The 72,089-nt window shown below is 38.3% G+C and overlaps 1 protein-coding gene and 3 long non-coding RNA genes across 4 annotated transcripts in view; 3 read left to right on the forward strand and 1 right to left on the reverse strand.

The window, feature by feature from the left end:
• Positions 1-9,909: 9,909 nt before the first annotated feature.
• LOC121384994 lies at positions 9,910-40,806 on the forward strand. Its single transcript, XR_005959488.1, has 2 exons — positions 9,910-10,126; positions 40,589-40,806. It is a non-coding gene; the product is annotated as an uncharacterized LOC121384994 (long non-coding RNA).
• A 683-nt stretch (positions 40,807-41,489) lies between these two features.
• LOC121385701 lies at positions 41,490-53,548 on the reverse strand. Its single transcript, XR_005959570.1, has 3 exons — positions 53,311-53,548; positions 44,203-44,289; positions 41,490-42,305 (listed from the first exon to the last, which is right to left on the reverse strand). It is a non-coding gene; the product is annotated as an uncharacterized LOC121385701 (long non-coding RNA).
• A 4,263-nt stretch (positions 53,549-57,811) lies between these two features.
• On the forward strand, positions 57,812-65,732 carry LOC121385317 (heterogeneous nuclear ribonucleoprotein A2 homolog 1-like). The gene is made up of 8 exons (XM_041515951.1): positions 57,812-58,085; positions 59,905-60,025; positions 60,661-60,874; positions 61,500-61,598; positions 62,603-62,650; positions 63,457-63,669; positions 64,075-64,133; positions 65,003-65,732. Exons 1-7 carry the CDS (start codon positions 57,943-57,945, stop codon positions 64,110-64,112), a joined length of 876 nt encoding a protein of 291 aa, XP_041371885.1. The 5' UTR covers positions 57,812-57,942; the 3' UTR covers positions 64,113-64,133; positions 65,003-65,732.
• Positions 65,733-69,099: 3,367 nt separating this feature from the next.
• LOC121385291 overlaps positions 69,100-72,089 on the forward strand; it is a 3,672-nt gene continuing 682 nt past the window's right edge. The window contains exon 1 of the long non-coding RNA XR_005959521.1: positions 69,100-70,896. This is a non-coding gene — a long non-coding RNA (uncharacterized LOC121385291). The remainder of the gene's footprint in view (positions 70,897-72,089) is intronic.

The following is a 72,089-nucleotide window of genomic DNA, read 5'->3' on the forward strand; positions in this document are numbered from 1 at the left end:
CCCACCCTTTACAATTAGAGTAGCCCATGAAGTAGCGACAGTGGGTTTCTTCTCTCTTTATCTGTGTGGTCATTAACCATATGTCTAACGCCATATAACCGTAAAATAAAATGTGTTGAGTGCGTCGTTAAATAAAACATTTCCTTCCTCTCTAAAACAATATATGTCAAAATTACCAAATGTTTGACATCCACCAGCCGATGATTGATAAATCAATATGCTCTAGTGGTGTTGTTAAACATAACAAACTTTAACTTCTTCTTTTTTTCTTCTGTAGGAGGACTGCCACTTTCGTAGCTCATCATTGTCTTTTAAATATGAGTTATCGACCTATCTGATACATGTAGTAAATTAATTTATTTTAATTACTAACTGTTTTTAATTTAACATAATATCATAAATGTATGAGATGGGGTTCAGGGGGTCAATCACTACCCACCCCCACCCATTCGAGCAAAAACGAGAGGGAAATGAGCTGGTTTGAAAACTTTTCTTTCACCACGTTTTCCCATCTTCTACTCATAATATTAGTTGTAATCCATGTAAAAAAAAAATGCTTAGTAAATCATTTGGAACCATATATAGCTGGTTTTATTGGTAATGCAAATACGAAATAAATATTATTATCATTTTAATTGGGGCCAAAATCAGTCTGTCTTCCACATCCCCCTATAATAATAATATAAAATAATAATAATAATAAATACATAAATATAAATATAAATAAATAAATAAAAATAAATAAATAAATAATAGTAATAATAATAATAATAATAATAATTTTATTATTATTATTATTATTATTATTATTATTATTATAAAATAATAAGAAATAATAAAGAAATAATAATAATTATTATTATTATTATTATTATTATTATGCACTTGATACCCGTCTACTAATTTATTTTATTTACCAACTGTTTTTGATTTTTTTAAAAAGATGTTATGCAGCTGATAGACGACCTATTTTCACTTCTACTTTCTACAAACAAAGAGGTTAGAATCTTCCACTGGCGAGTGTGAGACAGTCCAGTCTGTCCCTGCTGTTTCTACTGGTCAAACCACTCGAGAAAACTAATTATTTATTTACCCACAGCTGTGTTTCCCCTCTGAAGATTTTTAAAAATCTGTTTGTCACGTTTTTTGCTATTTCTTTAGAACCAGTTGACGTATCGAGTGTCGCCTGTAAAAAAAACAACGTAATATTCATATCGCCTCCAGGTGGTGCTGATGTGGTCTAAAACTGCCAACCTAGCTCCGGTTCAAGATCTAATTGGTTGTATCTCAATCTCTTTTTGGCTATTATCTCTCTCTCTCTCTCTCTCTCTCTCTCTCTCTCTCTCTCTCTCTCTCTCTCTCTCTCTCTCTCTCTCTCTCTCTCTCTCTCCAGCCCTCTCTGTCTTCTCTTCTCTCTCTCTCTCTCTCTCTCTCTCTCCCTCTCTCTCTCTCTCTCTCTCTCCCTCTCTCTCTCTCTCTCTCTCTCTCTCTCTCTCTCTCTCTCTCTCTCTCTCTCTCTCTCTCTCTCTCTCTCTCTCTCTATAGATATAATATAGTATATATATAATATATATATATATATATATATATATATATATATATATTATATCCTATATATATATCTGTGTCTGTGTCTATGTATATGTATGTATATATATATATATATATATATAGAGAGAGAGAGAGAGAGAGAGAGAGAGAGAGAGAGAGAGAGAGAGAGAGAGAGAGAGAGAGAGAGAGAGAGAGAGAGAGAGAGAGACACACACACACACACAGAGAGAGAGAGACTAAGGCATACAGAGAGAGTAAAAGAGAGAGAAGTATACAGACGGAAAGAAAGAGTCGAAACAAATTTGAGAACGAGAAAGATACAGATACAGAGTCTTTAAATGGTGGCGGTGTGTGGGGTGGGGGAGGGGTTCTCGGTGCTTGTCAAGAAACGAATACTGCCCCCGGACACGGCCATTCTGACAATTTAAACTTGTTACAGAAGCGGACATTATAGATCGGTTGAATCGGGGCTAATATTTGTTTTTACTTCACATATTTGATAGCTATTTGAGAAAGAAGCTTTTAGACAGGTTTTCTGGAAGCCCAACAAATCTGTCTTTATTAAAATGTACGGTTAGTTAGTCCGTGGGGGTGTTTTGAAGGTTTTGTTTCTTTTCTTTTTTTAATCTTCTATTGCACAATCTACTTTAGCCAGTATTGATTTTGTTTTTCGTCTTTTGGAAAAACGTTAAAGGACTGTCCTGAGCCTGAAACCATTGTAAGATGCTTCCGACTAACAGAGACTTTTTGGCGAATGAAATTACATATTAAATATACTTTCGTGTCTAGAAATATTAGTCTGTATATCGATTGTGTTTGCAAATTTTTGTAGAAGTCAAATGTTGCTGATTTTACTTCTTAAAAACATATTGCCACGGACGTAAGGACCTTATGTGTCTAAGCATTGATAATAAATTCAAAATTACATTCATTTTGGGATAGCAAACTTCGCTATTGTATCACCCAAACTTTGCCACAATGGAGAGAAATCCGTGTCAACCCTATCGGCAACTATAGTTTTTGAATTATGAACCGTCGTCATAATTCAATTAATTTGAGAAAATATCATTAATAAGTGATATATAGTGGTTATATAGATGGTTGAATAAAGTACTTTTAGGGACAAATCAAATGCATATATTTTAGGTAATACTTTGTTGGTCCATTAAATAGGTCAATGGTCTGTGGTAATAATAGCCTTTAATATATTTTTCGCTATTATGAAATTATTGGAAGATAAAATCCGGCTTGAGCTATTACAAGCATTAGGACAACAACCAGCTTGTTTAAATAGATACTGCTATTCTGAACAGGAAAATAACTTTCACGTGTAATTTCAGTCATCATGTTACAATATCAGAAAACTCATGACTGTCCCTTTAATTTCGAGACGGAATATAAAAAATGTTGTCTTTCGTTTTAGAATTAATGTGACAGTATTTGAGTAATAATATCCTTCTTTCAAGATTTAAATAGAGACGAAATTTTCAAAAATAGTTTTCTTCATTTTACACTTCAGTAGTTAAAAGTTTTGTTTAACGACACCACTAGAGCATATTGATTTGTTAATCATCGGCTATTGGATATCAAACATTTGGCAATTCTGACACGTAGTCATCAGAGGAAACACGCTACATTTTTCCTAATGGACTTTCCCACAGACAGGAAAGCACGACTTTGATCAGTTTTGGTGCACTGGTTGGAACGAGAAATAAGCCAATCAGTTGTTTCGATCCACCGATGTGGTTCGATCCTGCGAAGCAAGCACCTCAAGCGAGCACTCAACCGACTGAGCTAAATTCCGCCTCCGCCCCCGCCCCCGCCCCCTCCCCCACTAACATTATAGACTATAATACAGTTTCGTGACCAATGTACGGGGACCAAAGGTTAAAGGTGGTTTTCATATCTTCAAGGCCTTCTGAATAAACGTAGCGAGGGCGACCCTATCAAAAGAGTGGGTTAACTCCGCCAGGTAGCAAAATCCAAGATGGCCGCCAACATTTTTAAAACACTTTTTTTTCACACTAGAAGAGTGTGAGATAATTCATGAAATTATTTCTGATGACAATCTAAAATTATTAGCCGAATTTCACACTTTGTGTTCATTCTCGCAGAATCTACTTGGGAAAGTCGCACAGACAGTTACCCTGTTATTCTTATTTGCTTTTAAACTGATTTGGATATAAAAGAAACTGTTATTAATGATCAGTTAAGTCCAGGATGGTATGCAGTCCTTGGCTTTGGAAAAACCACAGCGAGTGAAAAATCGCACACCACAAAACGCTTAGGCGAGTGAAATATTGTACTCATCAAAATGCTAAGGCGAGTGAAAACCAAAAATTAGTGCATGTAAATGCAAAGACATGTTGCAAACATAAACCAATAAACCAATAATGTTTTCTAATTTTATGTTGTTTGGTTCATTAGTGTAGTCTGACTTCTTTACTCTTTCAGGAATGGAGTTATTAAAAAATGTCAGGAGCAGTGCCATAGAAATATAAATGGCATACACTGATGCAGACAATTTGATTTTTTAATTACAATATGTACTATTTAGATAATTGGATGCACGCAATTATAGATACCTTTTCAGTGTCAGATGGTTTGATGAACGTGCAGCTAAATATGTGTAGGAATCAACTTATCTTGAATTCCAGTATTTTGTAGGCTACAACGAACATGATTAGGATACTAGTAGTTGGGATGGGAAAAACCCACTGATACTGGGGTGGTGGTTCAATAATAACTACTACCCAAGCATCTTAGGTGTGCACTACCGACTGAATTAGATCCCTCATATTATTATTCAAACTTGTTAAATTGTTATTTATAGATGAAATGTCGGCTGGACATGGGAGTCCACGCAATACTGTTAGATCTACTGGTAAACCAGTAGAGCTAATTTTAATCAGATTGATTATTATTTTTCGTATGACCTCTTCAGACTACGAATCAGTTATTTAGTCGTGTCGTTACTTGTTGCAGCAACTTAATATAGTTAGGCTTAGGAAATAGTTCCTCATAAAAAACATTCTACAAAATTCTGATATGCCTTTTAAAATCTTTCCTTGATGAGTACACGTAGGTTGACCTCTGTAGTATTTGAATAACCCATTTATTTGAAGTTACTTGTTATAACGTTGTACTAACTGATAACAACTGTGCAAGTGGTATAGTGCCACTTGTGTAACATCAACACAAGGCGGTGCTCAGACATCAGGGTGGCTGACTGAAAAATGTCATGGTCGACAGTTGAGAACACTCCCTAAAATTAGTATTCACACGACCCTCTCGACAGTGTTGTAATTACACAGAATATATTTTGACATAGAAATTGTACTGAAGGAAGGAAATGTTTTATTTAACGACGCACTCAACACATTTTATTGACGGTTATATGGCGTCGGGTATATGGTTAAGGACCACGCAGATATTGACAGAGGAAACCCGCTGTCGCCACTTCATGGGCCACTCTTTTCGATTAGCAGCATGGGATTTTATATATGCACCATCCTACAGACAGGATACCACATACCACGGCCTTTGATATACTAGTCGTGGTGCACTGGCTGGAACGAGAAATAGCCCAATGGGTCCACCGACGGGGATCGATCCCAGACCGACCGCGCATCAAACGAGCGATGTACCATTGAGCTATGTCCCGCCCCAGAAATTGTATTGAACTGTATAGAGTAATTAAAGGGACATTCCTGAGTTTGCTGCAATTTTTAAGATGTAAGTTTAATCGTAGAAATATTTTATTAGTCCGAAACATCTTACAATGCAGCAAACTCAGGAATGTCCCTTTAATATGCAAGTTTAATCGTAGAAATATTGTATTAGTCGAAAACATCTTACAATGCAGCAAACTCAGGAATGTCCCTTTAATATGTTGTTGACTAACATAGCCTTTTTAACGATTGTAATTAAATATCAAAAATATTTTTCTGCATAAAATATTAGTGGCTGTCTATTAAACGTGTTACTGATCGTTCTTATATTTTTACAAGGTTAAATTTAATTTTATTTCCTAAGATATTATTTTTTCGTACGTACGAAATTATTTGAAGACAGAATCCAGTTTGGGATTCTTACAAATATTAAGACGACCAGAAACACATTGGATATACAGACACTGATATTCTAAACAAGAAAACATATTTAATATGTAAGTTTAATCGTAGGAATATTATATTAGTCGGAAACATCTTACAATGCAGCAAACTCAGGAATGTCCCTTTAATGGTGGTGTGCAACCTTCAGCTTCTGCATCCTCTACTTTGGTTGCCATCGACCGGCCTCGGTGGCGTCGTGGTTTGGCCATCGGTCAACAGGCTGGTAGGTGCTGGGTTCGGATCCCAGTCGAGGCATGGGATTTTTAATCCAGATACCGACTCCAAACTCTGAGTGAGTGTTCCGCAAGGCTAAATGGGTAGATGTAAACAACTTGCACCGACGAATGATCCATAACTGGTTCAACAAAGGTCATGGTTTGTTATATCCTGTCTGTGGGAAGCGCAAATAAAAGATCCCTTGCTGCTAATCGGAAAGAGTAACCCATGAAGTGGCGACAGCGGGTTTCCTCTCAAAATCTGTGTGGTCCTTAACCATATGTCTGACGCCATATAACCGTAAATAAAATGTGTTGAGTGCGCCGTTAAATAAAACATTTCATTCTTTCTTTCTTTAATCGTAGGAATATTTTATTAGTCGGAAACATCTTACAATGCAGCAAACTCAGGAACGTCCCTTAAATGGTGGCGTGAAACCTTCAACTTCTGCATCCTCTACTTTGGTTGCCATTGATACTGTGTGTTTTCATACGAGACGTGTCTCAGGAAGCGTGGCCTTTGCGTACTTGCATGTCTTTCATCAGATGTCATCCATCATCAAGTAAGGAAGGTGGCCATGTGACATCTTGTTTTCAATAATTGAGCAGCAGGTACACTTGATGTTGTGAGAATCGTGATCTGATGTTGACTTCCTCTTCATCCTTTGGAAACTCTAGATTCATCTAGGGCACCATATCATATGACTTTCATTACTCACCCATTTGTTTCTCTATGCATACGAATTAGATGTTATTACTATTCAGGTTACATCAAAACTAAATAATCTGACTAAAAGGATTAAAAGGACATACCCTAGTTTTTAAACACTAAGGCATAGTTTTTTTACTATTAGAGTCATTTTTAACAACTGAAATCATACTTTACTTAGATTTTATTGTTTAGATTATCCATTTCCGTACATTCGAAGTGTTTTTAATATCATAAAATGCATTTCTCATATTTCAAAAAAAAAAAAAAAGCACGAGCATCTGAGAGGTAACAGTTTTAGTCTATTTTAGAGGGTATTTCACCATTTCAAAGTCACAGACTCTTGTTTCACTCAATTGTAACTTTATCCAAAGGTGTTACAGGTTTGTAGATTAACTAAACTTAGTGTTAATTTTCATGGTATGAAACTAGGGTCTGTCCCTTTAATTTTTCTTCTCAATATAATGATAAACTATTTCCTCCCACTGATGTATCCACAATTTAAGACATACGACATTAAAATATTAAAGATAGCTAGCCAGTTTCATACCTCAATCTATACATAGAAATTTAAAGCAACACTGGTCACTAAACTAAATTGTATGTTAAGAGTGATAATTTATTTTCCATTAGTCGATTACCCCCTTGTCAAGCAGCATTATTTTTAGAATGTGCTCTAGAGGTATCGTTAAGCAAAACAAACTTTGGTTATCACAAACACCCGGCAGCATCACTCTTCTGACTGTTGTTCATGATTTGATGTCATCATTAGTATAAATGTCTATTGAACTCATGCTTGTGAAATCAGACTTACTACTAAAGCAGTAGTCGTCCTCATTCGGACAAAGAAAGAAAGAAATGTTTTAGTTAATGACGCACTCAACACATTTTATTTACGGTTATATGGCGTCAGACATATGGTTAAGGACCACACATATTTTAAGAGGAAACCCGCTGTCGCCACTACATGGGCTACTTTTTCCGATTAGCAGCAAGGGATCTTTTATTTGCGCTTCCTACAGGCAGAATAGCACAAACCATGGCCTTTGTTGAACCAGTTATGGATCACTGGTCGGTGCAAGTGGTGTACACCTACCCACTGAGCCTTGCGGAGCACTCACTCAGGGTTTGGAGTCGGTATCTGGATTAAAAATCCCATGCCTCGACTGGGATCCGAACCCAGTACCTACTAGCCTGTAGACCAATGGCTAACCACGACGCCGATCTCATTCGGACAAAGTAAGAAGGATGTATGATCCTGATGGTATGGTATGGTATAGGGATTAACGTGCACATTCAGAGCAAGCTGTTTTAGCGCACGCCTGCAATGGGCACGGATGACGGCCTCGGCCGGTTCCTCCGTCCAGGAAAGGAAAGTGTGATTCTGAAGAATGGTAAGATCCTGAAGAATGGTATGGTCCTGAAGAATGGTAATCCTTTCATAGACGAAATACTTGACAGCGATTCACGGGAATAACCACAAGTTCATAACGTTAAAACGTTAAACCGTACGTTTGACCCTGCCGTGCACAGATATGCTATCTTGAACATGGTATCTGTTTTGTTTAACTTACCATTTGCTTATTCAGTAAGAAATAGCTGTTGAAATTAGATGACACTAAAGTAGTTGAATCCCAATATCAGCATAAAGAAATATTAAATTATATACAACTTTGAATGTCCGGTATAAGTGATATTGTTATTAAAGATGGTAGAGACACGGATGTTGCACACACTGTAGATGATGTTCTTGGATTAAAGAAAGTAAAGTTTGTTTTGTTTAAAGACACCACTAGAGCACATTGATTTATTAATCATCGTCTATTGGATGTCAAACGTTTGATAATTTTGACATATAGTCTTAGAGAGAAAATCCGCAACATTTTTCCATTAGTAGCAAGGGATATTTTGTATGCACCATCCCACAGATAGGATAGCACATACCACAGTATTTGATATAGCAGTAATTGTGCACTGGCTAGAAGGAGAAATAGCCCAATTTCATTTCATTTGAACTTATTTTCGTGCTTATATCCAATTAAGGTTCAAGCACGTTATCATGGGCACACACATCAGCTATCTGGGTTCTGTCCAGGACAGTGAGTTAGTAGTTAGTTGTTAGTGGTTAGTGAGAGGGAAGAGTGTGTTGTGGTCTTACACCTACCCACTGAGTCGTTAAAAGTCGCTCTGGATGGGAGCTTAACAACGACACCACCGAGACCGGTCATTTAAAAGAACGCCCAATGGGTCCACCGACGGGGATCGATCCCAAACCGACAGCGCATCAAGCGAGCGCTTTACCACTGGGCTATTGTTATTAATGATGTTAGATGGAAATCATGGAAATGGTTTATTTAACGACGCACTCAAAACATGTTATTTACGTTTTTATGGCGTCGGACATATGGTTAAGGACCACACAGATATTGAGAGAGGAAACCCACTGTCGCCAATTCATGGGCTACTCTTTTCGATTAGCAGCAAGGGATCTTTTATATGCACCATCCAGGATAGCACATACCACGGCCTTTGGTGTACCAGTCGTTTTGCACTGGCTGTAACAAGAAATAACCCAATGGGCCAACCGACGGGGATCGATCCCCACACCGACCGCGCATCAAGCCATCGCTTTATCACCGGGCTATTGTTACCAATGATACCAATAAATACGCGGATGTTACACAGTGTAGATGATGTTCTTGGAGTGAAGAGGAAATGGTAAAAACAAACCTTTGTTCTATGGATGTTTACCAGGTTCGTATACACCTGCATATATTCACCGGATCTGAAGCAAAGAGTCTTTGAGAGTGCAACAACACCTACTGTCCGTCTCATCCTCCTACAAAAATGTTTTTGTAGATAATTTCAGTTGTGTTTGACGTAAGAAGCAAAGTAAAAGCGTTTTGGAAATAAGAAAATAATACTATTTTTGTGACCAATTTAGAAAACAATCGGCTCAGAAATAAATAACTTGTAGTAAATTCTATATCCCCCAAAAAGGCGTTCCCTGTGGGATGGACTGTAGAAGAATGCCTGCATGTTTTGTAAACACTTGGCGCCACTCTTCCTGTTAATTAAAACGCCTATTAAAATGTTGACAGACTCCATTATCAAGCATGTCGTATATACAGTGATAAGGTGAGCAAATACCTAGCTGAAACCAGGCATGGTGCTTATAAAACGTTTAGAGTCTAGATTCGAGACTCTAATAGTCTGAGACACTAATGTCATGACAACGCCATACAAATTGTATGTGTGTGACGTCATTAAAGATTAAGTCAGGACTCTTAAAAGTTTAATATGCACGGGTCCAGGATTTTCAACTGAACAATGAGAAAAAGAAAAGCAACACTTGATATTGAAACAAACCAGGACAAGTACACTCATAACATCAGTGTTGAATGGACAGACCATCAAGTGTACTCTCCGCTCATTTTATTTGTGTCAAACTAGATATCCCACTTTTCTGACTTAATGATGCCTCTTACCTCAGTAAAGGAAAGTGTGCAAAGTATCCGCTTCCAGTGGCATTAAAGGTACGTTGACCTCAAGTTAATTTGAGCACAAAACAACCGCCGGTGGTGGGGGGATAGTAGGTGGTTACAAGTGCCTCTTAAAGGGACATTCCTGAGTTTGGGGCAATTTTAAAGATGTTATTGACTAACAGTGACTTTTTAACGATTGTAATTGCATATCAAATATATTTTACTGCATAAAATATTAATGGCTGTATAGTAAACTTATTTCTGATCGTTGTAATATTTGTACTAGGTTAAATTTCGTTTTATTTCCTTTTTTTTTTTTCTTTTTTTTTGTACGTACGAAATTATTTGAAAACAAAATCCAGTTTGGACTTCTTACAAATATTAAGACGACCAGAAACACATTGAATATACAGACACTGATACTGTAAACAAGAAAATATATTTAATGTGTAAGTTTAAGCATAGAAATATTTTATTAGTCGGAAACATCTTACAATGCAGCACCCATAATTTTTGCCTGTCTACACTGGTACTGACCTATAGAATGAATGAATGAATGAATGTTTAACGACACCCCAGCACGAAAAATACATCGGCTATTGGGTGTCAAACTATGGTAATGCAAATAAATAAAGTGATGATCAACATCAATATAAAAATTCAAAGTTCAAACAAAAACAGTGTAAAGAACTGTACAAAAATACAAATACAAATATCACAGAATTTTACGGACACTGAATTTTACTCTAAACTTCAATTTGTGCTGTATTGGCCATTCTCCAAGAGAATGTTACACCCCTGCACCACGGTGAGGTTACAGCACGCGCAGGGGTTGACCTATAGGGTATTAAGCATTACAAGTGCAAGACATGTCATAAAGCAGGGCCGTAGATAGGTGGGGTTTTTTGTTGTTGTTGTTGGGTTTGTTTTGTTGTTTGTTTTGTTGTTGTTGAGATGGGGGGGGGGGGGGGGGGGGGGGGGGCAGATAAATTCTTGGAATGCAAGAGGGTCCAAGGGCATGATCCAGGATATTCTGAAATCTAATGGCTCTCAAATATCAGCCATTTCAGGGAGGTTGCATACTTAAAACGTCAATATCAATAACCAGTAAATAGTCATGATCGAGTTGGTCATTTGGTTGTAAATTCCTCTGTTGTCTTCTTTAGAGCACCGCAGGAACTGCGTTCGTGATTTATTTTACGAACGTATTATTATATACAAACATTTCATAACTAGATAAATTAAACCTGTATACAGGTCAGAGACAAGCCAATTCAAAAGTAGTTAATAGTCTAAAACTCCTTAAACGGTTAAGAAGATAATTTTATTTAAGTTTCTATAATTTTTTCCGGATATATTTGCCCCTTTGCCCCCCCCCCCCCCCGCTAGCTACGGCCCTGCAAAGATAGCTACGTGTATAGTCTCATTGGCTACATGTTAGTGTGTTGGTAGGTACTGAGTGTAAAGGTCAATTCATACTTTGATTGTCGACCTCATGCGAAACTGGAATAAATAAACATATTAGGTAAACTAAAACACAATGAACAAACGCGCACTAAAATTTAATATCTCCAAACCCTTAGTGAGTGCTCCGCAAGGCTCATTGGGTAGGTGTAAAGTGATCCATAACTGGTTCAACAAAGGTCATGGTTTGTGCTATCCTGCCTGTGGGAAGCGCAAATAAAAGATCCCTTGCTGCCTGTCGTAAAAGAGTAGCCTATGTGGCGACAGCGGGTTTCCTCTAAAAAAAAACAGTGTCAGAATGATAAGATAAAAAATCAATGTGCTCTAAAACTTTACTCTATTTTTTTAAATTTAATAGAAAGAAAGAAATGTTTTATTTAACGACGCACTCAACACATTTTATTTACGGTTATATGGCGTCAGACATATGGTTAAGGACCACACAGATTTTGAGAGGAAACCCGCTGTCGCCACTATATGGGCTACTCTTCCGATTAGCAGCAAGGGATCTTTTATTTGCGCTTCCAACAGGCAGGATAGCACAAACCATGGTCTTTGTTGAACCAGTTATGGATCACTGGTCGGTGCAAGTGGTTTACACCTACCCATTGAGCCTTGCGGAGCACTCACTCAGGGTTTAGAGTCGGTATCTGGATTAAAAATCTCATGCCTCGACTGGGATCCGAACCCAGTACCTACCAGCCTGTAGACCGATGGCCTACCACGACGCCACCGAGGCCGGTAAATTAAATTTAATATGAACTGTGTTAAAATCATATTGAATTTACTGAAAACAAACGAGGATTTGATTTCAACAGAAGCGAGACACTGGGCGAGTCAACTACAGGCCCGTAGCATGGTGGACATTATGTGTGCGTGGGGGGGGGGGGGGGGGGGGGGAATTGAACGAGCGCGAGGTATTTGGGGGCGGGCGGGGGGGGGGGGGGGGGTCGTGGGCATGATTCAAAGGTTATTTGCTCTTTACTGTAGCTCTCACCGTTAATCTCGATCCGTTAGTCTCGCAACAACTTTTACATTCAGTCGAGATGTAAAGGTTATCAAAAAAAAAAGGCCAAAATTATTGGGGGGGGCCGGACCCCCTGGCCAAACCCCCCCCCCCACGCGACGTACTTGAACTACTAGCTTAAGACCACTACCGACGTCTCTCTTACTAACCAACTAACAACTAACAACTAACCCACTGTCCTGGACAGACAGCCCAGATAGGTAGCTGAGGTGTGTACTCAGGACAGCGTCCTTTAACCTTAATTGGATATAAGCACGAAAATAAGTTGAAATGAATGAATGAATGAATGAATGAATGAATGATGTCCCAATAGCCGATGATTAACTGATCAATGTGCTCTAGTGGTGTCGTTAAACACAACAAACTAACACTTCAGACAAGTACAGTAACCACTAAATCACACTATATCATATCGAAGAGTCGTGTTCTTTATCCACGTCGAGCCAACTTTAATTTCAAATCTCTGCTCAAATATGAAATTCAAATGCGTCGCGGATTGTTGAACGTGTCACCTGCAACAATTTGCAATTAATTTATCGTCAAAATCAATGGAAATCTCTGCACGGAAGAGGGCAAGCATAACCGAGTGGGAACCGGTCGATTGAATCATTATTTTCTCGCTCATTATTGCGGCTGGGACGCTGAAGCGTAACTAAAACCGAAGTACTGGTATTGATTGCACAATGAATGACTTCGCTTTCTTTATTATTTCTGCCGTGATCGTTTTGAAACGACAAGCTCTTTCGCCAAGCTAAAAAAAAATTTAAAAACCACCTCACCGCTTTCACATCTATGCCGAGATTGTCAAACAAACCCGCTATTAGATGTTGGAAATTAGATTTCTGCAACATGAGTGCCATGCACTGTAATGAGTTTTCTGGTTTACAGACCGGAGGCGGGACGTGGTTCTGTTGTAACAAGTGCTCCATTGATGAACGGTCGGTCTAGGATCGATCCCCATCGTCCGTAAGCGCTTTTGTTCCAGCCAGTGTTCCACAACCGGTGTAAAAAAAAAGCGTGGTGTGTACTATCCTGTATGTTGGAAGGAAATGTTTTATTTAACAATGCACTGTGCACATTTTATTTACGGTTATATGTCGTCAGACATATCATATGGTTAGGACCACACAGATATAGAGAGAGGAAAGCTGCTGTCGCCACTTCATAGGCTACTCTTTTCGATCAGCAGCAAGGAATCTGTGAAATGCTGCATATAAAATAGCCCTTGCTGCTAATAGGAAAGACTAGCCCATTGGTTTTCTCTTATCATTATCTGTGGTCTGACGTCATATTGACCTATCGGTAACCGTAATTAAAATGTGTAGACTCTGGTGCTGTCATTAAACAAACAAACAAACAAACATAGTTTCAGACAAAACCCTCTATATTTTCCAATTAGCAACAAGAGATCTTTTGTATTTGTTTTCCCGCAGACAGGACAGCACATATCACAGGTTTTGTTATAGCCTACTAGTCGTGTCGTTTAACAAAACAAACTTTTAACTTTAGCAAACTCCGGAATGGTCAATCGATGGAAATTACTTCGCCTGACACGGTGCGGGACTCGAGAACGCTAATAACCCGCACAATATCATTATTTTCGCGAATAATTGGACAAGACGTCGTATTTAGCCAATACTGTTCCATATTTATCAACCCTCTGGCTCACGCTGCTTTCCATATCAATAAGTCTCCACTCGCAAATGGACGTCACGACTAAGAAAAAGGTTTAGCAAGACTAACGGAAAGGTTTAGCGAGACTAAAAGAGAGGTTTAGCGAGACTAAAAGAGAGGTTTAGCGAGACGGGAACCTTTCGCTGCTCTGCAAATGACTGCCTTGACAGATATTAGACAAGTGAATAATCGGACATTACGACAGAATTGTATCCGTTTAATTGGCTCTGTCAAAACATGTTTGCTTGATTTTTGGTCGATGTTGACAAGCCAATTTCGTAGGGGATGGTTAAACGACAATGTCAGAAGAATATTGCATTATCGGTCGTGACCTGTTTTTTGTTCCGAGAGTAATTTACATAACTAATTACTGCAACTCTAAGGATGTGTACATATTCCAGCTACTTTCTTAAAGATGCAGTATACAGACTGGGAAAAAAGTTTCTTTTGTTTAACGGCACCACTAGAGCACATTGATTTATTAATCATCGGCTATTGGATGTCAAACATTCGGTAATTTTGACATATAGACTTAGAGAGGAAACCCGCTACATTTGTTTCCATTAGTAGCAAGGGATCTTTTATATGCACCATCCCACAAACAGGATAGCACATACTACGACCTTTGATACATCAGTCGTGGTGCACTGGCTGGGACGAGAAATAGCCCAATGGGCCCACTGACAGGGATCAATCTCACACCGACCGCACATCAAGCGAGCGCTTTACCACTGGACTACGTCCCGCCCGTCGCAAATGGGGAATTGCCAAAAAAGGGGGGAGGGTGGCAAGGAGGGGCAGTTGCCTCCCTTGAATATCTCCCTTTTTTTTTTTTTTACTCCAGAAAATAGCATACACGTCTCAGGGTTTAATTTGTATAGTGTTTCATTTGTTTATAAAAGGTAGTGCCCACCCCCCACCCCCCGTATTTTGATCAGGGTACGGCCCTGGAGAAGAAAAAAAAACAACAGATAAATAAGAAGCCGTTCAAATTCAAAATGTGACATGACGCGTTAATTTGTTTTCTGTTAGGAAATAACATGATTTGGTTGTAATGTTTATGGACAAACAATTCAAGGCATAATCTTTGTATTTCTGAAGCAAGAACTAATAAATACATTTGGTCACTATGCAACTTTGATTCTGGCTCTTTAAAGCTGCTATGACGGCAATGTTTTTTTATCGGCAAGTAATAAAGCGTATACAATAAATCATCCACTTCTGTCTCCGTGTTATTGCAACAGAAAAATCAACCTTCGTTTAACGAACCAACAGTTAAACAGGAAAAATCCCGCTAGCTGCTATCAGTAGGATAACTTTATCAACACGGGAGGGGGGGGGGGGGGGGGGGCGGGACGTAGCTCAGTGGTACAGCGCTCGCTCGATGCGCGGTCGGTCTGGGATCGATCCCCGTCGGTGGGCCCATTGGGCTATTTCTCGTCACAGCCAGTGCACCACGACTGGTATATCAAAAGGCCGTGGTATGTACTACCCTGTCTGTGGGATGATGCATATAAAGGATCCCTGAGCCATTCATTGCGGCTGAACCATCAACAAAAGATCAAACTTTAGACCAGCCTGTATCCAGATACGACTTATAATGTACAGTTGGAAAGAAAAACATTGAATCCAAGCGCGTGTGCAGGGATTTTTGCAGGGGGGGGGGGGGGGGGTCTAGACTGTGGCAACCAAAGTTTCTAGAGGGGTTGAGTCATTCTCCCCCAGGAAATATATTGAAACAAAAAAGAAATTTTGCTTGAGTGGAGGGAGGTTTCGACCCTCGAAATCTCCACCCCTGCACACGCGGCTGGATCTTAAAAAGACCGACAGCAGAGGGTAACTGCAGCCAATACCCTCATCGACGGTGTCAGAAAATTAACCGTGTTACTCACACTTAAACCCATATTGCTGACTTTTAGTCACATATTACATGTGGCTATTTCTCGTTTCACGACTTCTATATAAAAGGCCGTGGTATGTGTCATCCTGTCTGTAGGATAGTGCATACAAAAGATCCCTTGCTACTAATGAAAAAATGTACCGGGTTTGGGCTATTTCTCGTCCCAGCCAGTGCTCCACGACTGATGTATCAAAGGTCGTAGTATGTGATATCCTGTTTGTGGGATGGTGCATATAAAAGATCCCTTGCTACTAATGGAAACAAATGTAGCGGGTTTCCTCTCTAAGTCTATATGTCAAAATTACCGAATGTTTGACATCCAATAGCCGATGATTAATAAATCAATGTGCTTTAGTGGTGTCGTTAAACAAAACAAACCTCTTCTTTCTCTGTCTCTCTCTCTCCCTCTCTCCCTCTCTCTCTCTCTCTCTCTCTCTCTCTCTCTCCCCTCTCTCTCTCTCCCTCCCTCCCCCCCCCCCTCCCTCTCTCTCTCTCTCTCTCTCTCTCTCTCTCTCTCTCTCTCTCTCTCTCTCTCTCTCTCTCTCTCTCTCTCTCTCTCTCTCTCTCTCTCTCTAAGAAATCAGTTAGAAAAAGCCGTACACAGGACTTTGACATTGACATTTTTCTTTCCTTGTTATTTAGTCTCTAATCTCACACGTAATTGTACCCTTCTGCCTTACTGTCCTTACTGAACTCTTCACTGGGAGGCGAATAGTTCCATGTATGGCTTCCTCTAGTCTCGTTAATGAACAGCTGCAGTCTCGTTCATTTTTCTAGTGCGCCTAGCGGGCTGTCCTGCTCGGGCCAAGTGCCCGGAGACGAAAAAACATTCGCTGATTTGACACTCACCCACCCCCAAAAAGGAAAGAAAAGGAAAGTTTGTTTTATTTAAGGACGCCACTAGAGAACATTGATTTTTTATCTTATCGGCTATTGGACGTCAAACATAATATTATGGTCATTCTGACACTGTTTTTTAGAGGAAACCCGCTGTCGCCACATATGCTACTCTTTTACGACAGGCAGCAAGGGATCTTTTATTTGCGCTTCCTCTCTCCACAGGCAAGATAGCACAAACCATGGCCTTTGTTGGACCAATTATGGATCACTGGTCGGTGCAAGTAGTTTACACCTACCCATTGAGCCTTGCGGAGCAATCACTCAGGGTTTAGAGTCGGTATCTGGAATAAAAAATCCCATTCCTCGACTGGGATCCGAACCCAGTACCTACCAGCCTGTAGACCGATGGCCTAACCACGACGCCACCGAGGCCGGTCCAAAAAGGAAGGAATAAATTTGAATGCACTGATTGTAATTATGGAGAATGTTTGTGAAGAATTACGTACTCTTTTCACGGATGGTTTTCCAGGGCGACCAACCTAATGGAAAACATTTTCCGGAATTTTCTGATATTTTCATTTTAACGCGCGAACGCCCTTTTCAAAACAATATTTTAAAGCGAGCGAAAACGCCATTTTCATATTTAAAAAAAATAATTTAAACAGTGCAAAAAATGCCATGTTTGATATATACATGTATTTGTAAAATAACAACAACCAGAGAGATACGGTACATAACAATACAGATTTGTATTATTTATTGGAATGTTATGTATTGAATAGTAAAAGTATAAATCAATCCACATAAGTTGCACACTTTTTCTTTCTTTTTAGGCATAGTCCTACTTTGTGGTTTGTCTAGTAAAACATGCTAAATAGATTCATTCAAATAAAGTTACTATACCTAGTACAGTGATTAACAGCATTAAACAAGTGCATGCTTTGTCACTTGTAAATGAGTATATAATTATTTGCATGCGAATGTGAACTTCCGCGTTTAAAGCGGCAGTATCCGGAATATTTTTATTATTTGTACAGTGGCCAGCTGTTGGCATACGCGTTACATGTAAGGAGGTGTTACTAATTACGTAACGCTTTAGGGGTAGAGGAAGAGGGTACTGTGTTCGATTTACGTAACATTTTTTAAGACTATATGTTATTTTTATTCATTACTTCAAAAAGGTGTTTTTTGGAAATGCGCGGGGGGGGGGGGGGGGTTAACGACATCAAAGTTAGAGCATATTGATTTAATAATCATCCGACGCCATACAACCGTAAATAAAATGTGTTGAGTGTGTCCGTTTAATATGAAAGAAATAATAGACGAAAATCAATTTTATTCTATTTCCGACACTTCTATAGTACCGTATCCTCAACCGAACGTTCTTCGTATAGTGCAAGATTTCTCTGTTAATTTTTTTAGACGAACCCTACAATTTGAAATCGGCAAACGCACGTGTTAACTGAAACTGACAACAGGCTGTCGTTTGTGTTTTGCCGAGCTATGGCTGCACAAGCGACGAATCGAGCGTATACTTTTGACAATATCCGTTCATAGCGAACACACACGAGTTTTTTAAAAGTGCATTTGAGCTTGTATTTTATATTTGTACATGATGTTATAATATGGTAACCAGACACTGTAACTTTAAAAAAAAGAGTAGAATAGAATAGAATAGATGTTTAACGATACCCCAGCATACAAAAAAATCGGCTATTAGGTGTCACACTATGGTAAATGCAAAGTATAACCTTAAAACACACACACACACACACACACACACACACACACACACCAAAAATCACTATTAAAAAAAACCCCCAAAAAACACCCACACTATATTAGCAAATATCGTATTACAGTTTAAGACTCCCACCTACAGATTAGTAATAAAGTGACAAACAAATTTGGGACTAATGTTATTTTTATGTAGGTACATTGCCACATTTGCGCTATTTCATCATATACATGTAGTGGGGGCGAACTGATTTGTGGCGAACTGGCTCGAGGACATAACGTCTGGTACCCACATTAAGACTGGCTGCCGTTCTGCATTACGCTTACATTATTATATAGAGTACCACTCTTGAGGTGCCAGTGTAAAGAAAAATGGCGGCAATAACTAATGGTTTGTTTATAGTTTAACTTACTTGAATAAAATAACATCGGCAGTTAAATTAATGTCATGGATGGGTTACAGATCACTGGTGGCCAAATATTATTTAGTGAAATGTTGCATGTGAAAGCAAATGGAAAGATGAGATGTGCATCCGTTTCTTTTATTATTGTACGATCGCATCGTTCTTCTGTTACATAGTCAGGTTTTCACCCATCATGGCGAAATTGCATGCATCGCCATTGAACCGATGCTTGCCACGTAAGAACATAAGTATATGATATTTCAAATATTAAAATGAATACATAAACTACTCGAGTATAAAAAGTAAGAAAAAAAATTCAATATATGGCTTCAGTTTACTCGATTGTCAAAAACATTTTCATTGGTCGGCTCTTGACAAATGCAGCCAATCGGTGGCGTCGTGGTTAGGTCATCGGTCTACAGACTGGTAGGTACTGGGTTCGGATCCCAGTCGAGGCATGGGATTTTTAATCCAGATACCGGCTCCAAACCCTGAGTGAGTGCTCCGCAAGGCTCAGTGGGTAGGTGTAAACCACTTGCACCGACCAGTGATCCATAACTGGTTCAACAAAGGTCATGGTTTGTGCTATCCTGCCTGTGGAAAGCGCAAATAAAGATTCCTTGCTGTCTGTCGTAAAAGAGTAGCCTATGTGGCCACAGCGGGTTTCCTTTATAAAAAAAAAACAGTGTCAGAATTACCATATGTTTGACGTCCAATAGCAGATGATAAGATAAAAAATCAATGTGCTCTAGTGGCGTCGTTAAATAAAACAAAACGTTTTTTTTTTTTTTTTTTTTTTTTTTTTGGGTAATGCCACAGAACTGTAGACAATACAGAGTTCAATCTTGAAATGAGAGATAAATATATTTTAAAAATATATATAGTGAATTTGAAAACAATTCCGGATATTTGGCATCAATTCCGGAATTTCCGAGTACGGGACGAAAGAAAATTTCGAAAAATTCCGGAAAGTTGGTCGTCCTGATTTGCCGTCTAGTAATAATTACCAAACCAAACAACCATAAATACAAACAAAAAATCTTCCTTCGTATTATGGATCAAATTATGTCATCATAACAAGGAAAGCTATGGTGTATTGGCGAGTATTGTGTAATTTTGAACGGGGTGGTGGTCTTGTGTCACAAAACTTTAAATGGGAGAGGGAGTATAAAAGTACAATTGATAAACAATTGATAAATCAAAGTATAATTGATAAACAATTGATAAATCAATGTGCAATTGTTAAATAATCTTTTAGTGTGAAATATATATTGTCTATTATAGCAGCTTTCTCACCGTTAAAGGGACTATGTCAAAGTTGCAATAATGGCAGCTCCCGCCATAAATATTTATAAATTTTTGCTTTGAAATATAAAGTTTATACCTTTAGCTATATGCCTATACAAATTTTTACAGCTAAATAATTCCATTTACTAGCATTAAAAAATATTTGGTGTAGGGATCTTGAGATTGTGTCGCACGCATTAACTAATGACGTCACTGTTTTATGCGTGCATATTCAACACACTACGTTCACCCAGTCAACTGACAAAACAAATAAAGACGGTGCTATATTTAGCCATAAATTATGCGGGAAACCCCTCTTTTCGTCCAATGCAAGACGTTTTAAAATGATTATTCTTGAGTTAATTATGTAAAGATTATGCGTGGGATCGATTAATTAGTAATTATTTATTGCAAATAAATGTAAAAATAACGAAATATTGTAGTTTCAACTTTGACATAGCCCCTTTAAATTACGTAGTTGCAAGCAGTGTTCGACAAATGTGTGGCCTTAACGAGGCCACTCGCGTGGACATATCGATCGGACTTTAAACTTTTAGATCTGCGTTCAAAATTTTATGTCGAAGTTACTTCTTTTTTTCTAATATTATTAAATAGTCCGATCCTCTCTTCTTTCTCTTATTTAATTTTGGACTATCCTTCTAAAATGCTCCAAATTATATAAATATTCGGCCGAGCAGTCAATTCTTTTTCATTTTTGGCTTGTAACCTTTTTATTATTTTTTATTTAATCTATTAACTTCTTTACTGATTGCTATTTTCAAAATTCTGCCCATTTTCACCCCCCCCCCCCCCCCCCCTCCATCCCGAGTCAGGACACCGATCTTATCGGAGGTCGGACTCGGGATGGGCGTGTTCGAAACCCTAGTGGTATATGGGCACGTTAAACTAGTTATCATCATCATCGACAAATGTTTGATAAAGTTACTAGCCCTCACAAAATCTTTGGCTAGTTCCCTGGGTATTACAATGATACAGTTGATACTTTCCACTAGACCAAAACAAACATTCACTAGCCGAGACCGAGGGCTAGTGGGTTTTTCGAACCCTGGTTGCAACATCTTGCTCAGACTATCAGTTCAGGCAAACATAACGCAGGGCTTCTAGAATTTTTATATATTCCACTAGCCATGGGATCAGAGATTTAAAACATTTTACTAGCTACGATTAAAAATTCACTAGCCCTACTTTCCTTTAAGTTAATATAATTGTACTTATAATCAGACATGTTACCTAAACATAGGGGGTGGAGTGGGCGGTCAGGATAGTCATTTACAAAATAGACTTTACTGCAATATTTGATTAAACAAATTCACCAGCCGTCGGGCATGGCAATAGTAGTTGTTTAGTAGCCCGACATTGAATATCACTAGCCATGGGAGTGGGGCTACCATAATCTAGAAGCTCTGCATAATGTATTTTGGATATTTGTAGTTCAAAAATAAATTTTATGCAATAATGGTTTTACTATAAGCGGGATCTGGCTCAGTCGGTAGGCGCTCGTCTAGGCTGTTTGCATTATAGGATCGAACCACCTCATTGCACCCATTCTCCGTTTTATTCCCGCGTCCCAACCAGTGCCACACGACTGGTATATCAAAGGTCGTGGTATGTACTACCCTGTCTGTGGGATGGTGCATATAAAAGATTCCTTGCTACTAATGGAAAACTGTTGCGAATTTCCTCTCTAAGACTATATAGAACAGGGTAGTACATACCACGACCGTATATATATATATATATATATATGTGTGTGTGTGTGTGTGTGTGTGTGTCAAAATTACCAAATGTTAGGGATCCAATAGCCGATGGTTAAATGTTTGGGGTGGGGTGGGGGAGGGGGATCGGAAGGGGTTAGAGAGAGGCAGTAGATCTCGTTTAATAAGAGAGTATGTAGTAGTATTGGTACAAAGTGCTCCTACTGGTAGCAGCTAATGAGAATTTCCCTATTAGCTCATTTGGTAGAGCGCTGGACTCTCGTACTGAGAGACCGTGGTTCGAATCCCCTCAGTGTAGGTTGGTTCTTCTGTTACAATTATACAAGACGTTTGAGATGAGGGGCATATTTCAGATCTATGGGTCTGTATAACGAGGGTTACTATCGACACGTCGAGATCTACTGAAGACACTGAATCAAGTAAGTATGTATAACGGAGTTTAATATCCATACCCCGCGTTGTGCTTGAGACAAATCGACTGTGATGGTGAAAGTGGCAGACATGACAATGTTTTCCTGAGACGCTAATTCTATAGACGTCGCCCGAGGGCCACGGGTTACAGAAATAACTTCAACGTTTTCATGTCATTTGACATCAGTTAGAGACAGATTGGTGGGGGGTGTCATATCTTAGAAGCTTTTCGGCAATCTGTCAGCAAAAGACAAAGAACGCGTATAAAGTGAAACGGTCAACGAACATAGTTCTCATTAACTCGGGCCGCCTACCTGCTTGTTAGCCTATTTTAGTCGTTTTATTTTTAACTTGATTTTCGTGTTTATATACAATTTAGGGGCGGGACGTAGCCCAGTGGTAAAGCGCTTGCTTAATGCGCGGTCAGTCTTGGATCGAATCCCCGTCGGTGGGCCCATTGGGCTATTTCTCGTTCCAACCAGTGCACCACTACTGGTATATAAAATGTCGTAGCATGTGCTGTTCTGTCTGTGGCAGACATGACAATGTTTTCTGTTAAAGGTACTGTCCTGAGTTTGCAGCTATTGTAAAAAAAACATTAACAGTGGGGGCAGGGGGGGGAGGGGGGCGATTAAAATACTGTATTGGGAAAATTTTCTTACTTAGAATACCAGTGTCTGTGTATCCAATGTATTTGCGGTCATGTGCTAATGGTGATTATAAAAGATCCCATGTTACTAATGGAAAATCGTGGCTGGTTTCCTCTCTAAGACTATCTTTCAAAATTACCAAATATTTGACATCCAATAGCTGATTAATAAATGTATCCCAGTGGTAAAGTGCTCGCCTGATGCGCGGTCAGTCTAGGATCAATTCGGTGGGCCGTTGGACTAGTTCTCCTTCCAGCCAGTGCACCACAAATGGGATGGGGTGTTGCATATAAAATATCCCTTGCTACTAATGGGGTAATGTAGCAGGTTTTCTCTCTAAGACTATATTTCAGAATTACCAATTGTTTAACATCTAATAGCCGATGATTAATGCACATATATGTTCTAGTGGTTCCTTAAACAAAACAAACTTTAATATAACATTGAAACAATCAAAAGTAATTGTAAATACATATATACTTAGTACTAAACTACTACGATAAATCCACGCATAAAACATGACTGGAAACACAGCAATTCTAAGACTAATAAAGAATGAATGAATGAATGTTTAACGACACCCCAGCACAAAAAATACATCGGCTATTGGGTGTCAAACTATGGTAATGCAAACAAATAAAGTGATGATCAACATCAATATAAAAATTCAAGGTTTAAACAAAAACAGTGTAAAGAACTGTGCAAAAACACAAATATCACAGAATTTTACGGATACTGAATTTTCTCAAAACTTAAATTTTGTGCTGTATTGGCCATTCTCAAAGAGAATGTTACACCCCTGCACCACGGTGAGGTTACAGCACACGCAGGGGGACTAATAAAGAAGACAAATTATGGTTTTGAAATCAAAGTGAACTGTTAAATGAATGAATGAATGAATGAATGTTTAACGACACCCCAGCATAAAAATAGACATCGGCTATTAGGTGTCAAACAAATTAAACACATAATTATTATTTTCATTAAAAAATAAATTATTATATAATGTAAAAAAAAAAAAAAAAAAATAGTGTAAAGATCTGTGGAGAAAGTACAATACAATACAAAAATTCAAGGTAAGTATATTTTAAAACTTTGTATAAAAATCAATATGTTTTAAAAACTTTAAGTAAATGCAATTTTACTAACAGAAGGAATAAGGTATGTCTCTTAAAGAGGGATATAGAGCTTAAAAACCCTTAGATGTGTACAAAATAGACTTAAATGAAGCATTTGACAAGTTTCGATTATTTTCACTATCCGTCGGGCATAGCGATAGTAGTTATTTACTAGCCCAACAATGAATATCACTAGCCATGGGAGTGGGGCTACCATAATCTAGACGCCCTGTCATTTCTCGTCCGATTCAGATGATTACTGTTCAAGGTACTGTCCTGAGTTTGCAGCTATTGTAAAAAAAAACCATTAACAGTGGGGGGGGGGGGGGGGGGGGGGGGGGGGGGCGATTAAAATACTGTATTGGGAAAATTTTCTTACTTAGAATACCAGTGTCTGTGTATCCAATGTATTTGCGGTCATGTGCTAATGTTTATAGCAGTCTTTTTTATATTTTACTTTGTAATATATATTTTCACAAGTACGAAATTATTGGGAGGTAAAATCCGGTTAGGGCTACTCCAAACATTAGTACAATACCAAACTCCTTGCACTAGTCTAAGCTACTGATATTCCAAACAGGAAAGTATCATTAATATGTACTTTTAGTCATCAAAGAGACTCCGTATGTCGTAAACACGTTACAATGGCAGCAAACTGGGGGCAGTCGCTTTAATTATGTGTGCAGATGTCTGTTGTAGCAGTACACGCGATTCTTACCTACCACAGTCACAACTTAAAGGGACATTCCTGAGTTTGCTGCACTGTAATATGTTTCCGACTAATAAAATATTTCTACGATTAAACTTACATATTATATATATTTTCTTGTTTAGAATATCAGTGTTTGTATATTCAATGTGTTTCTCGTCGTCTTAATATTTGTAAGAAGCCCAAACTGGATTTTGTCTACAGATAATTTCGTACGTACGAAAAATTATATTTTAGGAAATGAAATTAAATTTAACCTAGTACATATATTAGAACAATCAGAAACACGTTTGCTATACAGCCACTAATATTTTATGCAGAAAAATATATTTGATATGTAATTACAATCGTTAAAAGGTCTCCGATAGTCGATAACATCTTGAAAATTGCAGCAAACTCAGGAATGTCCCTTTAACTTGATCTCTGCTGTATTCATCTCAACTGGACTTTGACCTAGCACGTGCCTTCTAGTTCTTAAAGGGCGGGACGTAGCCCAGTGGTAAAGCGCTCGCTTGATGCGCGGTCGGTTTGGGATCGATTCCCGTCAGTGGGCCCATTGGGCTATTTCTCGCTCCAGCCAGTGCACCACGACTGGTACATCAAAGGTCGTGGTATGTGCTATCCTGTCTATGGGATGGTGCATATAAAAGATCCCTTGCTGCTAATCGAATAGAGTAGCCCATGAAGTGGCGACAGCGGGTTTTCTCCTTCAATATATGTGTGATTTCCGACGCCATATAACCGTAAATAAAATCCAAATATTTGTTTTCAGCTTGAATGTTGTTTTCAAGTTATTTCTGCTGTCCAATAGGGCCTCCACGAGTCCAAAATATTGGACTCGAGTAGTCAAAGGTCAAACTCGACCCGGATCCGAATACCCGACACTAGATGATAATGAGATTAAGGAATAAAGTGAAATAGCATTGTGCATCTTAATTCCAGCCCTGAACATGGATACTGCATTCCACACATTCAATTTTGGTTTCCGGTCTTATAGCCCTATAATGTGACCGGCATCAAGCATAATGATAAAATTACATTATAATATAATTAAATGAAAGTTCTCTTCCTTACACGGGTACTCGGGTCCTGTGAACGGACTCTAGTCTTGCTAGACTCGGCCCCCGTGCCCGAGTACTCGAGTACTCGTGGAGACCCTACTGTCCAACTATTTGATTTTACCGTGAGTGTTGTATTCAAGTTAGTTATGCTATTCAAATGTTTGCTTGCAGCTTGAGGGCTGTATTCAAGTTATTTCTATTGTCCAAATGTTTAGTTTTAGGGCTGTATTCAAGTTATTTCTATTGTCCAAGTGTTAAGTTTTAGGGCTGTATTCAAGTTATTTCTATTGTCCAAGTGTTTAGTTTTAGTGGTAGGGCTGTATTCAAGTTATTTCTATTATCCAAGTGTTTCGTTTTAGTTGTGGGGCTGTATTCAAGTTATTTCTATCGTCCAATTGTTTAGTTTTGGTTTTAGGGCTGTATTTAAGTTATTTCTATCGTCCAAATGTTAAGTTTTAGGGCTGTATTCAAGTTATTTCTATTATCCAAGTGTTTCGTTTTAGTTGTATGGCTGTATTCAAGTTATTTCTATCGTCCAAGTGTTTCGTTTTAGTTGTATGGCTGTATTCAAGTTATTTCTATCGTCCAAGTGTTTCGTTTTAGTTGTAGGGCTGTATTCAAGTTATTTCTATCGTCCAAGTGTTTCGTTTTAGCTTTAGGGCTGTATTCAAGTTATTTCTATTATCCAAGTGTTTCATTTTAGTTGTAGGGCTGTATTCAAGTTATTTCTATCGTCCAAGTGTTTCGTTTTAGTTGTAGGGCTGTATTCAAGTTATTTCTATCGTCCAAGTGTTTCGTTTTAGCTTTAGGGCTGTATTCAAGTTATTTCTATCGTCCAAGTGTTTCGTTTTAGTTGTATGGCTGTATTCAAGTTATTTCTATCGTCCAAGTGTTTCGTTTTAGCTTTAGGGTTGTATTCAAGTTATTTCTATTGTCCAAGTGTTTCGTTTTAGTTGTATGGCTGTATTCAAGTTATTTCTATCGTCCAAGTGTTTCGTTTTAGCTTTAGGGTTGTATTCAAGTTATTTCTATTGTCCAAGTGTTTCGTTTTAGTTGTATGGCTGTATTCAAGTTATTTCTATCGTCCAAGTGTTTCGTTTTAGCTTTAGGGCTGTATTCAAGTTATTTCTATCGTCCAAGTGTTTCGTTTTAGTTGTATGGCTGTATTCAAGTTATTTCTATCGTCCAAGTGTTTCGTTTTAGCTTTAGGGCTGTATTGAAGTTATTTCTATTGCCCAAGTGTTTCGTTTTAGTTGTAGGGCATTTCAGGACATCTAGTTTTCACAAGTTTACGGGTGAGCATACTCCTGAACTCTCCTAGGAACTTTGCTTTGCGCTCACGATCTCAGTCAGCACGCACACACACACACACACACACACACACACACACACACACACACCGCCGCCCCCATGTCTACTTGCTTCCGCCGTGCCTGTGACTGGTTGATTGGTTGATTGATTGGGTCACACCATCAGGGGAGTCTACTCTGGACCGGATGACTGTCACACTTTGTGACACAAACTGTGTAATGATTATTACCTAACATGAAACTCTCATTACGGAAACACGTTAAAATATGGATCGTATTATATTCTTCAAAAAAGGTAGGGGAACTCCAATAAGAATTTGCAATTGCCAAAATTGTTAGGTATATTAGCTGTGGGGAATGGTTATATGATAATAGTGAATTAATTGAGCAAACATTACAACCGGTAGTTCAGTATTACAGTAGGTTTTATAACCACCAAAGATCTTGAAGGACGATTGGGGTCAGAAATGAAATTTGAAAGTTGACGTTTTTTTTATCAGTAAATCGCAAATTCAAACAATAAAAATGACTAAAAGCAAAACAAAAAGAACTGTATGATCAACAGAATGAAAAAGATTGACAGAAATAATGCTCCACAGTGATTAATGGACCTTCTTGGAAATTCTCAAAATCGAGAATGACACCCCACGCACGTGTACGGGGCAACTGTATGATGCACGTGCAAAGTATCGAATGTGTTTCGGTGTGTTGATAAACAGACCTGAACGTTCTTTACTAGGATGTCTGTGTATATATTTTAAATTCGTATCTTTGATAAAAGTAGAGTCTAAAGGGCGTTTTGACAAGTACATGACTGTTGTCATAAAGCACTATAAAATCAGGCGCGTGTGCAAATATTATCTTCTTTTTTTTCCAAATATATTTTCTGGGGGAGCCTGACTCGACCCGTATAATCTTGGCTCGCGACAGTCTATCTCCCCCCCCCCCCCCCACACACACACACCCACCACCACCTCCACCACCCAGTAAACATTCCTGCACACACACTTATATGTTCTAAGTATATATGAATCGCGGTTGTCTTGGTGGAATTCATCAGTATACGCAATATTTAGCACGATATGTGTATGGTAGTCGACTGGAACTGAGCGCAAAAAGATCATTGAAAAAAGCGGCATCGGTTAAATACAAAGAAGGCTATCGGCAGTGCATATCAAAATATGACAACCGATCAGAACATTTAAAAACTGTTAAAAAGGACTTGCGAGTTATATTATAGATCATGACAAAGGGATGACGTGTTTATATAATGTACATACATTTAAAGGGATATTCCTGAGTTTGTTTTATTGTAAGATGTTTCCGACTAATAAAATATTTCTACGATTAAACTTACATATTAAATTTAGTTTCTTGTTTAGAATATCAGTGTCAGTATATTCAATGTGTTTCTGGCCATCTTAATATTTGTAAGAAGCCCAAACTGGGTTTTGTCTTCAAATAATTTCGTACGTACAAAAAAAAAAACATATTTTAGGAAATAAAATGAAATTTAACCTAGTACAAATATTAGAACGATCAGAAACACGTTTAGTATACAGCCAATAATATTTTATGCAGAAAAATATAGTTGATATGTAATTACAATTGTTAAAAAGTCTCTGTTAGTCGATAACATCTTAAAAAGTGCAGCAAACTCGGGAATGTCCCTTTACAAGATACAAATTTTAAAAGTTCAAAAATTCAGTCCGTTCACATTGCCATTTTACTTCCTGTAATGCGTTTTTCTGGGCGGTTGCAATACACGTAAATCTGCTTTATTACATTCGGCTCCTACGTGTCTGGCACTTTTGACAAACATAGTGACTCTATATCAAAGTGGAATTCTCCGTCCGCACTTCAGGGGATTACCTCAAGTAATACTATTAAAGACAGAATATGACTCCTAGCTGACTAAGTTTTAGTTTGACCTATTCTGGCGACTAACTTGAAATCTTTATGGGTCCTTTTCAATCGAAGTCTTTTCTGCCCGTAAAAACAGATCAATAAGCGACAAAAGGACTTCCATGAGTTTGCGCGTGCACGTTATGTGATTATTGCTATGTTTTTAAAAGAAAAAGTCGCAAATGTAATGTAGCTTGGCGTTGGCAATTTCCTGCTAAATTTAAGCCAAACATTCCCAGGAAAATCGACAATATCGCATTAACAGATATTTTTGTTATTAATGGGGAGGCAATAGATAGAAGCAATATTATGTTGAATTCATCGTCATCGTTGACATAGTTAGAATTCTTAGGCCCAAAACACACCGGGTCTGGGTCTGGGTCTGGGTAGTATAGTGCCAGTCGAAAATTGAACGCACTGAATTGAGTGTGACAAAACACACCTCGTCTGTGCTGGCGTGAACTACAGATCTGGCAGCAGACGACATAGAACATGCGCTCTATTTTCACACTACCAGACTGGCAGCTGCACAATGTTCGTACAGGGAAGATATACATTAATCAATGTGAAATTCTCATAATTATTGTTGATGTTAATAGAAGTAAATTTATCTAAAGATATCAACTCATTAATATATATTGAAAACACGTAACAGTTACAAACCCAGACGTCAGAATATACCAGGCATGGCGACTTTGCCACATTCGCCAGACCCAAACGTCAAAATACACCAGACATGGCGACTTTGCCACATTCGCCAGACCCAGACGTCAAAATACACCAGACGTGCTGTATTTGCCACACTCGCCAGACCCAGACGTCAAAATACGCCAGACATGGCGTCTTTGCCACACTCGCCAGACCCAGACGTCAAAATACGCCAGACCCAGATGTCAAAATACGCCAGACATGGCGACTTTGCCACACTCGCCAGACGTCAAAATACACCAGTGATGGCATCTTTGCCACACTCGCCAGACCCAGACCCAGCTTCGGTGTGTTTTGGGCTTAATGCTTCTTCTTCTTTCTGTTCGCTTGATGACTGACTACACGTTGAGGCCAGCTGTGACTATCAATAATACTGTCCTCTCTGGATCACTTTTCGTACCGTACAGCTTCTTCTGGAGTGTTGTTGTAGTTGTCCAGGTAGTGTCTGTCCCTCAGCTACTGTAGATTTTTCCAGTCTTGGATGACATATAATTCTAATTATATGGAAGGAAGGAAGGAAATGTTTAATTAACGACGCACTGAACACATTTTATTTACGGTTATTTGGCGTCAGACATATGGTTAAGGACCACACAGGTATTGAGCGAGAAAACCCGCTGTCGTCACTCCATGGGCTACTCTGTCCAATAGACTTCTTTCTCATTCCACTGCGCATGTGCCCGTTGCGGAGTTACTCGAGGGTGCAAACCGCGAGATTTCGCGAGATCTCGCCAAAATAGACCCATCTGCAAATTGGGGGGGCAAAAGCAATGGGAGGCCACGACCATTGTTCAATTATTAACTGTTCCAATCGCATATGTCCGGGAAATTCGTTATCCTTCCATTGATATCCAGCCAATGGATATCGGAAACGATTGTGGGTAATCGTTTCACGTAGAAAACGATTTTAATGTTACTCTAAGTACGAGGGTTTGTTCGGCACATTTTGTAGGAGGGAAGCCAGTGAACGCATAAGGGACCAAAACCTTACCGGTTCTGTACAGGACGTTCCTACACAGGGCGGTCTAGTATACTTAGATATGGTGGAAAACACATTAAAAGTAAAGAAAATAAATATATATTTTGTATATAAAGAAAATATATGTATATTTCGGATTATACTCAATAAAATATATAACGTGTGCGTGTGTAAATATATAAAAAATATATGTAGTCAGGACAGCTCTGTACAGAACGTTCCTATACAGGGCGGTCTAGTATTCTCTACTTAGATATGGTAGTAAACAGTAAATATAATAAAATAAATTTATATTTTGTATATACAGAAAATATATGTATATTTCGGACAATACTCAACAGAATATATATATATATATATATATATATATATATATATGAACTTTTAATGTTATTATTACTCAGTATGTTTCAAATTTAATTATAAGTATTGTCTGTTATTACTTTTATGTTCATTTAGGTATGAACAAAAAAATCATCCGCAAACTTATGTGAGAACGGCTTCGCCGATTCACACAATTTACGGATGATTTATTTTGTTCATACCCCGATGAACGTAAAAGAAATAACAGACACTCCTTAAATAATAATAATAATAATGATATATAAATATATATAGAGTGATGACGGCTCTGTACAGGACGTTCCTACACAGGTCCGTCTAGTATTTTATATTTTATTCACTTACTATAACAATACATCGCATGAAGTCGGAATTAAATAATAAATGGAAAAAGAAAACAAACTTGTGGAGAACGGTTAATTTAATATATTCTATTTGCATTATTTTTGAAGGAGACAACATGTCAAAAGTTGATTTATAGTCAACTATGAAGCACACATCCGTTAATTAGCAGTACAGACGGTAAAACAAGAAACAACAACAAATATGTGGCAACCTGTACTCAGCGGCCACCTGTCTTAAGCGGCCATGTTTATCTACTCCCTTGTGTGGCCGCTTAAGAGAGGTTTGACTGTATGTATATATATATATATATATATATGTGTGTGTGTGTGTGTGTGTGTATACTTACTCTCTCTCTCTCTCTCTCTCTCTCTCTCTCTCTCTCTCTCTCTCTCTCTCTCTCTCTCTCTCTCTCTCTCTCTCTCTCTCTCTCTCTCTCTCTCAAATATATATATCGATCGATGCCATAACCTATGGAATCTGTCAAATGTTTTGTTTATACTTTTTACGAGATAGTCTTTTAATCTGGCGTTATCAAAACCCTCGGATACAAGTCGCAGAGACTTTGTCCAAGTTGTTGCACTGCTTTTTAATTTGAACCATTCCGCTGTAAATTTCAGCGGACCGTTTTCTACGGCCATTATACCATCTAATTCGAAATATGTACATGTTAGTTGCCAAAGTTTAAAAGTCTCCTACGAAGCTACTCAAGTCGCTAATAACAACCTGTCTGTCACGCCCCCCAATTTGTAAATAGACTAGTTTCAGTCTATTTTATCAAGGGACGTTACTCTTCGCGCGCATGCACCACGGTCTTTAATATGCCAGTCGTGGTGCACGAGAAATAGCCCAATGTCTAATTATATGGATGATAAAAATGGTGTGTAACGGGTTTCCTCTCTCTCTCTCGTTATCTATGTGGGTTTCCTCTCTCATTAACCATATGTCTGACGTCATATATCTGTAAACTAAAATGTGTTGAACCTATATAGTTTATAATAAAAGTTAAAAGATGACATTCCACTGACGGTAGCAGTGTATAAAATATCACGTCACCGGGTCAAAGTTTAGAGTCCACTGAACTTTGAGTGTCGTATTAAATAATTATTTATGACAGGGCTTGTTGTTATAAAATGCTGTTTCATCTGGACAATAAATTCCTATACTTTAACTTCAACTAGTATAAATGTACTAGCTACTATTGTGCCTGAAACATGTGCGGGTCCTAGGGTAGTCAACTTCATTAATTTCAACTTATTTTCGTGCTTATATTCAATTCAGGTTCAAGCACGCTGTCCTGGGCACACACCTCAGCTATCCGGGCTGTCTGTCCAGGACAATGGTTTAGTTATTAGTTGTTACTGGTTAGTGAGACAAAAGAAGGTTTAGTGGTCTTGCACCTACCTATTGAGTCGTTAAAACTCGCTCTGGGTGGGAACCGGTACCGGGCTGCGAACCCAGTACCTACCAACTGTCAAGACGAGGTTGACCAACTCTACGGTTGCGTTGCAATTTCCCTCAACTCCCTCCCGACTTAGCACAGATGCGCTTAGAGATTAACAACTAACTGGTCTTAGGAGTTGTATATTACGATAATATTAATTTACACATGACATTGGACATATGGTTAAGGACCACATAAATAATGAGATAGGAAACCTGATGCATCATCCCACACACAAGATAATTAATAGACCTACATACCACGGCCTTTGTCTGCCCAAGATAGGCGTGCGCTACAACAGCTTGCTCTGAATGTGCACGTTAATTCTTATTCCATTCCATTCCATTCCACGGCCTTTGTTACACCATTAAAATTTTGCGGCGCACTGACTGGAATGAGAAATAGCCCAATGGGTCCACCGATGGGGATTGATCCTACATTGACCGCCCATCAGGCAAGATCGTTACCACTCGGCTACGATCTTCCCATTTAAATATATAAATAAATATATGCAAAAGAAAGGTGACTACTCGCCACCCCCTTGTACCCTCGGCTCGCTAGGTACAGCCCTAAATGAGACAATACATTGGAATGAAATGTCCTGTACTGTCCAGTCAACTATATTAAATGTGAACGGCAAAACCGTAATACGTGATCAGGTCGTATCTCTGCACAATACAAAGTCGAATGGATATTTGTAAAAATAAAATGGTGGATACCATGAATCTCTATCTATAGGAGGACAGCTACTCCCGAGGAGATCCTTTACTGGAAATGGCATCCCTCTTGCACCGCCGCAAAGAGGAATGCAAATAATTTCCATAATTTCTAAAATCAATAGCAATAGCAGAAGCAGAACACATAGTTCTGACGACCTTTGACCCTCCCTCTATAACAATTTTCTAGAACATGCCCTGTTTTCTCATGCAGAGATTGTGCAATAGTTTTTGCTGTTAGCTCTAGAAGGTTTCCACTGTACTTTAAACAGACGTGACTATGAGATAATCCACAGGCTGATCAGTATTTCCGCCGTGTGTGTATCACCACTGGCTGAAAGCAGACAGATATGAAGAAGAAAAAAGAAAAAAACAGAAAGAAAAGAAAAAGGCGATGCAACAATTAGAATTCATGGTGAACCAGGCAGGAAATTAAACAGACGGTGCACAAGATAGAGAGGAGTGTGTAATTACTTTACGTTAAACTTTCTTTGTATATATATTTGTGTTTGTTTTGTTTAACGACACCACTGGAGCACATTGATTAATTAATCATCGGCTATTGGATGTCAAACATTTGTTAATTCTGACTCGTAGTCATCAGAGGAAGCCCGCTACATTTTTTTCTAATGAAGCAGGGGATCTTTTATATGCACTTTCTCACAGACAGGAATGCACATACCACGGCCTTTGTCCAGTTGCGGTGAACTGGTTGGAACGAGAAGAAAAAACAATCAGCTGAATGGATCCACCGAGGTGGTTCGATCCTGCGACGCAATTACCTCAAGCAAGCAAGCAATCGACTGAGCTAATTCCCGTCCATATACATGTATATGTTATTATTATTATTATTATTATTATAGAATTACAGTTTTATCAAAACCATTTCGTGACACAAGTACTGCAGAAAATCTCATATCTAAAGTAAATATTATAAATATTGTCAAAGCCAAAGTAAATATTACAAACAATCTCAAACACCAAGTAAATATTACAAACAATCTCAAACACTAAGTAAATATTACAAACAATCTCAAATATTACAAACAATCTTTAACCCAAAGTAAATATTAGAATCTCAGACACAAAATAGATATTACAACCTAAAGTAATTTTTACAAACTTGAATCCCAAATAGCCTAAATATTACATTATCAAACCCAAAGTAAATATTACAAACAATATTGAACACAAATTAAATATTACAAACAATATTGAACACAAATTAAATATTACAAACAATATTGAACACAAATTAAATATTACAAACAATCTTGAACCCAAATTAAAGGGACATTCCTGAGTTTGCTGCATTGTAAGATGTTTCCGACTAATAAAATATTTCTACGATTAAACTTACATATTAAATATATTTTCTTGTTTAGAATATCAGTGTCTGTATATTCAATGTGTTTCTGGTCGTCTTAATATTTGAAAGAAGCCCAAACTGGATTTTGTTTTTAAATAATTTCGTACGTACGAAAAAACAAAACAAAGGAAATGAAATTTAAATTAGTACAAATATTAAAATGATCAGAAACACGTTTAATATACAGCTACTAAATATTTTATGCAGAAAACTATATTTGATATGTAATTACAATCGTTAAAAAGGCTCTGTTAGTCGACAACATATTAAAAGCAAACTCAGATGATATCATCTTTAAAATTGCAGTAAACTCAGGAATGTCTCTTTAAATATTACAAACAATCTTGAACCCAAAGTAAATATTACAAACAATCTTGAACCCAAAGTAAATATAACAAATAATTTCAAACCCAAAGTAAATATAACAAATAATTTTGAACCCAAAGTAAATATAACAAACAATCTTGAACCCAAAGTAAATATAACAAACAATTTTGAACCCAAAGTAAATATTACAAACAATCTTTCACCCAAAGTAAATAATACAAACAATCTGGAACCCAAATTAAATATTACAAACAATCTTTCACCCAAAGTAAATAATACAAACAATCTGGAACCCAAAGTAAATAATACAAACAGTCTCAAAATAAATAGGCCTATCGCTCTTATGTGACCTCTGTGATAACCTTTCTGAAGCGATTTGCTGATGTCACTGCGACGTAATCTGTCCGATGAGCAGACGACCACGTTCCTCACGTCGTCGTGACTGACAGTTTCAATCAGGAGAAACTCAAATATTCCCTCAGTGAAAATCACAGCAAATTGCTTTTGAAAACTCAATTACCGTCGGACGTTAGCCGTATGCGGACAAAAGCCTCTCACAAGCGGAGTGGATTGTCGTGTGTTGTCGTCCATTGTGGACGATTTGTCGTGCAGGGGTGAGGTGTGGGTGAGCGTAACACTGTTTGCCGTCTCCTAGAGGGCGCTGCGTAATGGCGGCGGTGGACGTCGCCGATTGCGCATAGCCTAATAAGATAAGTTCCTGCCGTGATTGGATTCGCGGGCGACTCGAAGATTCAATTGTCTCTTTTCCCATTCTCAACACGTCGTGGTGTCGGCGGTATGTCGGAGTAGGAGGTGTTGTGTAACGACATTCACCGATATGACGATCTCCACGAGGGGGCGAGAAGTAGCCCAGTGGTAACGTGCGTGCTTGATGCGCGGCCGGTCTAGGATCGATCTCCGTCAATGTGCTCATTAGGCTATTTCTCGTTCCAGCCAGTGCACCACGACAGGTATATCAAAGGCCGTGATATGTACTATCCTGTTTACAAATACTAATGGAAAATGACGCGGGTTTCTTGTCTAAGACCATATGTCAAAATTACCAAATGTTTGACATCTAATAGACGATTATTAATAAGTCAATGTGCTCTAGTGGTGTCGATAAACATAATAAACTTCTATTTTCACTAGAACACTAGATGTAACCCGTGCTTAGCATGGAAGAGTTCAGATGGGGCGAGTTCAGATGGGGCGAGTTCAGATGAGGCGAGTTTAGATGAGGGTGAGTTCAGATGGGGGCGAGTTCAAATGAAGCGAGTTTAAATGGGGTGTGGTAGCCTTACATTAGGTTTTCCCCTAAAATATACGACCGCCGTGGTGCTAGCCAACCCTCATTAGCCGAGGCCATATACACTTTTGTGTTAAATGACAAAGATGGCGGCTTCCATTGACGTTGTATTTATTGAATTCAACTTTGTATGCAATATTTAGCACGATGTGTGTACGGTAGTCGATTAGGTCTCAGCGCAAAATGATCCTTGCTAGATGCGGCATCGGGTAAGTATAGAGAAGGCTATCGGCAGTAAACATCAAAACAGGAGAAGTGATCAGAACGATCGGAAACCATTAAAACGGCCCTGCGTATTATATTATAGATGTTAACATGAATCAGCACTGGGAATTGCTTTGGTTCAAGAGAACCCGTAGAAGTTTGTTTGTTTTATTTAACGACACCACTAGAGCACGTTGATTTATTAATCATCGGCTATTGGATGTCAAACATAAATTTGGTAATTTTGACATAGTCTGTGAGGAAACCCGCTACATTTTTCTATTAGTAACAAGACATCTTTTATATGTACTATTCCACAGACAGGATAGCATATACCACGACCTTTGATTTACCAGTTGTGGTGCACTGGTTGGAACGAGAAATAACCCAATGAACCCACTGCCGAGGGTTGATATCAGACTAACTGCGCATCAAGCGAACACTTTACCGCTGGACTACGTTCCGCCCCTACCCGTAGAAGAATCACTGGAAGAATCTTACGCATTTAGAGTTTTTGTTATACATAATGTTCTTATAGAATTTTATTTATTGGTCTTTGTATATGTTTATTATCAACCATCTTGTCATGTGAATATTATAAATTGTATATGTATATATTCCGCCTATGCCGTTGTGCAACGGCCCGAGTGTAAATAAATTCTTGTCTTGTCTTTGTCATAGAAAATTACAGAAAGAAAAGAAGAAGAAGAAAACAAAATGAAAAAAGAAATAGTGTAGATTTCCATTTTAAACTAATACCGCGTGACGCCATATATTCGGTTGACGATATTTTGACAAACAGATGAATGCTACGTTGTATAGAAAATAAAAGAAAGAAAAGAAGAAGAAAAAAGGAGAAAAAAAAAGAAATGTAGATTTCCATTTTAAACTAATACTACCAGACGCCATGTGTCCGGTTGACGATATTTCGTCTACCGCCGTGTGGTCTGTTGCGAAATGCGACTATATTTACGGAATCTAATTGCACTGGGTTTCGCGACTGAGACGCCTTTCATTGCTGTACAAAAAAGTTAACGTTTTCAAATCAGACGAATTCCCCAGGTTGTTGGGTGCGCGCAGACTGGGGAGAAAATTTCAAAGAAACGGAACGAAAATCGATCTTCGTAAATAATGTCGGTGAGTTTGACGGCAAGCTTGTTAAAATGCAGTTATTAATCTGCTTTAGGTCAAACCACGTACAGTATGATTGAAAGCAGTGAAACTTGGCATTTTGAGGGGCAGGAAAAGGGCGGATTTTGCAACTGTTTAAATACAGACACGAAACCCAAGATAATTTTAATTTGATGCAGTACCAGAGGCGGTGATGATTTAAAAAAGTCAGACATGCGCATCACAAAAATTTCCGTTGAGGCGAAGACCCACCGGAACAGATGCATTATATAACAGTTTTTACTGTTATTAAATAAGCGGAAAACGTGAAACACAACTGTGTTGTTGCTCTGGTTGTGACCTGCGTTTCAGTTTACCAGCAACCCAGCACGTAGGCCTACACAATCCCGCTAGAGAGAACAGACATGATATTGGTCAAAGCCATCATTTTACGTCAGCGTATCAGAGCCGGTTTATCCTAGTAGCACGTGCTGCGGGCCGCGCTCTTTAAGGGGGGCCCGCGGTGATATGTACATTTATTTTCCCCTCTCTCCGAGGGGGTTGCAAAATATATATCCTGGGAAGGATTCCCCGCTATTATTTGTGCTACAGGCCCCGCGGATCCTTAAACTGGCACTGCCTACGATGAAACTAAATGGTGCCAGGCAAATACTGTTTGCGATTAATCTTCCTCCACAACAAGCAAATGATTGGCTGCTCCTCGACGATGACCTAGACTAAAGCCAAACCGTCAATAAACACGTCTCTGATTGGCTGTTCCATGGCGATGATCTAGACTAAGGCCAAACTGTCCTAAATTGTCCTATGACCTAGACTAAACGGTGATGACATAAGCAGTAAATACAATCTAATTAAAATTAGCTCCACTATTACATGTGGATCTAACACCAGCCAGTTGGAGCTCATATCCACCAATCAAAACCTTACTTGCAGAATCCTGCCAGTGATTTAAAAATAATTTGAAAACATTTCGAATTATCCTGAGGGTACATGGGCGGATCCAAGGGGGGGGGGGGGGGACCAGGGGGACGCGTCCCCCCAAAAAATTGTTCAAGTGCCCTCAAAATGTCCAAGTGCCCTTTTTGTTTGTAGAATTTTTTTTTTTTTAAGTAAACAATAATTATATTGTACATAAATGAAATCAAGATTTTCGTGTACATGCGCAAGCTTGCAGATATGTGTCTGTGTTATTGAGTCTCAATGGGGCCCCATTGAGGTTCTAACGCGAGTGACGCCAATTTACTTCATTATTGCTAGTATATTATGACGTAGAACTGTAGGAATTCATATTAATTGTAAATATCAAAACTTGTAGTAAGGTGCCCTTTTGACGAGTCAATGTGCCCTTCTTTTTTGGTCCCCCCCTAAAAATATTTCCTGGATCCGCCCATGGGGTATACGACATGTTTCGTGTGAATTTAGGGGGCCCAATAACATGTGGCCAAAGGTCATAAACGTTCTCGAAGAGAATCCTCGGATTCTCCAACGTAAAACTGTCGCACCCCTACCCCACTAGATCCGTCACCGACTTGTATACGTTAGATATCATACCTTACGAATCGTTTAAAACAACTGGATATATATCGTTAGATATATTTGAAAACAACCATGATATATGAAACGGTACCAGGGCCCCGTTCCACAAAGCCATCTTAGCCCTAAGATCACCTTAAGTGCCTGGCTACCCTATACACTAAGGTGATCTTAGTGCTAAGATCGCTTCGTGGAACGAGGCCCTGAAGGACACTTGTAGTATTCTGTTTGAATATTGAATTTATTGAATTCATCTTTGTACGTAATATTTGGCACGATGTATGTACGGTAGTCGATTGGATCAGGGCACAAAAAGATCCTTGCAAAGTGTGGTATTGGGTAAGTGTAAAGAAGGCTGTCGGAATGGCTGGAAACTGCTAAACTGTCCTTGCGTATTATCAAGGGGTCCAACCTAAACCGTATGACACATGCTTGAACTTCGTATACCACTACCAAAATGGCGGATAAAGCTCGCTTCGCTACACGACGGTGCGTACATTTGGTCTTACAGCTACATGCTGGATGCCTTTCTGATTAAAATAATATTGCGATACGGCTCTAGAATGAATATTCTATCCATTTGTTTGCTTAATTCAGGATTTTGCTAAACCACAAAAAAAGCTATTGAAGAAAAACCTCGTTGTTTTGACGGCCAAAACAAACATGATCAAAGTTTTGGTGTTATTTTAAGGAAACGAGTTATATTTATACACTTAAAAGGTGTCTCGATGAAAGTTTGTATACCCTGGAAGCTAAATTAAGCAAATACAATTATATAATTATCCATCCAAGAATTTTCTTATAGTTTAGGCATATCTTCGTCTGCTCCCCCGGGTTTAGGACACCTAATCGTATGTTACAAATTTTGTTTTTCAGAACAGTTTGTGAAGACTGCGGCCAACTACACTCTGGAAGGTCTGCCGTCCACAGACCTGTGGTTGTCCATCACGGCAGACCAGGCGAGCACCAGTGCACTGACTGTGGACGAGTGTTATTAATTAGGAATCATCTCCAAGGACACCACGTTTCCAGATTCATTGGAATGAATGATCTAGTTTTTATATATTGTTTAATAAATCGACATTATAATGCAATGTAGTATTAGTTTAGTGTTAGTCCCCCACTGGACACCTAAAACAGCAATCCTAGTATATGGATGCATGCCGTGTATCTCGAATAGGTTACTGTGACCTTGACTGACCCTTGACCTACATCTGGGGGTTTTCAGATGTGTTTAGACAAAATTTAATGACAATATGACGTAAGTTGTATTGTGTACATGAAAGCTCCACGACGAGTGACGGTTGATTATTGTATTTATTTCACTCTCGTTAGTTAAGACATGGGTTTTAGTCTTAGGTGACGTTTTGAAAATTAACTAACGTGAGTGACACAAGTAAGATGGTCAACCGTCACGAATTGAGAAACTTATTTCATAAATGAGGGGATTTGCATTACATTTCTGTTGCCATTTTACTAAATTTTGTTTTTAATTTTTTCAAGCTGAACAGAGAAAAATTAGGAATTACAATTGTGACGGTACATTAAAAATACTGCATCACAATTCGTTTTTATCCAATCTAAAGCCTCTGAGATGTTTGTCATCTGGAGTGTGATAACCTAAATGTTTTATTACTGCTGCCAGTGGTATCACATAGTGTCAGTGATGTAACACGAGCAGTTTCAGCATAAATAAACTATTCACGCTGCCTTTGAATATAAATGTACATGTAATCAATTATATATAAGCATTCACAGGTCTCGAACAATACTTGGGTGTTTTTTAGGGTATTTTAGAAATTGGAACGCATTTGAATAGTTGAAACTTAGTTTATGTGTAGATTTTAATTGCATGTAACATCTGAACACATGAGCATTTGTCCTTGATTCAAAGTCATAAAGAAGGAAGTATCTTTCCATCATCCACCTTGTAGTTGGCACGTGCAGGTTGAACTCCTTGAGGTGGTCCAGTATATATCTCGGCGAGAAAACCCTCTCATGAATCTGATAAACTGACCTCCCAAAAAAGGTTCCTGTCCAAAACAAGTCCTTGTTGGCGTCAGAATACCTCATGTAGGATGAATTACCGTGACCGTGCCATTTTAGCGTATCTTTAAATAATACATAGGAAATGTTTTGTTTTGGGGGTTTTGTGGAACAAAAGCCATTTTGAACACTGCTTCTGAAGAGTGACATTGTTTCTGTTATATCATCAGTATATATGTCTGCGTCAAGGGACGGTTCATCTAACAATTGAAATGTATGATTATCATCATTGTCATTTACACTCTGAGATGCGAATGACAACCTCTTCCTAAATCGCTTTTCTCCTTTCTTCTGTGATGATCTCTGCTGTGGTGGTGTTGGAAATCTCTTGTTGGATGTAGGATTTACATCTATAGGTGTTGATATGGAAGATGCTTTCTTAAATGGATGAGGAAACATTTATTTGTGCAATTTGTAAAGTCTGAGGTACGACGATTACACAGCCTTTTGCCAGAACTGGATCTTCTAGGTGTCAAGACGGGGAAACAACTTTCCTCTTTCGTTATTGGTAAAGGCTTAACAGGCCTCTTTTTGTATCTTCCCATTACTGAAAAAAAAACCCACCACACCTTAAGTTGAAAAATATAATCACGATATTTTAGGGGTACAAATTCAAATATAATTTTTTGAAGTAAACAAAATTGGCTTTAACCAGGGGAGCAGACGAAGATGTGCCTAAACTATAAGAAATGTCTTGGATGAACAATTATAAAATGACTTTCCAAAACATATTTGCATAATTTAGCTCCCAGGGTGTACAAGCTTTCATCATGACACTTTCAAGGTATATAAATATAACTTGTTTTATTAAAATAACACCAAATATTTTGTTCATGTTTGTTTTGACAGTCAAAACAACGAGGTTTTTCTTCAACAGCTTTGTTTTGGTTGAACAAAATCGAGAATTACGTAAACAGATGGATAGAGTATTCATTCTAGAGCCGTATCGCAATATTATTTTAATCGGAAAGGCATTCAGCATGCAGCTGTAAGACAAAATGTACTCACCGTCGTGTATCGAAGCGAGCTTTATCCGCCATTTTGGTAGTGGTATACGAAGTTCAAGCACGTGTCATACGGTTTAGGTTGGACCCCTTGATTATATTATAGGAAGGAAATGTTTTTATTTAACGACGCACTCAACACATTTTATTACGGTTAAATGGCGTCGGACACAGATATTGAGAGAGGAAACCTGCTATCGCCACTTCATGGGCTACTCTTTTCAATTAGCAGTAAGAGATATTTTATATGCACCATACCACAGACAGAAGAGCACATACCACGGCCTTTGATATACCAGTCGTGGTGCACTGGCTAGAACGAGAAATAGTATTATATTATAGATACAAAGGCGTGTTCAAACACTAACGGTAGGTACTTAAAGGGACATTCCTGAGTTTGCTGCATTGTAAGATGTTTCCAACTAATAAAATAGTTCTACGATTAAACTTACATATTAAATATATTTTCTTGTTTAGAATATCAGTGTCTGTATATTCAATGTGTTTCTGGTCGTCTTAATATTTGTAAGAAGCCCACGTACGTACGAAAAAATATATTTTAAGAAATAAAATAAAATTTAACCTAGTACAAATATTAGAACGATCAGAAACACGTTTAATATACAGCCACTAATATTTTATGCAGAGAAATATATTTGATATGTAATTACAATCGTTAAAAAGTCTCTGTTAGTTGATAACATCTTAAAAATTGCAGCAAACTAAGGAATGTCCCTTTAAAGATTCCTTAGTGTTGACTGGAAAACGTAGCGGGTAAAATACAATAGCTGATGATTAATTACTATTACTCAATGTGATCTAGTGAGGTCGTTAAACAAAACAAACGTGTAAGAGCTTTAGACACAGGATAAACAATGTATGCATAAAACATGTTTAGTTGCACATCTGTTAAAGAATATTCTATAACAGTGATAATACTAAACCAATTACTAGCTGATAAAAGCTGCCATTAAAGTAACTTACGCCCTTTGTTTCGTCTTTGAAAAAACAAGTTTGTTTGTTTTGTTTAACGACACCACTAGAGCACATTGATTTATTAATCATCGGCTATTGGATGCCAAATATTTGGTAATTTTGACATATAGTCTTAGAGGAAATTCGCTACATTTTTCCATTAGTAGCAAGGGGTCTTTTATACACACCATCCCACAGACTGGATAGCACATACCACAGCCTTTGTTATACTAGTCGTGGTGCACTGGCTGGAACGAGAAATAGCCCAATAGGTCCACCGACGGCGATCGATCCTAAACCGACCACGAATCAAGCGAGCGCTTTACCGCTGGGCTACGTGCCGCCCCTGTGCTTCGTCTTTGAATGCAATGATTTGTACTGACGGCGATTATTCATAAATTCAGACAGGATGCATACCAGACAGTACTGACAACATATATTTATAATTATAATCTATCGATGTACCGTTATTAGCAGGAATCGCTTCGGAGACGGGTTACTTCCTGTTGTTCATAAATGACCGGAAGCAGACACCTCTCTGTGGAGTTCCTCCTAATGTCATACAAAAGAATGGAGCAGATGGTGATATCTCATGGTATGATAACAGAAAAGTACAGACCAATACAGTAGTATGATGAAGCAGGACCTATGTTCGTGCTCTCTGCAGTTGCCCCCCCCCCCCCCCTGGGGGCACTGATTACTAGCTATGGTGTGCTTCTGGAGTACCGCGTCGCGTACACCGGGTCACGGGCAACCGTGACTTTGGTGTACGGCGACGCGCAAACACAGAAGAAGAGAAGAACGAGACGGAGGAAGAGGAGAAACCCGCAGGGAGCGGTTCAGGGGGGGCCAAACCCGGTAGCTCAACTACCGGCAGCGGCTCCTTCTGCGTCGCCGCGCCCTGCGGTTTCGCCCGAGAAGAGGAAGGAAGAGACCGTGGTCCCGACCAGCCCTACTTCACAGACGGCCCCAGTGGAGGAGACCTGTGCAGATATCTGCACAACTCCGACCCGGCGGCCCCCTTCATCTTGGGCCTCTCTTGCGTCCAGTCGCACGTCGCCAACTTTACCGGCGACAGCGTCTGTGATGCAGGGCCGTCAAGCCGCCGTTGGAAAGCGGAAAGCGGAAGCGCCGATTGCGGTTACTACCACCAGGACACCGCCGAAACAACCACAGCCACCACCCGAAGGTGCAGAGTCCGGAGACACCATGGACCCCTGGACTCTGCACGGGAAGCTGAATCGGCGCTACCTTAACTGCTTTACTGGGAACATCACAGACACCAAGAAGCTGCCCACGGTCCCGCGTTGCAGGAACTTTGAGGACATGCCCGACGGACGGGGGGAGTACGAGCTACACCCAGTGACGTTCAAGGACGGGAAAAAGGCTGTGTGTGCAACATACCGTCTGGACAACCGCTACAGCCAGGCTCTACTGTTCGCAGAAATGGACAACATTTCGATCCATCGACTGATGAAGAAGGTGTTCAGCGAGCAGTATCCTCTTATCACCAGGCTGTTAGCGAAGCCAGACATCCACCAGCTGATCCCCAACTTGGATACGAGGGTGTGGCTCTCCTCCCCCTAGTCAACCTTATCTAGGACAGGTAACCTCCTTTTTTTGGGCTTAGTTGGACTTTAAAAATTTGCGATCGTGGTTCTAAATTCTTATGTTTATTTTTTTATAAGTAGTCCAACGCACTTTACTTTCGCGCCCGTTCAATTGCTCAAATCACCTTAAAAACTTTCAGGCCGAGCAGTCAAAACTACTTTTGGGTGTAATTTTAAAGTCCGGACATGGCTGGATGCAGGTATTCTCATTTTATCTTAGGCAGAAAACAGGTCTCACCAAGGAATCGAAATTCAGCCAATCACAGCACGGCCTCACTTGGTGTCTGCTATTTGGTCCGCGCTTTCGCTGGACGTTACTAACTGGCTATTTTCCAAATTCTGCACATTCAAACTCAATCCCCCCCCCCCCCCCCCCCCCCTGCCCCGGAGTTAGTCACTGGCGAAGTCAGAGATTAAATCCGAGGTGGGCGTGCCTGAACCTTTGTGGATATAGGCACGTAAATACTAGTGTCACGGTCACGGTCACAGAAAAGTAAATTAATCAATCAGCATCGTGTTATCCACGAAGATGGGGCCTTTTAAATGCACACCCATTGTATGAGTTTAAAAATTGGTACACGATACGACTGACTCGTACGAGTCACTCAGATTGCAACGCCAACAAGCAAATCGTAACGTGTGACACGGCATACGATTGAATCGGCCCGAGTCACTTGTACGAGTCGAAGTTTAGAACCTGTTCTATTTTCATACGACTGAATCGGACGTTTGGGGACGTTGACCAATCAGATCATGGCACAAATAACCTCCACGTTCAGAGTGTAATGGTGGAAAACTCTGTTTACAAAAACGTTAGAACAGCCGCCTTCTTATCAATACACGACATTGTTTACCATGGTTACAGCAAGGATGTGTTACAATGACGTCACATTTCATACGATTGACAAGTACTCCGTGGCAACACGTCCGATTCAATCGGTCCGATTGAATCGTGCGATTGACTTGTATGAGTGACTCGGTCCGATTCTATCGTATCGTGTAGCAGGCCCTTTAAAGAAATTGGATCTTTGACACGAATTGCACGTGCCTTCATAGTCCACAATTGCGTTGAATGGTATTTCACTTTCCACGAGTTGTTTGTGCACACCGAGTTCATCACTCCCCCTGAGACGAGTTTAGTTTCAGTTTCAGTTTGTTTCTTTGTTTAACGACAGCACCAGAGCACGTTGATTAATTAATTTGGTTATTGGAAGTCATACAGTTGGTAATTCAGACAAATAGTTAGTCATGAGAGGAAACCCGCTGCATTTTTCCTGATGCAGAAGACTATAATAATTTAGTTCTAGGAGAATAATTTTGGCTCCCCTAAGCATGTGAATTTATGTGGTATCAATATGGCGACTTTTAAATTTCCCCCCATAATCTTAAGTTTTGGGAACAATTAATCTCCCCTCAATTTGTTTCACGTCGAGGTCTGTATGTTGGTCTACTCATTCCTCTTGTTTCTGTTGGCAAAACGATTGATTGATTGATTTCAACTTATTTTCGTGCTTATATCCAATTAAGGTTCAAGCACGCTGTCCTGGGCACACACCTCAGCTATCTGGGCTGCCTGTCCAGGACTGGGTTAGTTGTTAGTTTGTTAGTGGTTAGTGAGAGAGAAGAGGGTGTAGTGGCCTTACACCTACCCAATGAGCCCTTAAGAACTCGCTCTGGGTTGGAGCCGGTACCGGGCTGCGAACCCTGTACCTACCAGCCTGTAATCCGATGGCTTAACCACTGCGCCACCGAGGCCGGTGGCAAAACGAAAGTTATTATCTTTCCACTAAGACTAAGACTAAACTATCCTATCAATTAAGAGACAGACTATTACCTTATCATAGATGAAAGAAGCCCCTGCTGTGTAAGTGCGATCAGTGTTGGCTATTAGCCCAAGGTTAGTTAGACCTACAGCATACAGTAGTTATTAAGGGTTAACCTACTTCTGTTCTATAGCTAAATACATGGCCGTGTTAGTGCACATTAATCACAATGGTGTTGATTTTGTATATATATATATATATATATATATATATATATATATATATATATATATATATATATATATATATATATATAAAACACATATACACACACACACATATATATACATATATATATATATATATATATATATATATATATATATATATATATATATATATAGCGTATATTGTCAGGGGGAGCCACCGAAGGTTGCACGTCTTCACTTTTTTTTTTTGCCGACGTAAAAAAATAAATAAAAATTCATTCATTCATTTACAAACCCCTGGCTCCGTGCCTAATAGTAGTAGTTTGCTGTGGTGATCAAAATATTAATCAGATGTGGGCAGTGTCGCCGTTTTAGTTAAACACACACACACACACACACACACACACACACACACCATCCCGACGTAAATAAATAAATAAAAATTAATTAATTAATTCACAAACCCCTGGCCCCGCGCCTGATAGTATTAGTTTGCTGTGGATGCGAGACGTTTCGCCGTTTTAGTTTCAAACACACACGCACGTACGCACGCACGCATGCACAAACACACACACACACACACACACACACACATACGCACGCGCACACAGCCTAAAATAAGTGTAGTGCCATCATGGCAGTGCAAAAGAAATCGGGACACTGTAAAAGATCTCCAGGTTGACAAGAAAAAAGTTTAGAAGAAAAAGGTTCAAACTTAAAGTTTGGTTTGTTTGATGACACCACTAGAGCATATTGATTTGTTAATCATGTGTTATTGGATGTCAAACATTTCGTAATTTTGACACCTAGTCTTAGAGGAAATCCGCTACATCTTTTTCCATTCAATTTTAATCCAATTGGTTTACGTACACTTTTTTTTTTCATTAGTAGCGAGGGATCTTTTATATGCATTTTCCAACAAACAGGACAGCACATACCACGGCCATTGATATACTAGTAGTGGGGAACTGGTTGGGACGGGGACAATCCCAATTAGAGAACTGGTCTACAATGATTTATTTAACGACGCAACATATGTTTTATTAGATATAAGATTAAGGACCACACATACAGATAACAAGAGACGAAACCCGCTGCCGTCACCCCATGGGCCACTCTTGTTCTATTATCAGCAAGGAATCTTTTATATGCAATAGCCGAACGACACCACTAGTGCACATTGATTTATTAAAGTTTGTTTTTATTTAACGACACCACTAGTGCACATTGATTTATTAATAATTGGCTATTGGATATTAAACATTTGGTAATTCTGACAGTCTTAGAGAGGAAACCTGGTACATCTTTTCTGTTAGTAGCAAGGGATCTGTTATATGCACTATCCCACAGACAGGACATCACGGCCTTTAATAATCCAGGATAGATCGCGCATCAGACGAGTGCTTTACCACTGAGCTAAGTCCCGTCCCCTCTGGCGGGAACGAGACATAGGCCGATGGGGATCGACCCTAGATCGGCCGAGCCTCAAGAGAACGCTTTTTTCTGTGCCCAATACTTGTAGAATGTTCTTAGCGCGATAGGGAGCATGATCATAGGTACGTGCTGTTCTGCCTATGGAAGAGTCATGCGCAATCGCAGGAGGTTGAGGGTAAAAATTCCCTGCTCCAAAACATTTTTGGGTTTTTTAATGTATTTTCCGTGTGAGCATGACCCGACCCCTCACAACGTCAACCGCCACAATGTTAACCCCTTTCACAATTTCCAGCACATGCCCCTGACATATTAAAGATATATATCTATGTGGCGGCAACGAATTTCCTTTATTTCTCTTGACCAAATGTCAAAATAACCCTGTGTTAGAAGTTATAACTGACACTTCTCATTTTAAACTACAAACATTTGGTATCTAACAACAAACAAATATGGCGTTCAAAATGGTTGACATCATCCAGGGAAAATATATGATAATACAACAACAACAACAACAACAACAACAAAAAGCTGGATACATCATTAAAATAGTCTGGTTTTAATATATGCTTAAAGGGACATTCCTGAGTTTGCTTTTAATATGTTGTCGACTAACAGAGCCTTTTTAACGATTGTAATTGCATATCAAATATATTTTTCTGCATAAAATATTAGTGGCTGTATATTAAACGTGTTTCTGATCGTTCTAATATTTTTACTAGGTTAAATTTCATTTTATTTCCTAAAATATTATTTTTTCGTACGTACGAAATTATTTGAAGACCAAATCCAGTTTTCTTACAAATATCAAGACGACCAGAAACACATCGAATGTATAGACACTGATATTCTAAACAAGAAAATATATTTAATATGTAAGTTTAATCGTAGAAATATTTTATTAGTCGGAAACATCTTACAATGCAGTAAACTCAGGAATGTCCCTTTAATACATTTATACACAAACGTATTTAGAGTAAACCTGCCTTAATCAGTCTGGTATCTTACAGATGTCTGCATAACACATGTTATTTTTATAATTATATATTTAAAATCCGCAAAATTAAACAATGCAAATTTATGCAGAACACACTTTTTTATTTCAACTTATTTTCGTGCTTACATCCAAATAAGGTTCAAGCACGCTGTCCTGAGCACACACACACCTCAGCTATCTGGGCTGTCTGTCCAGGACAGCGAGTTAGTTGCTAGTTGTAAGTGGTTAATGAGAGAGAAGAGGGTGTAATGGTCTTACACCTAACCATTGAGTCGTTAAAACTCGCTCTGGGTGGAAGCCAGTACCAAGCTCCGAACCCAGTACCTACCAGCCTTAGGTCAGATGGTTTAACAACGACACCACCACAATGCAAATTTATGTCGAACACACATTTTTTACTTCAATTTATTTTCGTGCTTATATCCAATTACGGTTCAAGCACGCTGTCCTGGGCACATCTCAGCTATCTGGGCTGTGTGTCCAGGACACTGGGTTAGTTGTCAGTGGTTAGTGAGAGAGAAGAGGTTGTAGTGGCCTTACACCTAACCACCGAGTCGTTAAAACCCCGAGGGCGGTTAAAACACACAATTACACAGTCTGCTGCGATTTTTTGTGTGGTCATAACTCTTGCTGCATTCATGCCAAATTAAGCCGATTAGAGTTATAGCCCTTATTCTCCAAAATGACCAGACCACAATTAATTAAATATGTTTCTTCATAGCGTTAGTGGTTATAGTATTTTTATTAATATCAGTTGGCCCATGGACTTTTTTTTATGCGCCTTTGCCTGCCTGATGGGCAAAATGCCCTCAAAAGGACAACCCATGTTGTTTAACTGTTTCTCCCAGGATATTAGCTTAAACAAACACACCCACTAAACCTGGCCTCGTGTGCTATCCTGTCTGTGAGATGGTCCATATAAAAGATACCTTGCTGCAAAAGGAAAAATGTAGCGGGTTTCCTCTCTAAGACCAAATGTTTGACATCCACTAGCTTTGAAACTTTAAAACTTTATTTTGGTAAACTCAGGCCGTCAAACGAACGCATATTATGAGGAATTATTGTACAATAGTTATTTACAGTGACAAGAAAAAAGAAAGAAAGAAATGTTTTATTTAACGACGCACTCAACACATTTTATTTACGGTTATATGGCGTCAGACATATGGTTAAGGACCACACAGATTTTGAGAGAAACCCCGCTGTCGCCACTACATGGGCAACTCTTCCGATTAGCAGCAAGGGATCTTTTATTTGCGCTTCCCACAGGCAGGATAGCACAAACCATGGCCTTTGTTGAACCAGTTATGGATCACTGGTCGGTGCAAGTGGTTTACACCTACCCATATAGCCTTGCGGAGCACTCACTCGGGGTTTGGAGTCGGTATCTGGATTAAAAATCCCATGCCTCGACTGGGATCCGAACCCAGTACCTACCAGCCTGTAGACCGATGGCCTGCCACGACGCCACCGAGGCCGGTCATGTAGGCACACCGGACAATACCTCACCGGACAGTACTTCACCGGACAATTGCTCACTGGACAATTGCTCACCAATAAAATGAGAAATAGGACAATTGCTCACCTTTAGGTTTTTTTTATTAATAACCCCTGCGCGTGCTGTAACCTCACCGTGGTGCAGGGGTGTAACATTCTCTTTGAGAATGGCCAATACAGCACAAATTGAAGTTTAGAGTAAAATTCGGTGTCCGTAAAATTCTGTGATATTTGTATTTGTATTTTTGGCACAGTTCTTTACACTGTTTTTGTTTAAACCTTGATTTTTTATATTGATGTTGATCATCACTTTATTTATTTACATTACCATAGTTTGACACCCAATAGCCGATGTATTTTTCGTGCTGGGGTGTCGTTAAACATTCATTCATTCATTCATTCATTTTATTAATAAAATTTTATTTATTATTTTATTAATAAAAAAATAACAGAATTTTTAGAAGGCACTGGAGTTAGGTAATCGTGGTCACCTTTGATATTTTTGTTGTTGAATTTACCATAGTTTGACACCCAATAGCCGATGTATTTTTCGTGCTGGGGTGTCGTTAAACATTCATTCATTTGATATTTTTTCTTTTGTTATTAAAAAAGAACATAAAACATGGAATTTTTAAAGGCACAACTATTTATTTATCAGATATTCCCACTCCCACCCAACCATTTACACACACATACCATAACCTAAAATAAAATTTTATTGATAAAAAAATATTCAGCAATTGTAGTGAGCAATTGTCCTATTTTTCACTTTATTGGTGAGCAATTGTCCAGTGAGCAATTGTCCGGTGAGGTATTGTCCGGTGAGCAATTGTCCGGTGAGCAATTGTCCGTACACTGACAAGAATATATACAAACAATTCAAAATACATATACACACTTTAAAAATTAAGACACATATTCAAATATAGCAGAGAGATTTTTTACAAGTTAGAACTTTTAAAAGTATCAAATGATACTGAAGACGTCTGTCTATGATTTACTGAATTTACTGAGTTTACTGAATTTACTTGTATTTTCAGAAATGAATTTTGACATTTTACGGAGGGTGTTTATGCTATTACAATTAAACAGTTCTTTGAATTTAAGTGTGCATTTTTTTTTTTATAATAATATGACCGATGATTAATAAATCAATGTGCCTAGAGGTAGCCCTGACACAAACATAACATATTTCTTGGGTAATAAACTTTTTTTTCTGTTTTTTTTAAAAACCCACCAATTACCCACACCTCTAAGGAAGCCAAAACAAGGGTGCGAAAAAAGTGACTGTCGTCGACCTTAATGTCGTACACTGGTTATATATAATGCATACTGTAAACGTTTAATATTAAAAATGGTTTTGAATTAGTGTTATGCAATACATTATCACATAACAGGCAAAAAAAAAAAAAAATCATTACTGATTCCCTCCAGTTGCTGTCAATCTTTCTTCAAAATAGGGGACGTACCTCTATAGTCTGTAATAAGTGGGGTGGCATTACAAAACAGATTAATCCAGTCACAGTAGTAAGTAATTTCCAAAACGAAGACACCTAGGGTCTTTTTTAAACGACAAAACAGCACTTTTTGTATTTTTCTGGGGGTAGAATTTGCCCTCTTGCAACCCAGCCAGATACGGCCCCGCAGAAATATCTATCCGATATATGCATGTATGCCCACAAATGATTGTTAAGTCAGATGTTGGAAATTAACGTGCTTATATCAATTTAATGTTCAAGCACGCTCGTTGTAAGCAGAACTTCTGACCAGGGGCGAGAGGGGGTGGAGAAGTGTAAATAAAAACAATAATAATAATAGTAACAATAATCATAATCATAATTATAAAGAAATAAAAGTAATTAATTAAATATTGACTGTATCATATATAGCTATTACATCTCGCTCACTAAAAGAAAATTAATAGGATTTGTGGGATACTTTGAAGTTCATGGGTGGGGGTGTGCATCCTCGGTACACCCCCTCTCCCCCCCCCCCCCCCCGGATCTACACCTGTCACGGTTTCTCGTTTTCAAAGACTCGCTTAAAGTTGGCAGATCTTCACTCACCCAGTAAAAGCCGCTAATCTCGTTACGTAACACATTCTTTCAGTCCATGTGTTGGCCATAAAACCGGAGTCCTGGTTACACGCACCACCGAGTAAAAACAATAGGTATCATAACAAGTCCCCTCCGTGATACCACGCTAAATAACAAGCCGGCGCCGCGGGGGGCAAGGCTAGTAATTAACACGTCGGTTGACATCATTTCTTGCCATGTCTGGTTTTATTTAGAATAGACGATCCAGTTTGAGGTGCAAACTAAAAGGGAAAAAAGAAGAAAAGAAAAAGACAGTTAATTTGATTACGTAATAAGTTAACGGTGTATGTCAAAGGAATAAAGAATTGCTAAGAGTAGTAAGACAGCTAGTATGACAATAAACAAAAAAATATGATAATAAATATTGGTATTGCAGCTTATGTTGGCAGGTTCTAAACAAACCCGAAATTTAATTTTGAAATACCTACAAATTCAATCAGATACAGTGATCCTTTTTTTTTTTTATGAACCTTCATTTCAATGTGTTCAATTTAGAACTGCCATTCGTATTTCTGTAATGGTTGAAAATTTGGGATCTCTGGTCTGGTCAGATAAGGTCAGGTCAGAGCAAGCCTGTCATGGGCGCAGGTGTCTACTTATGCCAGTTTTTCCGTCCAGGACAGGATTGGGGTATCTGGGAACATTGCCTATATAATGCATGTTGATTTAGTTTTGAATAATGCAACTACGTGTACTCCGAAAAATAATAAATTCTGAAGCTGCTTCTGAAAGGCAATATCAGTTGTTTCCAATAATATTTATTTCGTTTTTTACATGATGGTCGACAGGCATAGGACCTTTCTCCACAAATTTAGAATAGATACATTCATGTAAATAAGATGACAGTCGATGCTAGCAAATACATAACTGACTGCAGATTAAAGAGAAACAGAAAACAAATAAGTAGAGTAGATGGAAAGACATAAGATAATAGAAAGAATACGTGTTGACAGAGAAGTAGAGAGAGAGAGAGAGAGAGAGAGAGAGAGAGAGAGAGAGAGAGAGAGAGAGAGAGAGAGAGAGAGAGAGAGAGAGAGAGAGAGAGAGAGAGAGAGAGAGAGAGAGAGACGAACAGCTATTAAATTTCAACACGTTTATTCCTCACAATAAAATCCTGAATTGATTTTAAAATGTTTATATTTTTCAGGTTTGTTAACTGCGAATCACCAATTAGTAGAATATTATACAAATGAGATGCAAATATTTCTGTAAATGGGTAGTGCGATACACCCTGAAGAGTGGAAAGTAACAAGAAAATTTTCTGCATCTACAATGGGACGTCCACAAGCACATCTAGGATTCTCTTAAATGTTGCTTATTAATGCACGACCATTTAGGTTACCGTTACCCATTCTCATCCCCACTCTTGTCCTGAAATAGGCCACTGGCGATCAGATGTCAGAGATCAAATCCAGGATGGGCGTGCCTGAACCTATTTTTGGGTGTGGGCACGTTAAAATAGTTCCCATACCCATTGCAGGGCCGTACCCTGCGAATCTTTTTTTTTCTTTCTTTTACTCCAGAAAATAGCATACATATATATCTCAGGGTATAGTGTTTCATTTGTTTATAAAAAGTAGTGCCTTATTATTTATTTATTTGACTATGACTATGACTATGACTATTATTAGCCTATTAGTTATTAGTTATGACTATGACTATGACTATTATTAGCCTATTAGTTATTAGTTATTAGTTATGACTATGACTATGACTATGACTATGACTATGACTATGACTATGACTATGACTATGACTATGACTATGACTATGACTATGACTATGACTAGCCTATTAGTTATGTTAGGCCATATATAATTTTATAGTGACATTCAGGCACGTTTCGAGATAAAATAAAAAAAAGTTGGTTTTTTTAGTTTTTTTTAAGGAGCATGACCTCTCACCTTCCTAAAAAAAAATTCGCGGGACAGAAAGGCGTGGGGTATGTGTGTGAGATGAAAATTGGCAGAATTATAAATAGTATTTAGTAACCAAGTTAATACATACATGTAGTAAAAAACAAAACAAAAAAAACAAGCCGAATATTTATATAATTTGGAGCATTTTAGGACAGTCTAAAAATAAATGAGAAAGAAGTAATTTAGAAAAAAAGGAGTAATTTTTACATAAAATTTCTAAATTTTTTAAAGACTGTAGGCCAAAGTCCGATCTGTATGTCTACGTGTAGGCCTGTAGTATTCAAAGGTACATTATTCTATAAAAATGTTCTCCCGACCCACCAAGCCGACTAATCCGATTGCAAGCCGACAAAGATATTACAGGTCTTCCACTAAACAATTCAAATATTTAATTAACACTGAAGAACCGGTTTCAGCTTATAATCTAAGTGAAAACAATCACTCACCTACATACTGATAACCACATTTCGCGCCCACTATTTTCATTGGCTGGTATGCAATAATTAGATTTCCACGTGATAAAATTAAGTCACATGCTATGCCACGTGGTCTCATTAATAAAACCGGTTGCAAGCACGTTGTTTGATAGTTGTTGACTGCTTTTCTGTTTGGATTGGTTTAGTTTATCATTCAGCTCTCTCATTTATCGTTATGCCAGATGTAAGTATACAGATATATTATATATATATATTTATGAAGTTAATGTTTTATATATTCATGATTTTTATTATATCTTTCCAGTTGTGTTTATCGCTATTTTAAAATATTTTACAGTTTTCTTTTTTGACAAATGATAATCGCCAAATGGCGTCCATTACGCGACTGACCATGCTGCCGATTTTTGAATTTTGTCATACGGAAAATAGTAATGTTGACTAATAGTGTAAGCTTGCTTTATTATGTTTACTGTTATTCAAATATAAATGTTCCAGTTTTTATTTACTTAATTTTTTTTTGTAATGTATTAACATGAATAAATTCCAGTGACGGGAGTTGAACAAAGGAATCACAAATTTTACCATTTTTAGCCAAATAAACTAAATATTCTTAGAATTGCCGTAACTAAATCAAATGTAATTAAAATAATAAATAAATTCATATTGTCTTTGGTTGTAAGTAGATTGTTTTGTAAATTTATAAAGTTTGTGTTAAACAAAAGAAAAATGTGGGGGTTGGGGAGGGATAGTCATACGTTAAAGTTACGGGAAGTAGAAAGGTGGTTCTTAATTAAAGGTTTTAATGTAATGTGCACCCTGCACTAGAGGGAGAGTTGAAATGTCATCTCTATTTATTTAAATGAATTTTATTATGAAATATTAGCTAGATTTTTTTGTGGGATTACAGATCTATGACCATTTTTTTGTGGGATTACAGATCTATGACCATTATGAGACTGGTATAGTCCTAATATAATGTTTTAGTCTATAGTCTGGTCCACAGGGAACATTGTGGGGTTTTTTTCATACTAAGCTATTTCTGAGTCGATTCTTTTTAAATTGCACACAAAAATATTTTTCACTATTAGAGCTGTTTATGGATCACTGAAATCATACTTATATTATATTTTGTTTTAGATTATCCATTTCCGTAGGATCGAAGTGTTTCTAGTCATCCTGGTGTTTCTAATGTACCACAAAATGTATTTTTCATATTTTAACAAATGCACATTCGTAGTGTTTTCCCCGATAGATTTGGCAAGGCATGGTAAACTAAACACTTCGAGCATTTTCACCATTATCGGGGCACTTTATTCCCATTAAACACAAAAAATGAAATAAAAATAAATGTGCCTGCTTTTATAAATGAATGACAAAATATATAACAGGGATATTTGATTAATTAATAATACCTTTTTGGGTGTTTTGTAAAGACAGTTTTAGAATTAATTATTGAGAAAGGGCCTTTCTTGTTTAATCTGAGGGTAGCATGGTGCTGATTAAGGCAAGATGGTGCTGCACCATGTATTTAAGCAGTGATAGAAATAAGCAAAACGGTTTACTAGTCCACACCGGACAAGTACACCTCAATATTTGCTGCACTTTTTCAATTAAATGGTTTCTGAAAGTGCAAGGACGATCCTTTGTGTACTGCTCAAGTAAAACTGTATTGAAATTTTTTTCTTGTCTGTGGACAACCATTGAGATCAAATTTGTTCAAGCACATTTTTACTTGTCATGCCATATGGACAAGTGCTTATTTCGAACACTGATCAGTACTAGAGGACACTTGGCTTGTTCTGGTCTTGAAGACAGTTGAACTTAACATTTGCTAGTGACAACACAAACAAGTTAATTTAAAATGTTTTTATTTTGCATTAATAAGTAAATGTTACAATATGGCAAGGAACTATTTTTTTTCAGTATCGTGTCGCAGTTTGCTACCCAAGTTTCAGAGATTTTACACATTTTAAAAAAACTATACAGTAGTTGCTAATAAATTTTCATTTGACTTGAAATATTGCTAATTAAGATTTTGAATTATTTTTTTTCCATGTATGGTTAAGTGAGACCACACCTTAAATGTTTAAAATTCTTCTTTTTTTCAGTTTGGAGGATATGGAGGTGATGGAGGAGGTGGGGGTGGTGGTTATGGAGGAGGTGGGGGAGGTGGTTACCGTGGTGGCAGAGGGGGAGGGGGAGGGGGAAGAGGTAGAGGTGGGGGAAGATCAAGTTTTCAGAAAGATATGGATCCAGAGCACGAACAGTTCCGAAAACTCTTCATCGGTGGTCTGAGTTACGACACGACCGAAGATGGTTTGAAGGAACATTTCGGACAGTGGGGAGAAGTCATTGACTGTATCGTCATGAAAGACCCAAACACTAAGAGGTATGTACGACCTACAACCACAGCCAGTCTAATTAAAATTCCGAATTATCCTGAGGGTATACATGTTTCGTGTGAATTACGAATGCCATAAAAAAATAAATAATTTGTAATGTAAAACTGAAGACTGATTTAGTTTTTATATATATATATATATAAATAAATAAAAATAATTTTTAATGTAAAATTTAAGACTGATAACCCATCCCGTACATATTTGTATGGTTCGCTGCACTGCGGACACTAAAATACTCGCCTGATATTTTTAGAATTTGTATGCTCCCAAATAACGTTATAAAAGGCGAAGTGTGATTGGTCAATATTTAAATTATTATTTACAGAAGAAATGTTACCTGGACATTGGAGACTATGCAGTGTTGTTAGCAATCTGATTAAAATTAAAATTAGTTCTACTGGTCTAAATAAGGCATTCGTAATTCACATGAAACATATCGTATACCCTCAGGATAATTCGGAATATTTTCAAATTATTTTTAAATCACTGGCATGATTCTGCAAGTAAGGTTTTGATTGGTGGACAGATCCAGATGTAATAGTGGAGCTAATTTGTGATTAGATTGGACCTACTACAGCTTACTTTATGAGATGTGTGTGAAATCGTGTTATTGTGGGGGTTTTGTAAATTTACTGTTATAATAAGACCTGAAATATTAATGTTAATATCAGCTGTTGTACCAAACATACGTTTTGACCAGACATCCTAGTAAAGAAGGTTCAGGTCTGTTTATCAACACACCAAAACACATTCCATAGTTTGCACATGCATCACAGTTGCCCCGTACAATTTCCAGAAAGGTCCATTAATCACTGTCGAACATTATTTTTGTCAATCTCTCTCATTCTATTGATCAAACAGTTCTTACTGTATTGTTTTTAGTCATTTTTATTGTTTGAATTTGCGTTTTACCGATTAAAAAAAAAAAACTGTCAAATTTCACCTCTGACCCCAATTGTTTTTCAAGACACTTTGGTGGTCATACAACTTACTGTAATACTGAACTACCGGTTGTAATGTTTGCCCAATTAATTCACTATTATCATATAACCATTCCCCACAGCCAATATACCTTAACATTTTGTAAATTCTTATTAGAGTTCCCCTACTTTTTTTGAAGTCATATCAGTAGTTATGCCAGAGAATTTATGAAGTCAATGTGTTTACTTTTGCACATATGGGAAAGTTTGACCCGTAGGCCTCCTACTATATCAACTGCTCTAAAGACTAACCGTAACCCTATACCTAAAACTACCCGAATCAAAGAGGGGTATGGGTCGAACTCTTGCCAACATATGTTGCCATATTCCATAAGATTTGCTATTGTTCCCAATCAATGTTTTGCTGACCACATTTGTTACCAAATTGGCTCTCAATCAGCAATCAATTCCACACAAAGATGGCAACATTCAACCATTGTCTAGCAAAGATACTCTCTCTCTCTCTCTCGCTAAAAACATTTTTTTTTAATTCAAAATTCCCAAATGTTCTCATAAATAACAATTCAAAATTAATTTTAATAATTAACCATAGTGTCTTTCAAAGCTATTGTTGAGGTAAATTATATATTTGAATACAGGGAACATTCAGCTTTGCGATTCGATGCATATCGGTACGCAACTTTAAATAAAACGATATAGTTGCTAATACATTTTCATTTGACTACAAATATCGTGAATCAAGATTTTCTAAACCATGTTCCCTGTAATATTTTCAGTGCAGAGAATGGGCCGGCAAAACGTGAATGGGGGGCCACAGTGTGACCCTGAAATGGCATGGTGTATGTATTTTTACCATATTTTTCAGGTCACGAGGGTTCGGTTTCATCACATACAAGCTGGCGTCTGAAGTGGATGAAGCTCAGGGTAACCGACCACATACGATAGACGGTCGCGAGGTGGAGTCAAAACGAGCCATGCCAAGAGAGGTTTGTTATTTTTTAGTTTTATTGTCGTGAATCCTAGACTGTATCGGAAGACCGGCCTCGGTGGCATCGTTGGTTAGGCCATCGATCTACAGGCTGGTAGGTACTGGGTTCAGATCCCAGTCGAGGCATGGGATTTTTAATCCACATACCGACTCCAAACCCTGAGTGAGTGCTCTGCGAGGCTCAATGTGTCATTAAATAAAACATTTCTTTCTGTATCGGAAGTGTCTGGTTTAGAGATGGACTCCCAAAATATAAAAGACCATGTCTGTCTATCATTTATATTAGAGCTGGGCAGTAGTATGTGCTATCCTGTCTGGGGATGGTGCATATAAAAGATTCCTTTTAACGGGGAAAAACGTAACACGACATGTCAAAAATGACCGAATGTTTTGACAACCAATACCCGATGGTTGATAAATCACTGTGCTGTAGCAGGGATAACTCTGGTACTCGCCACTCGCGAATTTCAGAAACAATTTCTTTTTAGTTTGGTCAAATAATTTCATGTTACAAAATAACTGGCGTTATGCAATTTTTGTAAGTTTAGTAGTTAATTTGGTGAAATTTTCTGCTGACCCAGAGCTAGCCCGTAAGACTATTGGTGTTAAACAAAAATACATTTTTTGGTTCAGGAGTCTGGTGGGAGTTCCAATTCGCAGCAGTCGGTAAAGAAGATGTTTGTGGGAGGCCTGAAGGACGACACGACGGACGAACAGATGCGAGAAGCGTTTAATGAGTTCGGCACGATCGAGGAAGTCAACATGATCACAGACAAGACCACCGGCAAGCTGAAAGGTTTCGCCTTCATCACATACGACGATCATGACGCTGTCGATAAGGCTGTTTGTAAGTACTGTAAATCATGAAATTTAACGAGAGCAAGTAATTAATGCGACACATCGACACAATAATTAAGCAACACATTAAAAAAAAAAAATTCCCCCAATAAAAGTAATATTAGAATAGTTTATTATTTGTTATACGCAAAATAAAAACAAAACTGATTATTTTAAAGTGCAATGTTTATGTCAGAGTAAATTCATGTAGTAAAAAATCTCGGCATACGAGTCCGCATGGCTCGTTAAAAAAATGTTTGTACAAATTATATTGATTCTTCAAACTGAGTCAACATACATCTCAAAATCCTGGGAAACCAGTCTTGAATAGCATTCTTTTCCATAATTGTTCATGCAAACCATTTAACTAGTGTGTTTTCTGTTCTACTGGAGATGCACAGCAGGACTCACTGGGTTGGTGGTGGGCTCTAAAGATTTGCATACAGGGAGACCTTATAACACTTGCAAATTTTAACCAAAATCGCACACTGATGACTATGATCACGAAAACCGTCCAGGACCATGTTTTCGCCAAACGATAACTAGTGTAGATAGTTCAGCTAGTATAACATACACACCTGTATTTGGTTATCAGACTGCTCAGCTTTTATAAATAATAAAAAATTGAATTTCAGTGAAGAAGTTCCATGACGTGAATGGCAGGAAGCTGGAGGTGAAGAAAGCTCAGTCGAAGGACAGTGAAGGAGGCCGGGGAGGAAGAGGTGGCAGGGGAGGTAAGCATGTCAATCACTTCAGTGTTCTCCAGTGAAATAAGCACTTGTCCGTTTGTCCTGACAAGTGAAAATCTGCTCGGACAAGCAAAATGTACCCCAATGGTTGTTCCAGTGGACAAGTAAAAGTGTTCAGTGTAGTTGTATTTTGAGAAATCAAAACTACTGTCCCTCACCGTCCTTGTACTTGAATAAGACAACATACATTTGGACAAGTGGAAATATTACTGGACAAGTAGATTTCTCAATGAACAAATGAAAAATTCTGCTTATTTCTGTCGCTGTTCTCGAGCTTGTTTTAGAATGTAGCGGCATGTAGGCAGAGTTCAGCCAGACTGAGCAGAAAAATGTCCTCTTTGCTGCTTTATGCGCTTCGACACGGTAAACCAAATTTGGAAACCAATGAAATAGTTTGAACGGTGGCAAAACGTTGGCTGGCTGAACTTGGGGGCATGCCACAGTAGTATAGCACCATCTTGAGTTAATCAGCGCCATGCTGCCCTGAGATTAAATGAGCCTTTTCAATAATTAACTCTGAAATCGGAAAATATATTATTTTAATATTCATGTTGTATATTTTACCATTGTTTTATTAAAGAGCATATTAATTTCATTTAATTAATATTTTGTGTTTAGCACAAATCTCTAGGGAAAATACTACTTATAAAACAGAATTGGGTTTGGTGGTGGGATTTGTTTTCTCGTTTTAGTTTGTTTTGTTTTTGTTCCAAGATTTGATATACTTGAGACCCTTGTCAGAATTTTTTTTTACAATAGAACTTGTTCCAAAATTTATAATCGGTCATTTATGACAAAATTGAAAAAAATGGATGCATATAGTTGTTTAATTTTTTTTTAATTGGCCATGATATGTAGCAGTTGGTATGTACCATGTTCATATTGTGAGCATAAAGGGATATACAAATTTGTCTGCTTGCTAAATTGGGGGAGAGTTCATTACACAAAAAATTATGTTTATTAATTTTAGTGCATATTTTTTCTTGTAGGACGAGGTGGTGGAGGAGGTTATAGTGGTGGCGGAGGATATGGGGGAGGTAAGTGGTTTGGTCGAATCAATGATTGTAAATGTTACTAATTAAATTGTAGAATGATTTGTTGATGTTTCATTCAAATACTAAAAGGTTGTTCCTATGTCGGAGAACATTGTTTTTAAAATCTTGATTATCAATTTTTCCGTCAATTGAAAATTGATTAGCAAGTAGTTTAATATTAAATAGTATAGCGATCTATGAAACGAGTATTTTAATAGTGCAGAATTAAACTCTTGCTGTTAACAGAAAAAAAAGAAATGTTTTATTTGACACGCACACATTTTATTTACGATTATGACATCAAACTTGGTTAAGCAGCACACAGATAATGAAATAGGAAACCCACTATCGCCACTTCATGGCTACTCTTTTTCGATTAGCAGCAAGGGATCTTTTATATACACCATCCCACAGACAGGGTAGTACATACCACGGCCTTTGATATACCACACGTGGCGCACTGGCTGGAATGAGAAATAGCCCAATGGACCCACTGACAGGAAATCTGACAACAAAAATGATAATAGGATTAAAACAGAACTAAAGAAACAAACTTAAATGCTTTTTAAAAAAAATGCTTGTCACATCATTTAGTTCTGTCTCTAAATGGAGCCTGAAAATAGGCAACAACTTATTTTCACGGACACCCATACAACCCAAATACCCACCCCAGGAGTTGTATCTTTATTTGTCACTGACTGAACAAGTTAACCAGATAGTACTAGCCACTGATTAAACACTTTAAATATTTAAGATGATCGCACTGGTAAGAAGATCACACAGTACTTTCACATTTCACTTTGTTCCAGGTGGTGGAGGATATGGAGGTCAGAGTGGAGGAGGCTATGGAGGTCAGAGTGGAGGATATGGCGACTCGTACGGAGCGGGTTACGGTGCCTCTCAGGGAGGTGGAGGGAGCTGGGGAGGCAGTTCATTTGGATCTGGTTACGGGGAAGGATACGGAGGGGGATCCATGAAGAGCGGAGGGGGTTACTCACAGCGAGGACAGGGACCATATGGAGGTGAGTAGTCTAGACGAATTGTTTAATTTTAATTTATTGATCAAGTGTGACGTTCCCTAACAACATAATTTTTACATTCATCAGGAAATGAACGAACTCCCATTGCTGCGGCTGGACCAATGGGATGACGTTATATTGTAAAGAATGTAGCGGAAATTTAATGATTGGTCAAATATTGTCTAGAATTGTGTAACATATATCTCATGTGATTTTTCTTGGTCTACGAGTCCAACCTGAGGGTAATTGCAGGTTTTGGTCTCCATTTCCATGTTAGCCTGTCTCACATAGTTTTCTAAACTTGTTTCACCAAATTATTTGGCAAAAAACAAATATCAATCGTCATGAAATTTTGCCAATGCATATAACGTAAATTTATAAATGGAAATGTTTTATTAATTTTTGGAGGTGGATACAGCAGTGGTGGAGGTTATGGTGGACGATAAGTGCTATTTGAAGACTACCAGGTAAGTGATGTCCTGAGAATTTCTCGTACAACAGCCTGAAACTCTTTATAAATAGGGACACTATATGTAATCATGATTAATATTAACACTTTTTCCCTTTGCTAAACTGGCAAATTACATGGTTAAATATCATGCATCTTGGCTGTAAAATATGAAGTTTAGGTAGAGAAATTGTGAGGGGAAATATCCGATTACAAATTCAGTCATGATTTTTGCACTCACCGAGTCGTCTTGGGCTATTTGAGAATGCTAATAAACTTAATAATTTTAAAAATGTCAAACTACGTTTTCTGAATTACCTATTTCATACCTGGATAATCTATAATTGGACATATTGGGACTATATTTTGTACGTAATCTACAGCGGTTCTGACATGGATACCCCTAAAATGTGGCTTAGTATCATTCGTAAATCATATTTATCATGGGTACTGATTTTAAGTATGTATCTATAAGACAACCGTATCTGAATAAAATGACGCCAATATGTGATTAGGATCCAAAATTGAGAAACGTACAAACATTTAATGTAAAAAAAATATTTACCTGCTTACCAGGAGTGGTTTGACCATGCATGTAATTACCATGAGATTTCAACAAGAGTAACTAACTTGTATTTGCTCTATATGTAGCAAGTTTTGACTTTGTGGCTCAACTCAATGATAGGTAAATGAAGCCCCTGTTTACGAGCTCAAGTAAACACTTTTATCAAAGCACAAAAGCTGCATTTTAATTTAAGTCAATACTGCACCGATGCAGTGATAACTCCCATTACTGATTTGCATGCATTAAAGTACCAATTCAATTGTATCACTGTTATTGCTATGTTCTGTAAAATATTTAACACCTAGTTCTTTACCTATATTCAGGCAGGCAGGCACAGTGATCTTTACAGAGGAAATTTTGGACAACCGGTTAGCTATATTCATCAGGCACACATAGTATCAGATTATCCAATATCTTAACTGGACAGTGAAATTATCAGCAGGCAGTTAGATGAGAGCTTAGTTCATCTGTGAAATTATCAACAGGCAGTTAAATCAGAGCTAAGCATCAGAGAAATTATCAGCAGGCAGTTAGATCAGAGCTAAGTTTGTCAGTGAAACTATCAACAAGCAGTTAACAGCCATGTTCGTTCATCAACAACTGCTAGATACAGAAAATCAAGAACCACTAATGGCAGGAAAGCTAACGAAATCGAGAATGCTATACCTGCTAGATATTGAAATATGTGTATCAGTCTTTGAAATAAAAAATTTAAAAAAGGCTGGAAAAATCCTGGGTATATGCCTAGATTCTGTCGCACAGTAACCTTGAAATTTTATGATGCCAGCCAGATGTTGATATACCAAAACTTTTTGTTTTTACCTTTCCTCAGGAGCGTCTTGTGACGTGTTTAGTGTTGGACACAGCAGGCTTGTGCCAAATTTTGACTTGTGGTGATAATGGACACTTGTGATCTTGCTAAAACTAAAAGAATGGTTTTGCAGGAGACCTGTTCAGTTTTGTACGAGTATTTTAGACATTGTCATTAATTTGTTTTTAACGTCTCATCTGTTACTATCATTGTCACTGGTCTTAATAAATGTTTTTAATATCTTTCTTAGTATTTAATTTACTTTTTTAATTCGCTGCTTTTATATTCAAATTCTGGTGGTGATAAAAAAAAAAAAAATGGAAGTGATTAATAGCTCCCGTAACTTGGATTATGGATTGTGGGACGTAGCCATTTGGTAAAGCACTCGCTTGATGCATGGTCAGTTTGGTATCGATCAATGGGCCTGTTGAGCCATTTTTCATTCCAGCCAGTGCACTACGACTGGTATATCAAAGGCTGTGGTGTGTTATCCTGTGGGATGGTGCATATAAAAACAGGTTTCCTTAAAGACTGTCAAAATTACCAAATGTTTGACATCCAATATCTGCTCTGTTGGTGACATTAAGGAAAATAATTTGGGATGGGGGGAGAGGGGGGGGGGTAGGATTTAACATAAAAATCGTATTGAGGTTTGGTATTTTATCCTTTTGTAGTAAAAATTCACCTGTTTCTAAGGGTAGCTGCTCCTTGAACTAGTTTCAGTGGAAAGATGGGGGGAGTCATGACTCTTTTTAACGACTTAGGTCAGTTATGAAATATCGTATGTCCCAGGTTAAAAAAATTGGGCAGTATCGCATTTGGATACTAACATTTCAAAATCTGTTATTACACCTGAGAATTTAATATCTCACGTAAATTTAATTCATAAATAACATTGTAACAAACTTTCCAGTCTATATTGCTATACCGTAATCGAAATGGCGGAATTTTTAAAATTTGCATCCAAACTTAATTTGGTAAAATGATTTGCTGCATCTATTTTTGCGTAATACTGACATAAATTAATATTTAGCAGTAATCTATAGGCCTAGTTGTTTCTGACATTACTAACGATAAACCTGCCTGTATCAGTTTTGTGCAGATGTGGAATCAATATCCCAAATCAAATTTGAAGGGAGGAAACCTCCAACAAAAACGGTAGCGACGTGGCAGTTTTCAGTCTATTGCTATGCTGCTATTCTTTATTTCCCATTGGCAACCATCACTTCACAACTGGTATATCAGGATGGTACATGCCGTGGCCTCTATCTGTGGGAAATTCAGGGATGTGGGAGCTACGCGTAAATGCGCTTTTCCATTTTGTCTACCACCACACCACCCACCCCCCACCCCACCCCACCCCCAACCCCACCCCCAACCCCAACCCCCCAAAAAACCCTAGCCTAACCATGATGTTCAATATTGTTGACCACACACGGTTCATTTGCATGTTTTCACGGTTTCAGGTTTATGATCTGTGCCTTTATTATATACGTTATAACCAGTTTAGATTTGTTAGCACTGAATGCAAATTTTGGCAGTTCCAGGGGTTGCAAACGACAAATTCCTTCAGGGCCTTGAGTGGCCCCTGAACACCGGCTGCAAAAAATCACATCAGCTTATATCAACTACATTATGTGATTTAGAGATGAACACCGTATTACATCTAGCTGTGTATACCAAAATAAACTACTATTCCCTCCCAACCCCCAAACATGATAAGTTTCATAAATACACAACTAAGATCTTGCTACAATTGTACAGATATTGGATTAGCAACTATTAATGGATTCTGTTTCTTTTTAACATTTGTGGGTATGAACAGAAATTGTTCACAAACTGAATCGTTCACACAGTGGTGCACAGACAGGATAGCACATACCACAGCATTTGATATACCATTCATGTTGCACTGGCTTGAACGAGAAATAGCCCAATGAGCCCTGCGACTGGGATCAATTCCAGACCAACTGCTTATTGGGGGAGTGCTTTACCACTGGGCTATGTCCCACCCCCGAGGAATAGTCAGAAAAATATGGAAAGCTAAAGCTGCTTGTGAATTTGATTATCATAAAGTATTTTATGGTATCTGCTCTCTAATAACAAACCGGCCTCGGTGGCGCCGTGACAGGCCATCGGTCTACAGGCTGGTAGGTACTGGGTTCGGATCCCAGTCGAGGCATGGGATTTTTAATCCAGATACCGACTCCAAACCCTGAGTGAGTGCTCCGCAAGGCTCAGTGGGTAGGTGTAAACCACTTGCACCGACCAGTGATCCATAACTGGTTCAACAAAGGCCATGGTTTGTGCTATCCTGCCTGTGGGAAGCGCAAATAAAAGATCCCTTGCTGCCAATCGGAAGAGTAGCCCATGTAGTGGCGAAGGCGGGTTTCCTCTCAAAATCTGTGTGGTCCTTAACCATATGTCTGACGCCATATAACCGTAAATAAAATGTGTTGAGTGCGTCGTTAAATAAAACACTTTCTTTCTCTAATAACAACTTATCAATTTCAAGCCTAGCTTCAAATGTGAAAGTGGGTCTGGATGTAGCCCAGTGGTAAAGCGATCACCAGTTGTTGGGCCGAAAGCGATCATTTCATGAGTGGTCTAAGAGAGATCTCAGTTGGTGTGCCCCATTGGTCTTATTTCTCGTTCAGGCCAGTGCACCACGACTGGTATATCAATGGTCGTGGTATGTACTACCTGTCTGTGGGATGGTCCATATAAATGATCCCTTGCTACTAATGTGAAAATGTAGCTGGTTTCCTCGTAAGATTTTGCCACAAATTGCCAAATGTTTGACGTCCAATAGCCAATGATTAATAAATCAATATGCTCTAGTGGTGTCATTAACAAAACAAACTGTGTTTTAACCATTCAGGCATATCCATCTGTTGGTAGGATGCTTGCTGGAGTCCTGATCAAACTGTGGACCAGTGCTTTGTGATATCAAATGCTGTTGGGGGGGACTGGATATAGCCCGGTGGTACAGCGCTCGCTCGATGGGCCAGTCGGTCTGGGATTGATTCCAGTCAGTGGGCCCATTGAGCTATTTCTTGTTTCAGCCAGTGCACCACGACTGGTATATCAAAGGCTGTGGTATGTACTACCCTGTCTGTGGGATGATTCATATAAAAGATCCCTTGCTACTAATCAAAAAGTAGCCTATGCATTTTCCCAAAGACAGAAAAGCACACACCACAGCCTTTGACCAGTTCTGGTGCACTGGTTGGAACGAGAAATGTTTTTTGGTTGAATGGATCCACTGAGGTGGTTCAATCCTGTGACGTAAGCATCTTGAGTAACCACTCAACCGACTGAGCTAAATCCCATCTAGGAGAAAGAAAACATCTTGTAGAATTTTTATGGTTAAAGTTTTTATTTAACAACCTCACTAGTGCATATTTATTTACACTTTTTGCGGTGAGGGGGCAAGACGTAGCCCAGTGGTAAAGCGCTCGCTTGATGCGCAGTCGGTATGGGATTGATCCCCATCAGTGGGGCCCATTGGGCTATTTCTCGCTTCAGCGGCCTGGGTGTGTGCTATCCTGTCTATGGGATAGTGCATATAAAAGATTCCTTGCTAATCGAAAAGAGTAGTCCATGAAGTGGCGAAAGCAGGTTTCCTCCATCAGTATATGTGTGGTCCTTAAACATATGTCTGACACCATATAACTAAAAATAAAATGTGTTGAGTGCGTCGTTAAATAAAACATTTCCTTCCTTCCTTTTAAGGTGAGGTCTCTACTAATTGTACTCCATACGTTTTACAGGGTGGGATGTAGCCTAGTGGTAAAGCGTTGGCCTAATGTGCATTCTGTCCAGGACTGATCCAGCCAGTGCACCACGACTGGTTTTTCAAATGCTATGTAATGTACTATCCGGTTGATGGAATTGTGCATATAAAAGATCCCTTGATATAATGGAAAAATATAGTGGGTTAGTTCTCTGTCAAAATTACCAAATGTGTGACATCCAGTAGCTGATGATTAATAAATCAGTGCCAGCGGCGGATCCAGAAAATCCATTATGGGGGGGCCTCAGTGACATAAGGTGGAATGCCAAAGGAACTTTGGAGGAGGATTGTAAAAAAACAAAAAATTAATATATAATAAAATTATAACTACGGGGAGAGACGTAGCCCAGTGGTAAAGCGTCCGCCAGATGTGCAGAGAATGTGGTGGGGTGATAATGTAACTTGCTTTTTTCTCATTAATCCCTTGTGAACACAGATGATTCATTTGGTAGTAGAGTCACAACCCAGCAGTTACAGATGTCGTCATGTTAGTGCATCAGGTTTGGTTTCTTACTCGTAACTGTTTGTATAGTAATTAGTATCCATATTTTCCAAAATTCTTTTTACTTGGCATTTTAAATTCAAATTCAAAATAGATTATTTGTTTTAGGGTTGACCACCCCGTAACAATGAGTGGGACATTAAATGTATATAACATAAAACAACCAACATGAAAAATCAGATTATCAATATGTACACATATGTCCATGTGTTTATTACTGATAGGTATTTTCCTCCTACAGATCAACATTTTTCAATGCATCAAATAGGGTCAAAACCAATGTTAAGTGCTGAAGTTTGTTTATTACTTGGTATTTAGGAACTCATTACAGTAAAGATTCTACAGTGTCAGTACTCTGCATTTCTTTCTTGACGATCGCATTATTTTTAGTCTGGAATTTTAAGGAATACTAAATTATTTTAATTTAAATTTGGAATCTTGCTATTTTAACAATATTTAACAATTTTCACTGAATGTGGCAAATGTCCATATAGTAATGGAATATTAAAGGGACAGACCCTAGTTTTTAAACACTAAGGCATAGTTTTCACTATTAGAGCCTTTTATGATCACTGAAATCAAACATTACTTATATTTTATTCTTTAGACAATCCATTTTCGTACAACCAAAGTGTTTCTTGTCATCCTTGTGTTTCTAATTTCCACAAAATGCATTTTTCATATTGTTAAAAAAACGCATGTGTGTCTTAGAAGTAGCATTTATGGAGTTGCATTGTAGTCTTATTTTTAAGGGCAATTCAACATCACAGACTCGTTTCACTTTTGTTTCACTCTGTTGTATCCAAATTTGTTAAATGTTTGTAAATTAACCAAACTTAGTGTCCATTTTTGCGGCTTGAAACCAGAGTTTAGGTGGAAAATATGCCTTAGTGTTTAAAAACTAAAAGTTACTATCCCCATACGTTTAAGCCAATTCCATATTCAGTACAGTTATTGTATTTTTGGGGCTTCCCGGTATATGTACATGTATATATAATAAATGTATACTTGTATATATATTTTTTTTCCACAACAGGTTGGTTTCCACTCGAGTTCCCGTCTAAATCCCACATTTTATGATGTGATGGAGAGCTGTTTGGATTCAGCTGTAAGTATTAGTTAGGCCTATACATTGTAAGCTAGAAAATAGACCATCTTAAGACAATCTGATTACAAATTAGCTCTACTGGTCTCGCCAGTAGATCCAACAGCATCGCATGGACTCCCATGTCCAGGTGACATATGATCTGTAAATAACAGTTTAAATATCAACCAATTACACTTCGCCTTTTATAACGTTATTTGGGAGCATACAAATTCTACAAATATCGGTCGAGACTATTTATGCAATAGGCGAACTTGTTGGTCTATTTCAACATGGAAAAAAACGGGTGAGAAAGTGCAGTAATAAACTCTGTATTGTATACTAGTATAAACGGATTTTATGGCTATACTATCACAGGTTTTTTTGGTCTTGAAACACATTTTATATAAAATTTTATATTGAAATTAGTTTCCGGCATACTTCGTAATTCACCCGAATTATTTCGTATACCCTCGGTATAAACCCGAATGCTTTCAAATTCTGTTCAAATCACTGACATGATTTTGCAAGTAAGGCTTTGGTTGGTCGAAGGAAAGGTCAACTGGACATGAGCTCCAACGGGCTGCTGTTAGATCCACATGTAATCGTGGAGCTAATTTTAATTAGATTGATTTTAAGATTCAATATAAATAGGACTTGTGCTGAACCCTTCCAGTTAAAAAAGAATTAAGTGTAAAAAAACAAACCAAATTTGTATTTTTAAAGTGTTTATTTGTGTATGCCTTGTGAAATATATTAAAATATACTTGTAATATTGAAGAAGAAAAAAGCGATAAAAATATATGGTGGTGATTTTTGGTCTCTCCCAACCCTGACATTGTGTTTCTGGGGATAAGACATTTGGAGAGAAAAATAACAACCACCCTCCCCACCATTTCTTATATTGTTTACACAATGGGCAGGATATAGCCCAGTGGTAAAGTGTTCACTTGATGCATGGTCGGTGGACCCAGTGGGCTATTTCTCGTTCCAGCCAGTGCTCTACAACTGGTGTAACAAAGGCCATGGTATGTACTATCTTGTCTGTGGGATGGTGCATATAAAAGATAAAGTGACAACAGTGGGTTTCCTATCTCTGTGGTCATTAATCATATGTCCGACGCTATATAACCGTAAATAAAATGTGTTGAGTGCATCGTTAAATAAAATATTTCTTTCTTTGGTGTATATAAAAGATCCTTTGCTGCTAACCCATA

The sequence above is a fragment of the Gigantopelta aegis genome, chromosome 11 (assembly GCF_016097555.1).
Source record: "Gigantopelta aegis isolate Gae_Host chromosome 11, Gae_host_genome, whole genome shotgun sequence".
Classification (NCBI taxonomy): Eukaryota; Metazoa; Mollusca; class Gastropoda; order Neomphalida; family Peltospiridae; genus Gigantopelta; species Gigantopelta aegis.

What these genes read in the sequence shown, in the direction of transcription:
- LOC121385317 (XM_041515951.1), top strand. Translation starts at nt 57,943, where the DNA reads ATGGATCCAGAGCACGAACAGTTCCGAAAACTCTTCATCGGTGGTCTG. An exon ending in AACGAGCCATGCCAAGAGAG is followed by an intron (nt 60,026 to 60,660) that starts GTTTGTTATTTT and finishes TTTTTGGTTCAG; the next exon opens with GAGTCTGGTGGGAGTTCCAA. An exon ending in CGCTGTCGATAAGGCTGTTT is followed by an intron (nt 60,875 to 61,499) that starts GTAAGTACTGTA and finishes ATTGAATTTCAG; the next exon opens with TGAAGAAGTTCCATGACGTG.